The sequence below is a fragment of the Anabrus simplex genome, chromosome 1 (assembly GCF_040414725.1).
Source record: "Anabrus simplex isolate iqAnaSimp1 chromosome 1, ASM4041472v1, whole genome shotgun sequence".
Lineage (NCBI taxonomy): Eukaryota > Metazoa > Arthropoda > Insecta > Orthoptera > Tettigoniidae > Anabrus > Anabrus simplex.
In genome coordinates, this window is record NC_090265.1 from 1,578,667,708 (window position 1) to 1,578,739,796 (window position 72,089).

General features: G+C 40.7%; 1 protein-coding gene across 1 annotated transcript; it reads right to left on the reverse strand.

Annotated features, from left to right (window-relative positions):
• Positions 1-25,482: 25,482 nt before the first annotated feature.
• Positions 25,483-49,400, reverse strand: LOC136862595 (trithorax group protein osa). The gene is made up of 6 exons (XM_067138893.2): positions 49,349-49,400; positions 34,917-35,870; positions 33,862-34,001; positions 31,052-31,283; positions 28,430-28,598; positions 25,483-26,454 (listed from the first exon to the last, which is right to left on the reverse strand). The coding sequence occupies exons 1-6, from the start codon at positions 49,398-49,400 to the stop codon at positions 26,451-26,453; spliced, it is 1,551 nt and encodes a 516-aa protein (XP_066994994.2). The 3' UTR covers positions 25,483-26,450.
• Between the last annotated feature and the right edge of the window lie 22,689 nt (positions 49,401-72,089).

Sequence of the window (72,089 nt, forward strand, 5' to 3'; positions counted from 1 at the left end):
GTCATCCACAATGACTTTAAAGTAACTTAGAAGTTTAGATGTCGGTCCATGACATAGTCGCAGGTCACATCGATTCATTTAAGGGTCCATGCCGTGTAACCACTGTGTGGCACACACCGATTGGACTGCCTTAATTATACCCAGAGTCCAGAGTTCGTGTTACGAGGACTGGACCATAAAGAATCACTATGATGGTACATGTAGTCTCACATGGAAGCCGAATCTAAGAATTTCCAGACTTTCTTTTCTTTAATTAATAATTGAGACAATGGTTTCTTATAAGGATGCCCATCAGGCAGTTATGTTAAAGGCTCACACCAGTGTTCTGACCTTCTGTGTAAGATTATCCCAACGATACCGATGATAAATGATTAACTCTTCAGAGATTACTTGAATAAATAGGAATATTTTTAAACAGACCTTTCATTTGAGTAGATAGATTAGAATTACTGAACCCTACCTTTACCTCAGCAAGTGACGAAGAACCCGATACGACCCAAGAGACAAATCTCATGAAATTTTGCTGATAGGTAAGGAAGGTAGGTATCCTTCATAGTGGACCAAAAGGGTTCAATACTAAGCCCTCGAATCTACCAAGAGAATGTTATATGTATGGAAAAATATGAATTGAATTTTAAACATCTTTTAACAAAGCAACTGTTATGTAAATTTGTAAATTCTACATAACAATCTTAGAATGTAAAAAAAACCTATTCTTTAATAAAATATTGACAATAGATACAAATTTCAAAAATAAATTTAATCCAGTTTTTATTTCACGAGAAACATCCTCAATCGTGGACTACAATGATTACCATGAGACAGGCTAATCGACTAGGCGGTGTGTTGCGAGCTATCGGTGCTGTGATGACGTGGAATTACATCAGCAGACGAATAAGCTTGTATGGAGCTTTAAAGGCAGGAAAAGATTATAACATTAAGATAAAATTGGAATTCAAGAGGAATTCAAGGGGCAAATTTTAATTTATAGGAAAATGAATTAGGGATTGGAATATTTTACCAAGGGAATGCTCGATAAAATTCCAACTTCTTTGAATTCGTTTAGAAAAGACTTGGTAAACAACTGATGGGGTATCTGCCATGTGGGTGGCAGTATTGGCTGCCTATTTCAATGTTAAGCTCTATCTACTGCACGGTACTTCGTAATGCTAAGACATTGGAAATATTTAAGTTGTGTGCGAATTTATTTGTGACTGTCTCGTAACTATTATTATTATTATTATTATTATTATTATTATTATTATTATTATTATTATTATTATTATATATATATATATATATATATATAATAATAATAATAATAATAATAATAATAATAATAATAATAATAATAATAATAATAATAATAATAATAATAATGGCTTTACGTCTTACTAAATACTTTTACGGTTTTCGGAGACTCCGAGGAGCCGGAATTTAGTCTCGCAGCAGTTATTTTATCTGCCAGTAAATGTACCAACACGAGGCTGATGTATTTGACACTTTCTTCAAACATCATCGGACTGAGCTAGGATCGAACCCGCCAAGTTGGTGTCGGAAGGCCAGCGCCTGAACCGTGTGAGCCACCCAGCCCGGCGTAACTATTATTGTGGTACGCTACTTGTAATAAGTTATAATATTTTGAAAATTCTTGGCTTTGACAAAATGAAAGTGACTGAGGTATGAGTGATGCTAGTAATGCCATTCCTTCTGCAGCCAGTCCCTGCCATGAATGGTGTGAAAATATTGCTCATAGGGTCGGTTGGTTCATGCATTTCAGTGGGCTTGGCAGACTGATATGTAATAGCAACTTCCGGCTCGGTAAGAAAAGCAACGGGAAACTACCTCACTCCTCATATCCCTAGTACGTCTCTTCAGTGATGCCTAGGCCATCTATGACAGCTGATGGCGGAGCTGTTGAGGATCCAGCCAGCCTTCGGGCCGAGGACTAAACAACATATGTGAGGGAATATTTTGTGTAATTTTCCGCAAATTTCGAATACATTTCTTTGCGAATGCTTATAATTACTATGGTACACTATTCGTATGTCATCCTTGTCAGGTCTTTTATGCTTCTCGTTTTAGTGTTCTTCGTCTTTATTCTTTTATTATCGTGTTTCTTGTAATACATGGTATTGTTTGTTGTATTTCTATTGTTGTTGTTGTCATGCAATTTATGTTTAAATTTTCGTCGTCATACTGCTGTAAATAAACATTACTACCGGGATATCTCCCAATTTCAATGTATATGTTCTTTTTTTTGCTAGTTGCTTTACGTCGCACCGACACAGATAGGTCTTATGGCGACGATGGACAGGAAGGGGCTAGGAGTGGGAAGGAAGCGGCCGTGGCCTTAATTAAGGTACAGCCCCAGCATTTGCCTGGTGTGAAAATAGGAACCGGAAAACCATCTTCAGGGCTGCTGACAGTGGGGTTCGAACCTACTATTTCCCGAATACTGGATACTGGCCGCACTTAAGCGACTGCAGCTATAAAGCTCAGTAATGTATATGTTAATAATAATAATAATAATAATAATAATAATAATAGTAATAATAATAATTTCGTGTGGCTATTTCTAGCCGAGTGCAGCCCTTGTAAGGCAGACCCTCCGATGAGGGTGGGCGGCGTCTGCCATGTGTAGGTGACTGCGTGTTATTGTGGTGGAGGATAGTGTTATGTGTGGTGTGAGAGTTGCAGGGATGTTGGGGACAGCACAAACACCCAGTCCCCGAGCCATTGGAATTAACCAATGAAGGTTAAAATCCCCGACCCGGCCGGGAATCGAACCCGGGACCCTCTGAACCGAAGGCCAGTACGCTGACCATTCAGCCAACGAATCGGACATAATAATAACAATAATTGTTCTACCCTTCTTTCTTTTTTTTCCTTAACCTATTTACCCTCCAGTGTTGATTTTTCCCTGAGAATCAGTGAGGGGTCCCACCTCTACCGCCTCAAGGGCAGTGTCCTGGAACGTGAGACTTTACGTCGGGGATACAACTGGGAAGGAAGACCAGTACATCGCCCAGGTCGCCTCACCTGCTATCCTGAACAGGGGCCTTGTGTCGCGGATGGGAAGTTTGGAAGGGATAGACAAGGAAGAGGGCTTAAGATGGATACCATTCCGGCATTTGCCTGGAGGAGAAGTGGGAAACCACGGGAAACCGCTTCGACGATGGCTGAGATGGGAATCGAACCCTCCTCTACTCAGCTGACCTCCCGAGGCTGAGTGGACCCGGTTCCAGCCCTCGTACCACTTCTGATGTTTTGGTGAATCACAGTTTGAACAGAAGAGGGTAGATGGACAGAAACACTCAAGTAAGTTAGAGTTCCGTCGCAAAAATGTTCTTAATCCACCCAAGTCAACTAATTTTTTTTAAAGAAACAATGAGAAGCAACTGTATAATATTATTATTCGTGTTTTTCTTTCTCCAGTTACCTACGCAAGGGACATCGCTTAGGAAGAATTACAGTAAGGAGGCTGGCACAAGTAACTAAGTGAAAAAATAAAGCCAGGACTCAGCTAAGGGCCATAGTCGCCAACCCACACTTCCAAATTAAGAGACCCTGGGACCCCATTTAGTCGCCTCTTACGACAGGCAGGGGATTGCGTGGTGTTGTTATACCACCCCCACTCGCACGGAGTAAAGGTTATGAAAGCCCACACAAACAGGGCAAGGGAGCGGCCATGGGCTTAATTAAGGAACAGCGCCAGCATTTGCCTGGTGTGAACAATGGGGAAAGCATGAAAAACCATCTTCAGGGCTGCCAACAGTGGGGGTTCGAATTCACTATTTCCCGAATGCAAGTTGATAGCTATGTGACGCACTTAAGCGATTGCCACTTGGATAGCCGCTTGCTCGATCTTCTCCTTCTTCTTCTTCTTCTTCTTCTGATGATGATGATGACTATTGCCTTTAATGTTTTTCTTGGCGAAAGCCAACTGTAGACGTTAGCCGTACAAATTATGATCACCGGTTTTCAGATGACGTTGAAACATAATACAGATGTTGGCTTTGTATTATTTTGTGGGGACGGTAGAATACATCGGCGGTATCCCCTGCCTGTCGTAAGATTTGACTAAGAGGGACCCAGGGACTCTTAACTTGGGAGCGTGGGTTGCGACCACGGGGCGCTTACCTGAGTCCTGGCATTGCTTCCATTTACTTGCCAGGCTCCTCACCTTTTCTGTCCTATCCGACCTCCCTTGGTCAACTCTTGTTCTTTTCCGACCCCGACGGTATTAGAACAGCCGAAGTCTAGGGAGTCTTTCATTTTCATGAACTTCGTGGACTTTGTCTTTCTATGGCTGATACCTTCATTTTTCGAAGTGTCGTATCCCTTCAGTTTTTCCCCTCTAGTGTTAATAGCGGATGGTTGCACAGTTGTATTCCCTTTTGAAACAATGTTTGCCTCAGAACCCAAAGTATTTACCATATGAACGGATAACAACGGTTAGCAAACATAATTTAATGAACTCAACTCAAGAGGCATTCGATGTTTGTCAGCATGCTGAAGTAACCTTTTTGAAACGCAGTGCCAGTAACTACTTTCTTAATAAAGAAAATGCCGAAGGTAATTTACTACAACTGTCTTTAAGTACTTTAAGTTCAATATTTCATGTATTCATAATATAACAGGGGTACCATATAGATTTCTAGGTTTCTTTCAATAATGTTTTTGATAATAATTTTGATAGATGATAAGGAACAAAGTAAGACCAAGTTGTATAAAAGTAAAAGAGTATTCATGAGCACTTCTTCTGATTCTCATTTCTCTAAAAATGAAATTTTGGTTTTATTAATTATATTCCTATTCAAATAGTTATGAATATTTCAACCAATATACAAGATACGCAGTTATATATACAGTATACATGGAAAGTAGTTGCCTAGTTAAATGTTAGGTGAAAAATAGTTGTTCGGTTCTTTTTTCAATGTTTGGTACCTAAATCCCGTAAGTTCGAATACACTTAGCCTCGGTTACGGTCACTCAAAGACTCAATATGGCGGCTCCATAAGTAACATTCGTGTCTTGACCTTCCTAGACTGACCTTGGTCAAATAAAGTATTTGCCTTGGTTACAAAGGTTGATTAGTGCTGCCATCTGGCGAGATACTGAGAAACTTATTCTAATAAGCCAAGACCGACTTGATTCGTTCGCTTTTGCTAGCTACGTGCAAGGAGCGGAGCGAGGGATCCAGTCGGCCGTGAAAAGGCGAACTTCAGTACGAGCTTGGCTGCTTTTTTTCAGTGTTGACGACTGTCGTTTAAAGCCTTAGAACATCTTTGGCCATTGTTCTGTCAGCTTGAAGGATCAATCATCGCCCTCTACTATGACTGCGCAGTCATAGTAGAGGCCGATGGATCGATATAAAAAGATGTGTTACAACGGAGTCTAATGAAGCTCAGTGTGGGTAATCAAAAATATTGGAGACTAAGGTTAGAGTAGGAAAGAAGAACTAAATTCATCGCTGTTTAACCCGCCTGGTTGAAATGATCGTTAAGGTCTGACACCGTGGTCAACCGGTTCGAGTCCAGCTGATGGAAAAATAATCACCATCAGAATGTTTTCTTGCTAGTGGCTTTACGTCGCACCGACACAGATAGCTCTTATGGCGACGATGGGATAGGAAAGGCCTAGGAGTTGGAAGGAAGCGGCCTTGGCCTTAATTAAGGTACAGCCCCAGCATTTGCCTGGTGTGAAAATGGGAAACCACGGAAAACCATCTTCAGGGCTGCCGACAGTGGGATTCGAACTCACTATCTCCGGGATGTAAGCTCACAGCCTTGCGCCCCAAACCGCACGGTCAACTGGCCTGGTCGTCAGAATGTTAGCCGGAAAGGTGTGTATTTACCAGATTGCGTGACAACGCACAGTGGGCGAGGAATCATATTTAGCTGGACAAAAGTCGTTTTTACCTGGAATGCTTGATGTTTGACATTTTATTGTTAGACATTCACTGGTACTGTTATATACGGTAAGCCCACACTGTATGTATGTTCAGTCTTCAGCCCTAAGGCTGGTTGGATCCTCAACAGCTCTGCTATCAGCTGTCATAGATGGCCTAGGCATCACTGAAGAGGCGTACTAGGGAAATGCGGAGTGAGATAGTTTCCCGTAGCTTTCCTCACTGAGCCAGAAGTTGCTATTACATATCAGTCTGCCAAGCCCACTGAAATGCATGCACCAACCGTCCCTATGAGCAACATTTTCTTACCATTGGTAGCAGGGACTGGCTGCAGAAGGAATGACATTACTAGCATCGCTCATACCTGTCACTTTCATATTGTCAAAGCCAAGAATAAGCCCATACTATATGTATTATGTATATATTATAAGTACTATTTTGGTTCGAAAATAGTATCGGTTTTATAGTAACACGATTTGACTTTATCCTTACTCACTGCTCCTAGAAATCATCCTCGTCGTCATCGCATTGTCGTTATCCTCATCCTCTTCGTCCGCAGCACGCAAGGTTTGAGTTCCGCCGAAAATTGTCGGTTCTAGTAGCAACTGCCGCGCTTTAAATGGCAAAGGCTCGTTCTTCTTGTGCAGGAAAGGAGAAGCACTTATTGTTGCTGGGTCAGAACTTGATAAAAACATGTTAAACACACCTTGAATGTTGTATTCTCGAGATGATTTTCTTGCATGACCCTCCCTCTATCGTCTAATGCGCTCATGTCTTGCATCTTGCGCTTCTTCACTCAGCATAGCTATTGGCAGGATGGCCTATTCGATTATACTTCCTCCATGTATTAGGATCTTGTGCACGGTAGATAGAAGGAAATACCACGGACATAACTCAAGATACAGACGTGTCGCGTCTGTAGTAAAGTTATCATATCTATCACCTGCAACAGGAAGTCCAGTTGATATGGCAAGCAGAATCACAGCTAATCTCTAGATTATTTCTTCACTGATTCCCGTAATTCTAGCTGATTTGACTGGGCCACGAATGAATCTTCGAGCAGTATTCCCGCCGTTGGAATTTCCTATTCCTCGACATCGAGGTTATACAACGATTAGACCTATTTCAGAGTGAAATCGTGCTACTATCTGCTGCTTCCTCGTAACAACTTTGACTTTGTCTTCGCTTTTTTAATCTGCAGTGCTTTTACATCAGGTCGATAGGCAATGTGCAGAAGGCATTCACAAAGTCTAATATATGCATGCAGGGATGAAAGACTGATGCAAAATCTCTTTTCGATCTTAACTGAATATCGTTCATGGTTTTAGGTGTTGCTCCACACACATAACATTTTTGTGTTGGCATTTCACTCAAAGAATTTCAACCTTTACCATCAACCATACTCAGGGAAGAGTTAGTAATTATATTAAAATTCACGCCTTCAGCAACAACTTTAGAGGGAACCAAAGATCGTATTTGTTTCTCAATACAACGAACTTCTCTCTTACACATGTTTGAAGTCTCTTTTCTGTACAGGATCTTGATTTGACGACAAAATCTTGGAGAGGAAGGACGAGGATTTTTCTATAGAACCCTATTACATTTGGCCCCATTTGAGACGGAATGTAAATACAAAGGCGCCAAAGAAATAACAAATATATCTCAGTCACATAACTCTGTATTTTCCGACTGGAATTTTTGTTTGTAAACACTTTGATTACTACTACCGTCACAGCCCTACTTGAACACTGCTTTTATCGTATCATTGTCTTTAATACATTGTTTTCACACCAGGCAAATGTTGGGGGTGTACCTTAATTAAGGCCACGGCCGCTTCTTTCCCATTCCTAGGTCTCTCCTATCCCGTCGCCAAAGACCTATCTGTGTCGGTGCGACGTAAAGCAAATAGCAAAAAAGAAATTACATTGTTTTATAACATTGGATTACACTTACAAGTCGATGTATTGTATGGTCTACAAGAGTCTGCAATGTTATTTTAGCAGAGATCTCCATCACCTTGAGAGCTGCCTTTGAAGTGTAGCACTTGAGTTGCGTGTTTTCTGACAACATTATAGGTTGAATAAATGTCGCTGTTCCTTGCTTTTGCCTCAGCTCGTGTGTTGACATACTGTCTCTTTGAAAACTCATTATCAATCGAAAACCCCAAAACTACTTCAGCGCTATAACGCATGGGAGGCACTGATGGTGATCAAAAGCTCTCTTATACCTCGTAGCCCTTTGCGGTGATGATTCCACAATATCCTGCAGCATCCCTTTTACCAGTGGACCTAAGTGATATGTCCAGTGCAAGTTCTTCATGAGAACTAAACGCTGGATATTTCTGCGTTTGGTTTTGTCTCCACTTTCAGTGAAAAGCTTCGTTGGTCGTTCCATGTTTCTCCGTTGCAGGTCCCTCGTCTTTATTAAATAACTATACGTCTCCATCTAGTCATGCACTGCATTTGGTAAGAAAACGATCTTTGTTTCTACCGCACTGCTTCCATTTTACACCAAAATTACACTTAAAAGCATTCCGATTTTAATAGTCCTTAAAATCTCCTTAGAAGAGTTACCAAGGTAATATTTTTGCACTCCAAATCATATAACGCTTCAGTAGACGCCTTAGTACACAATAGCTCCTCGAAGATTTCGCGTCTTTTCACAACACACCGCTGCGTCTGCGGAGTTAGTTCTGTAAACAATATTATATTTATCAAAAAGGCACAAACATGTATACTACAACATTTTAAGGATGGAAATTATTATTATTATTATTTTTTTTTGCTATTTGCTTTACGTCGCACCGACACAGATATGTCTGACGGCGACGATGGAAGAGGAAAGGCCTAGAAATTGAAAGGAAGCGGCCGTGGCCTTAATTAAGGTACAGCCCCGGCATTTGCTTGGTGTGAAAATGGGAAACCACGGAAAACCATCTTCAGGGCTGCCGACAGTGGGGCTCGAACCCACTATCTCCCGATTACTGGATACTGGCCGCACAGCTATCGAGCTCGAAATTGAAGCACACACTATAGGCTATACGTTGTGGTCTTGAATAGGGATGAATTCTTACAAATTTTTATTTTTATAAGTCTACGATAATTTAATGAATTGGAAAGTGATTATTACTTTTTCATTGGTCACAATTGACTCTGTATAATGCAACGATTGTAATTTCGATAGTATTATAGACAGTAAAAATATAAGTGCTTACCCATTGTGACAACCTAATAGCGAGATTAAATTAATGCGTCTCCTCTTCATCGTTTTATCACAAAGAGAGTCCCATGTCAACTAAGCATGAAGATGCTCTTCTTAATCTGCTTACCCTCCAGCGTGCTTTTTCCCTAGGACTCAGCGAGGGATCTTACCTCTACCACCTTAATGGCAGTGTCCTGGAGCGTGAGATATTGGGTCGTGGGATATAACTGGGGAGAATGACCAATACCTCGCCCAGGCGGCCTCACCTGCTATGCTGAACAGGGGCCTTGGAGGGGGATGGGACGATTGGAAGGGATAGACAAGGAAGAGGGAAGGAAGCGGCCGTGGCCTTAAGTTAGGTACCATCCCGGCATTTGCCTGGAGGAGAAGTTGAAAACCACGGAAAACCACTTCCAGGATGGCTGAGGTGGATATCGAACCCACCTCTACTCAGTTGACCTCCCGAGGCTGAGTGGACCCCGTTCGAGCCCTCGTACCACTTTTCAAATCTCGTGACAGAGCCGGGAATCGAACCCGGGCCTCCGGGGGTGGCAGCTAATCACACTAACCACTAGAGCACAGAGGCGGTATTATTATTATTATTATTATTATTATTATTATTATTATTATTATTATTATTATTGTTGTTGTAAAATGAAAGGGGCCTCTTCCAAGAGTTAGGGAGCAAGTTAATCATTTGGCATTAGTGTCATCTAGTGGCGAAACGTTGGACTCTATCCAAGTACGCAGTTCTGTAACCTACCTACAGGTGTCGCTTGACTGTTTTTGGCTGCCACCTACGAACCAGTGCTGGAATTTTTGTTTTGTTTTTGTTTTTGTTTTTATAGGAAGAATTATAATGGTTAGGGGTCGGCGAACTCTTCTAATGTCACTGCGTAAGGTTGCCTGTACGATAAAGGCCAATGTGCTATATTAAAAGGGACTTGCTATTGCCTGTTACGATTGTCTTGACTTGTGGATCATCGGCTGAGGTTCGCACCTCGCTTAAGGCAGCTGGCATGCTGGGGCAACCAATGAAGTAAGCTACTATCTCGTAAACACGTGGCTCCGGAAACATCGAGAGGCCGACTGAGATAACAGCGTACATTTAGAATGTAAAATTGAAGGTAGTACCGTTACCTGGTCTGTTTTAATGTAGGAATTTTTACTTAATTTTATTATATCTGTATATCTGCCCCTCCTGCGAACCATGTGACCTTGCCGTGGTGAAGAGGCGTGCGTGTCCCAATGATGCAGATAGCCGAGCCGCAGATGCAACCATATCGAATGGGTATGTTGAGAGACCAGACTAACGAATGGTTCATCGAAAGGGGGGTAGCAGCCTTTGGGAAGTTGCAAGGGCGGCAGTCTAGACGATTTACTGATATGGCATTGTAATAATACTCAATATGGATTAGCTGTGTTGGTACTGCTACACGACTGAAAGCAACGGGAAACTACAGCCATAACTAACTCCCGAGGACATGCAGCTCTCTCTGTATGAATGATGGACTGATGATGGCTTCCTCCCGGGGAAAATATTCTGGAGGTAAAATAGTCCCCCATTCGGATCTCCGGGTGGGGACTACACGAGAGGAGGCGATCATCAGGAAGATGGATACTGACATTCTGCGAGTTGGAGTGTGGAAGGTTAGAATTTGAATTGTTGTGGTAGGTTAGAGAATCTGAAAATTGAGATGGACAGACTTAAGTTAGGTATAAGTGAAGTACGTTGGCAGGAAGAACAGGATTTTTGGTCAGGCAACTGCAGAATTATCAACACAAACAGTGGGAATGCAGGAGTTTGTTTAATAATGAATAAGAACATAGGGCAGCGGGTAAGCTACTACGACCAGCATAGTTAAAGAATTATTGCCGTCAAGATAGGCACTAGTTCAGCGGATGATGAGGAAATCGAAAGAATATATGAAGAGATAGAATATTTAATACAATGTGTAAAAGGTGACGAGAATCTATAATTCTGACGGGAGACTGAAATGTAGTGATAGGCCAAGGAGGAGAAGATAATACAGTAGGAGAATTCGGATTGGCACAAACGAACGAAAGAGGAAGTCGGCTGGTTCAATTCTGCACTGATCATAATTTAGTCCTTGGTAATACTTGGTTCAAACACCACAAACGATGGCTGTATACGTGGACGAGACCTGGAGACACTGGAAGGTATCAAATAGACTTCATTATGGTTAGGCAAAGAGTGAGAAACCAGGTGTTGGATTGCAAAACTTTCCCAGGAGCAGACGTGGACTCTGACCACAACTTGTCATGGAACGCCATCTGAAGTTGAGGAAATTGAAGAAAGGAAGGAATGCAAGGAGACGGTATCTAGACAAGTTGGAAGAAAAGAGTGTGAGGGAATGTTTCAAAGAACATGTTGCACAAGGACTAAATGAAAAGGCTGAAGGAAACACACTAGAGGAAGAGTGGATAGTCATAAAAAATGAAGTCTGTAGGGCTGTTGAAGAAATGTTACGAAGGAAGAAAAGATCAACTAAGAATCGGTGGACAACTCAGGAGTTACTAGACCTGATTGATGACCGACGAAAATACAAGAATGCTAGAAATGAAGAGGGAAGGAAAGAATACAGGCGATTCAAGAATGAAGTGGATAGAAAGTGCAAGGCAGCAAAGGAATAATGGCTGAAGGAGATGCATTTTTTTTCTATTGGCTTTACGTCGCACCGACCGATTAGTCTTATGGCGACGATGGGACAGGAAAGGACTAGGACTGGGAAGGAAGCGGCCGTGGCCTTAATTAAGGTACAGCCCCAGAATTTGCCTGGTGTGAAAATGGGAAACCACGGAAAACCATCTTCAGGGCTGCCGACAGTGTGGTTCGAACCCACTATCTCCCGAATACTGCTTACTGGCCGCACTTAAGAGACTGCAGCTATCGAGCTCGGTTGAAAGGGATGTGCAAGGATGTCGAAGGTTGTATGATCCTAGGAAAGGTAGATGCTGCACACAGGAAAGTCAAGGGAACCTTTGGAGAGAGAAAATGTAGGTGTATGAATATTACGAGTTCAGATGGAAAGCCACTTCTATGGAAAGAAGACAAAGCAGGAAGATGACAGGTACACATCCAACAGTTGTACGAAGGTAAAGATGTAGATGATTTGATTTTGGAACACGAAGAGGTTGTTGATGCTGATGAAATGGGAGACCCAATTTTGAGGTCAGAGTTTGACAGAGCTATTAGAGACCTAAACAGGAACCAGAAGTGGCGTGTGGTGAACATATTCGTTACCCCTGTTGCAAAAATATTTTTAAGTATAAGCAATCTTAGCCTACTACACTCTCTAAGGTCAACATTACCATGTTATGAACTTACTTGGTAACTAAGTGGAAATATAACAAGCATAGACCAACAATAAAATAAATAAATAAATAAATAAATAAATAAATAAATAAATAAATAAATAAATAAATAAATAAATAAATAAATAAATAAATAAATAAATAAATAAATAAATAAATTTTAAGTATTAAAGAACTTTTGAAATTACTCACATGAATGATTTTTGGAAGTGAACTCAGCTGCGTATTTGCCCAGTAGCTGGTACTCTTTAGTCGGGAAGGGGGGTTCAAATCCAGTCGAGATTTGTAATGTAAAAGATAGTTTGGTGTACCTTGAGGAATTCCTCCGAGATGGTATTTATCCATTCTGCCAGCCGTTTTAGCCACTAAAGTAATGAGCAGTAAATAACGAGATTATTAATTTCATGTTGCTTAGTGGCAGAGTGGTCTGTCCTGAATCTTGTCGACAACGTTGACATCCTCATTTAAAGGTGACTCCATTTTTCTCTCCTGCGTAGCAAAGTAGTGAACAGCTCTTTCAAAATCTTTCTGGCGAACGTCTTCCAGCAGTACTGCTTCAATGTCCGGCTCCATGGCTAAATGGTTAACATGTTGGCCTTTAGTAACAGGGTTCCCGGGTTCGATTCCCGGCGGGATCAGGAATTTTAACCATTATTGGTTAATTTCGCTGGCACGGGCAGGTCGCCTACGGGAGTCAAATTGAAAGACCTGCACCTGGCGAGCCGAACATGTCCACGGACACTCTCGGCGCTAAAAGCCATATGCCATTTCATTTTTAGTGCTTCAACGGAAAGCAGTGCCAAGCTTTAACGTCTTTCCTCTCCCGTTCTGTTCCTTGAGTAGGTTTTTATTCTCTTGTTTTCGCTAGTTGATTTACATCGCACCGACACAGATAGGCCTTATGGCGACGATTTTACTCTTTTTAAAGCTGAGAAGGTCCTTTTCACCTACGTAGTAGACACAATGGTAAATGATCGCAATTAACTTAGAAAGTTGTGGGAAACAACAAATTAATAATTGCTCTGAAAAGAGGCTCATTAAATCAAATGGACTCTTTCCATTAAACTCCTCGCTACTGTAGAACACCGTTAGTTCATTTCTCAACCTAATTTCATCGAAATGGCCGGGGTATGAATTTAGAAGACTAGAAATGTCAGCTTGAGGGATATTTTTCTGATAAATTTAATACTTTCCTTTCTCCGCAGATATTAGTCCTAAGAAGTTCAATTTCCCATAATCCTGAAAACGCATTTCGAGGTGACTGTCAACATTCTCAAATATTTCACAGTAAATTTGTTAGTAATTAGGACTGTTTCTTTTTGTTGGCTCACCTATTTCTTGTGCTGTTTCTGCATAGATGGACTCAAATTCGCCCCTTAACGAATAAATGGCCTTCCGAATTTAATCAGCTTTTGTCTGGCAGAAAATGATGTCGAAAGTTTTCGTCTGGAGGACATTGTAGAAAGCATCAGTGAAAGCAAATATTTTGTCAAATGTCCTAAGGAGAAAACAAAATGTGAAATCATTCAGAGTGAGAAGGTAACCTTTCACTGAGGCTAAATGTCATTCTCAATTTCGAGGGAGTTACAGAGCATTCAATTAAAACCTTCACACAAATCACTTCTGTGAATGAACACGGTGCTCTTTGTACATCTTCTCTGCAAATATTCTTCCAGGAATTTAGCCCCTTTAGGTGAACGTGAAAAGAAAGCAGCAATACCATTAAGAGACCTAAAAATATTTTGCATTCAGACAACTTTTTCATAGTATGGGACAAAACTAGATTTAAGTAGTGCGCATAGCAATGAATAAATAAATCTTGAGGATGTGTTCTTTTAACTAAAGCTTGCACTCCATTCATATGCCCGGTCATTGAAGCAGCTCCATCGTAAGACTGCACAATTAACTTGTTATTACAGTCAAACTCAGTCAAATATTGTCTTACCATTTCTGAAATGTCTAAAGTTGTTCTGTTTTCACTGACGTCACTGTATCCGACAAATCTTTCCTTTGTTTGCCCATTGTAAACATAATGTAGAACAACGGAGAGTTGTGCAGTGTTGGACACATCAGTCATCTGAAAATTGAAACGAACTTGGCTTCTTTCAATTCAGATTTCATTTCTTTCAGCAACGAGTTTGCCACTGCATCAATTAAATAATTCCGAATTCTATTTGATACATCCCCTAAAATTTTGGATGTCTCCAAGTGGGTTTTCAAGAGAGGGTCATATTCTGCAGTGTATTTTAACAGCTCGATGTAGTTACCCCTATTAACTGAGGTTTCACACTCGTCATGGCCCCAGAAAGAAAGTTCTTGCTTACATAAATAGCACACAACATTAACTAAACGCTTCAAGAGTGCTCTGTTTTGTTTTACCCTCTCGTTATGAAATGCGATTACCTGTTTGAGCTGGTCATCTAGTTGTGTGTCCACTCTAACTTTACCAAACGACGCTCTGATGTGTTCTATAGACTCTTCGTGAGAAACAGATGCATTGGTAAAATTTCCCAGATTAATATATTTTACAGATTACCAGATTAGCAAAAAGAAGGCAACACCAACAGAACAGAGCATTCACTTTGGTGCATCGTGCCAACCAAACATATGTTTCGTACGAAGAAGCAGTGAAGTGTCCAGTAAAACATTTCTCTTGTTTTGTTAAGCCTGGTTCTGGAGTTGGCCTACCTTCTTTTATAAGACTGCATATTTTGTGGAAAGGTCTACCTGAGAAAGGCCTTTCAATAATATTTTGTACTACCCACTCGTACATATTTCGGAATTGATATTTACGGCAGTGACGACACCATCATAACATAATCTACAGCGTCATGACGAATAACACACGTTATATTCATGAATAATGCCACAGAACTCACGAAATTTTCACCAGTAATCCGAAAGAACAATACAAAAATTCACTATATACCACCATTACAGACAACCAAATACAACATTCGATTAGCTCTGTGTTCCTGCTGGACAACCTAAATATTTTTCTGAGACTATCGGAAAACATACTGTACACGTGTTATCCATGAATTGCTCGAAAAAACTTTATACACGCTGAAACGAAAAATAAAATATATGCTTTTATATTGTACCATTCTGTTTAATCGTGAGAATGGATATTTAACGCAGTAAAAATATTGCGCAATGGGACGCCGCTTGTGCGGGCGTGATGCTATACAGAGCGCGGGAATCCAGAAGGTAATTCCCGAGGCAGGGTGTGGCTGTGTACAAGTGAAAAAGAATGTATGTGGAAGAGAGAAAGAGAGATAAGATTTTGTTATGGGAAGTCCCAGCGCCACCCTAACAATATTTTAAGCGGGAGCAGACAGGTTCGCCACACCCCGGAAATTGAGCCATAATTCTCATATTTGGAGGTTTCCAAGGATGGGAATTATCACTAGAATTTTACGAAGCTAACGGTACGTCAAAATCTATTAACATATAATTAAATCAATAAATACGTAGCAAGCCGAACTACCGTGGGAAGATCTTTAATGGCCACATTCCAGACTCAAGTTGTTTCTCTGGGCATTCCCTAGCATCGTTTGGCTTGGTGTCTCCTATAAGAGCTGAGAGATGAGGAGGAGGGCATTCATTCAACGATCACATTGCTGCTCGTGCGCGTCGTGTCTGCCTAGATTGCGCCAGAAACCTTTCTGTTCAGAACAAAGACAGTGAGTAATTAGTGCAGTGCAAAAACTTTGATTCAGTGGACCAGTGATCTATAAAGTTACATGTGGTAAATTCATAGGTGTGACAATACTTAGATACTTATCAGCGAGGTCGCGTGTGGCTAATTCATTGGCAACAAAAGAACGCTGTACTTATAGACTTCAATAAGAAGCGGTAAGGGCGAAGCTCGCGAGGTGCAGAGGAAGTGCGGACAATAGGCTAAGGAGGTCTATATTCATTCTCTGATAGACTTGTGAATCCAAATTCGGCGGGCATGAAAACACGATAAGTGACTAGATAGGTTCGAGGGCTGAAAACAGATAGTGACATAGTGCACAAGTTAGTGAGTATACGGTTATACGAGAATAGAGGACAAGGAGTTGTAGTGTTGCAGAGTATTAGAACTGTATGCTAGCTCCAACCTTAAATAAAGGTCCGGAATGATGTGTTGTAATTAAATTAGGCATCTCATTGTAGTAAGAGGCCGAGACGTGTTCCAAGGGACGTGAGGTGCAAGATCTTCAGAACGTGGCTTCGAGAAGACGCTACCTTGAACGAGGCATCCCTCAAGAAGACAGCACCATGGACCAGCTGTACGTAGAAACCGGACTCCAAGGATCGACCCTGGACGAGACCACTACCATGATGGGCTAAATCATTATAGCCTACCCAGATGGGGAGAGGAGGAGGTCATCATAATGTGATAAATGAACCATAGTCCTAGGCATGCAATAGAATTGGGGAGTTACGCAGAAATGGAGGGATTAAACTTGTAAATATTAACATAGGATTTGATTGTAGCCTATCAGGCTGCGTACTAAGGTTGTTTTGATGTATTTATAGTGTAAGGGTAGATAGATTTTCTTTATCTCTATATGTAATGCAGACAATGATGTAAGTTGATAACGCGGCAAGATGTAGTGTGCGCAATGGGTATGAGCTGTTTGAGGGCGATAGACCAGATATTTTTCTTTGTGTCGGTCGTGGGATACGTTTCCCTTGTATGTTAGGGCCGCTTAGAGCAATTATCATTTCATTCTCTGGGGAAGGGCAGACATATCTGCGTAATGTAGATGTGCATGCTGACTGTATTGGATTATATGCATGGCTCTATCTATGCAACTTTGATGAACATTAATCTATTAACGCAGGCGACATTGACACTATTTTGGCTCTGTGCGACTCTGCCAAACACGGGCTTGAACCTCTGACCCCAAGGTTACCGTATACTCGTTGTATAATTGACCGTGATGACCTTACGGGGTTGTATGGTTGAATAATTTATATAATGTAATTGAGGCCCGCGGCGGTCTATTAATGAAGTCGGATACGTAGGGTGAGATGTGTTATTCCTCACTTATTTTTGTGACCATTCCTTCGCTATTTGTAGAAGTATAAAGCCCCTTTGTGAAAGGAGCTCTGCGAACATAAGATGTAGGGTACGAGGTCGCAGGCAGTAGTTTTGTTTACATATTTTTTGGTGTGATGGGGGCGAGGCGCCTGGCGAGACAGTCAAGGTCAATGTACGGCCTGCCCTGGGGTATGCTGCAGCCATCTTTAAATCGCCCGGGTGAGAAACATTCTTCCTTTGGCAGAGTCGCTTCATTTATTTGATTTTTACCTCTCTTTCTTTTTTTGTTTCGCATTTTTATTGATGCGTATTATACTTATGTTATCCTGGCACTATGTAATGGGTAATGATAGTCCATCCGTTGACACAGTTTTTGCTTGGTGGACATGAGTTCACGCCCCTGTATATATGTAGAATATGGCTGTAGAGTAGCTTATCTGAGACGTCTTTGACACTTGTTGTGCTGCCATTTATGTGTCTATAAGTTTCCTGAAAGGGGAGAGAACTTTGAATAGTAACTCCATTTCTGCGGAGTATCCCTAATTCTACCATCATGTCCTTTTATGTCGTAGGCATAGTGGTGCTGCTTCCATGTAGAGGACACATACGTTCTTTCCCTGGTTCACAGATCTACAACTTCAGTACAACGTCATCACGCAAATTGTATTTACTTTGTTTTCTTTTAAAATTGTAGATGTGAGTCCTTGAGGCACTTATTTTGGCACTACAGGTGCAATTATTGTAAATACCCTAATTTTTCTAATATACTGACTTATGCTCAAAATTCATATCGTAGCGAAAGTGTACCTCATTCAGTAGTTTACCGTAATTGTATTGTTTCCCATAATCCTCTCGTCACAAGAACCCAGTAAACGACCTTTTTCTGCCGACTGCAGTTGAGATGGTGCCCGTACGTAATAACAGGTGAGCAGGTAAGTATGATCCTGCAGTGTTCTTGCGCACTGAAGGGTACAATATTACAATTGATTTCATAAACAGGCTATATTTTTATTAGCAAGATGATGTGTAAGTGTCTATATTGTTATTTTGTTGATATGTTATTGTAGTCCGTAGTGTGTGGCGCTGAACTCTTCGAGTGTCAAGTATTAAAACTAACAGGTCGTACCTAAGCTAGCTGGTCTGTCACCGTAAATTGCTGTCTGGGGAATGGCCACAGCTTCATCCAAGCGACTTCAATTTCGCTTGGGTATCTCTCTTTCGCGCCGGCAAGGAACCCCAGCTCGTTGGAGAAGCTGAACTGCGGGTAGTGCGAGCGGATCGTCGAGAGATCTGTACTTGGCTTAGATATTAGCTGTTTTTTAAACTTTATAAAAAGTGTTCTAAGGGATAATAAGAAAATACAAATACAAATTTATTTATTTACCCAAGTGTTCCTCATTCAGTAGTTTACCGTAATTGTAAATTGTAAATTGTATTGTGGTGTTCAGTGCAAGCCACTGGGAACAAAGCACCTGGAATTGATGACGTCCCCTCTGAATTACTGACTGCCTTAGGAGAAACCAGCATGGCAAGGTTATTCCATTTAGTGTGTAAGATGTATGAGACAGGAGAATTGCCATACGACTTTCGGCAGAATTTTGTTATACGTATTACCAAGAAAGCCGGTTCTGGCAAGTGTGAAAACTACTACACCATTTGTTTAGTATCTCATGCCTGCAAAATTTTAACACGTATTATTTACAGAAGAATGGAAAGACAAGTTGAAACTGAGTTGTCAGAAAATCAATTTGGCTTCAGAAGAAATGTAGGAACACGTGAAGCAATCCTGACTTTACATCTGATCTTAGAGGATCGAATTAAGAAGGACAAGCCCACGTGCATGGCGTTTGTAGATCTAGAAAAGGAATTCGATAATGTTGATTGGACCAGTCTATTTAAGATTCTGAAGGTGATTGGGATCAGATACCAAGAACTAAGGATTATCTACAATCTGTATAAAATCAGTATGCAGTGATAAGAATTGAGGGTTTTGAAAAAGAAGCAGCAATCCAGAAAGGAGTGAGGCAAGGATGGAGTTTGTGTCCCCGTCCTTTTCAATGTTTACATAGAACAGGCAGTAAAGAAAATCAAAGACTAATTTGGAAAGGGAATCACAATCCAAGGAGAGGAAATCAAAACCTTGAGATTTGCCGATTATATCGTTATTTTATAGACTTTCATCTGGAGCGTGGCCTTGTATGGAAGTGAAACATGGACGAGAACCAGCTCAGGAAGAAAGAGAATAGAAGCCTTTGAAATGTGGTGTTACAAAAGAATGCTGAAGGTGAGGTGGATAGATCGAATCACGAATGAAGGGATACTGAATCGAATTGGTGAGAGGATATCGATTTGGATAAATTTGAGGAGAAGAGATAGAATGATAGGACACATCTTAAGACACCCAGGGATTGTTCAGTTAATTTTTGAAGGTAGTGTAGGCGGAAAGAACGGTAGGGGTAGACCAAGGTATGAATATGACAGACAGATTAAAGCAGATGTAGGATGAAATAGTTACGTAGTAATGAAAAGGTTAGCACGGGATAGGGTGGCATGGAGAGCTGCAGCAAACAGTCTATGAACTGATGACTCAAACAACCACAACATCTGTATTATGTAGGGTTTTGCTTGTTTCTTCGAACAACGAATGTCGCCGCCCTAATGGGTGTATTATCTCAAAAGCAAGCACGAGTGTGGACCCTCGTTTCACATTTTCAATCCTTGTTTTTTTGTGACTAGGATTTTTAAATTTAAACTTTTCCTTTCTATATCGACTGTAAATTTCTATCTCTCTAGTCAAAAGGTAGCATGGGGTTATCCCCTCTTTACTGGCCCCCACGCTCGATTAGGTTTTATTGTAATGCTGTGCCATGGTTTTCATGGTGTGACTTCCCCTTTCGGAGAACAATCATAGAACGAGAAATGCAACCATGCAAGCTAAGGGCGCCAATCTTTAAGTTGATGACTTAAAGATAAAAATTTATAATCAAGCTTGGACGGACTCTTATCACAGGGGTGGGTTGATAGTGCACTAAGCATTAAGCAGGAGAATTAGAAATCAAAAGGCTAATTAAGGCAGATTAATTAAAGTGAACTAGAAAAATACTATTTATTATATTGAGTATAAATGACGACGGTTTAACGAGAACTGAATTTAAAATAGGAAATGAATTTAACAAAAAGTTGAATGACTCTACTTCGCGAAAACTTGCAATATTTTTAACTCGCTTGCTCACCATGTAGTCTTGTTCTGCTGGTCCTTGGAAAGCTTCCATCCTTGTAGCTGAAACATCACCGGTCGTCTTTGAGATCTCTTCATCTGCAGCTAAGTACCATTCCTGCCTTGCTAAGTGCACCGACCACTAATTAGAAGATGGCTTCGACACTAACACTCCCTATTATGCTCTATCCCATATATTGGAGATGAGCCCTAAGTCATAGTTAGAAAAACCTCCTTGGGTTATGTAGAGAGGATACTCAATTAATAATCCTTCCAACTTTACTGAAAATGTGCCCTGAAGTTTCATTTCTATCTAGTTTAATACTACCTATTGTCTTAGACTGGTACAAACCGGTCTAGTAGCCGAGCTGTACGTACTTCCTGATAAGAGTGGCTATACACCCCTCATTCAGAAATTCCAAAGTACCACGTCGTGGTAACGAAGTAATTAATGTAGAAGTGATAAACTATCACACTAGTCCACTATGGTACAACAACCATAAGACAAGTTCTCAGACCTACAGCGAATACAAGATCGAAGAATCAAGAAGATTAATAATAACGAATGCAGAATCAAGAAGAATGAAGCCAAGAGCTCCAACACGTCCTTTTATAACCTTCTCTGGCTCTAATTACAGGTCGCTACACGTGGTCCAATCAGTTGACACGTCTCTCCCCACTCCAGATATTGGAGTTGATGGGTCTTAACCATGATATCAACTGTTCTTCTATTAGCCCTTTCACTCAGTATCCATGGCAACATGACGCTCCTTTGAAAATATAGGCAGTGATCAGTTTGAATTATTCTGGTCGAAATACGGTAGCTGTCGTTACAACGCTTGAACACGTGCTCGCTTTTCCCAGAACTTGATGTCTAAATTTGTCCTTCCTTCTTCCTCGGTGATGTGGCAAGATAGAGGAAATCTACTGCAAGTTAAATTTAAACGAATGTCGCAAGAATCTAAGTGAATATTAGGATATTCAGCCCTCGTTTACAAGTCGTAGTTACAAAGTAATGAAATGATAGTGAGCAAATGATTAAACATGAATTATAATAAAATTACATACCAAGATAAATATCATGACGTTAAATTCCTGAATTAATTACACATAATAAAATTAACATAATTACACTGTGACGTCTGGAACGTTACAATGGTAGGTTTCAGCATTCCCTTTCTCTTTTGTGCCAGCCAGTTTTCTAAATTTCAGTTTTGGACTCCTTTCGAAATTTGACTTGTTCTTAGCCTATATGTAGTGTGAGCTTAGCTCCTGTTTACTTAGGAATTCTCTCCCTATCATATGTTTAATTTTCGTTGCCTTCCCTTGTCACTAAAAGGGCAGCGAGTGTTCGATTTTATTTGTACTGGTTCTTCAAGGCCTTAGAGAATGGTAACATAGGTTATCCCTTGTTATTAATGAAGTACTGAGAGCACTTGAACTGTTGTAAACTTAGCAAATCTTATAAATGTTACTGACCATTTCCATTTGTTATCGATCACGCACTAACGCAATTTAATATTGTTAAGAAAAGAAACACAAGAGAGAACGAGAAAAACGAGAACTAAATATATCAGAGTTTTGCCTTTATGTTGGTATTTTATTCGTCCAGCCCTACCACACTGCCACCTCTTGCCCACCCAGTGTGGACCGCCGTAATTATTATTATTATTATTATTATTATTATTATTATTGTATTATCTCCGCTACTGTTTGCCAACATATCAATTTGACCCATTTAGGCTGCCTACATGTCATTTTTAAAGTTCCTGCTTACTATTTCAGATGTCAGAAAACCCGGAACTCAGTTGGACGACTTATGGTTGATTTTTAAGTAAGTATGTCGGATAAACCCTAAATGTGTTACCAGAGATATTTCACTTGCCAATATCGTACGATACTGAGTGCCGAATTTATTGTTTCCACCCTTCAAAATCCAATTACTTCTGTCGGATTGAACCCGTAAACCTTTACTCCGTTTTGTTCGGGGCCGTAGAACACACACACTGTGTTCCCTGTGTGTCGTAGGAGAACATTGACAGGGTTTTCTGTCTAGCGACCAGGGAGCCCGTAGCTGAGCCTGGAATATCTTCCACTTGTGTCAGACTTCTCGCTTTCATCTTTCCTATCCGATCCTTGGTCAAATCTTTTCCTCTTCCGACCCCATTGGTTGGTCGGTTTGCGAGGCTCACGGTCCATCCCTTTCTTTTGCCGATACCTTCGTTCTTCGAAGGGTAGAACTTCTTCTTTACCCGCTCTGAATAATGTTAAGAGAGGAGGGTTGCCCAGTTGTCCTTCACCTTTTAACTATAATAACCATCACTACTCTACTATTAATCCACAAAAGGTTCCACTCCGATTGTTTGGAAAAAAGAGGGACTACACTTAAATCTTCCCTTGCAGCCTTCTTCTTGATGACCCGTTGAGTCTGGGTAATACAACCAACCAACCAACCAACCAACCAACCTACCAACCAACCAACCAAACAAACAAACCCCATGGTACTACACCCCTTGACGGGCCTTGGCCTACCAGGCGACCGCTGCTCAGCCCGAAGGCCTGCAGATTACAAGGTGTCGTGTGGTGAGCACGACGAATCCTCTCGGCCGTTATTCTTGGCTTTCGAGACAGGGGCCGCTATCTCACCGTCAGATAGCTCCTCAATTCTAATCACGTAGGCTTAGTGGACCTCGAACCAGCCCTCAGGTCCAGGTAAAAATCCCTGACCTGGCCGGGAATCGAACCCGGGGCCTCCGGATAAGAGGCAGGCACGCTACTCATACCCCACGGGGCCGGCATTTAAAATCCCCGACCCGGCCGGGAATCGAACCCGGGACCCTCTGAACCGAAGGCCTCAACGCTGGCCATTCATCCAACGAGTCGGACTCTGGGTAATACCATACTATAATAATATAACCAAACCCAAACACATGGCGCAACCACCCCGAAGGGCCAAGGACTACCAAGCGACCGCTGCTCAGCTCGAAGGACTGAAGATTACGAGGTGTTCCGTGGTCAGCTCGACGGATCCTCTTGGCCGTTATTCTTGGTTTCCTAGAACGGGGCTGCCATCTCACCGTCAGATAGCTCTTCAAGTGTAATCACGTAGGCTGAGTGAACCTCAAACCAGCCCGCAGATGCAAGTAAAAATCCCTGACTTGGCCGGAAATCGAACCTGGGGCCTCCGGGTAAGAGGCAAGCACGCTACCCCTTCATCACGGGGCCGGCATAATAATGTACTGGGTAATAATATTTTGTGTTTATTATAACTTTTACATTTGATTCTGATTTTAATTAAAATACATGACTTTTTCGGTCATATACCTGTCCCTAATCATTCAGTCGCTGCCTGCTTTTGTGCACTTCTCGGCTAGTCTCCCAGGTATTTGAGGAACATTGCAATGTGCCTTCAGTGATAGTCATGCTTCAGGAATGTATGATAATGCCAGTAAGGCAAAGTGTATATCATGTGAAATATGAAAGAACAACATAAATTTGGAAAATAAATACAGTGGTTGTCTAATTAATCTAACAAGAAATTTTGTACACCCTTGTAACTAGACATACTTTTTCCTTCATGAATTATTTGAACGCCAACAGGCTCAATGAATTTTCGTGTAATGTTTACTGATATCATTTCTATCCTGTTCGAATATTCTTTACTACGAAACATCCATACACATTCCAGATTATTGATGGTACTGATGGGAGGTGCGGAGCTTAATGAACAGGTTTCTTGACTTATTTTTTTGCTACCGGTATGGTTTAACGTCGCACTACTTCATTAAAGGTTTCCGGGGACAGAAGGATGAGAAGGGGCTAGGATTTGGAAGGTAGTGACCTCGGCATTAATTAAGATCAACTCTGAAAATAGAAAACCATGGAAAACAATCTTCAGGGCTGCCGACGATTGGATTCGACTCCACCACCTTCCGAATGCACGACCACAGATACGCGATCGGAACCACGTAGTCAGCTCACTCGGTCTTGAGTTTTCTTTATATCTACGAGGGTAAGTCAATAAGCAAGTTACTCAATGTTTCTTTTTCGGTGAACAGGTAAAGGCAGGTCAAGATAAAGAAAACTACTTTACTTCAGCACAACTCTTTTCTACAATTATCACGAAAGCTATTTAAGCATTTGTTATAGAATAAAATAACTACCCTCCTTTTCTTGACTGTAAAAATGGCGTCCTGCTCGTTGAACGCGTCTATCTGATTCAGAGTTAATTATCTGCTCTGCCGTACCATTTCATCAATGGCATTAAGGAATACGTCGGATGCTAATGGACGACCATTCAGCTCTTTATCTTTCACAATCGTTTGAGCCTCTGTAAATCCAAGGCTCCACTTCATCTACGAATACAGATACAATCCTCCTGTGATTGCTAGTATGTTCTGTAACTTTTACTGCTGAAATATTAGGACATCCTCACGTCACCACTAATTTAGTAACAGACATTTTGCAAATCTCAGTACCAAGTCTCTTGATTTTCGATATCTGCACTTGTTCCCATTTTATCATTTTCCAGAGATTTTCTTTTCTTTGTTTCTGATCAAAAATAGAGAGAAAATTCTATTTAATTTGTCAACTCAATGGGTCTGGTGTAGGACAATTCCAGACTTGGACTGAAACTAGCAACATATTCTTACTGTAAGACAGGGAATAAGAAGGAGCAAGGTTAAATGAAGTAGAGTGACGAAAAAATTGACAGATAAAAAATATGAAAAAAGACAGTTTATTTCATTGTTAATATATTTAATTATACAAATTAAAAAGAGAGTACGTTCTCAGTATCAAGAAACTCAGTGTCAACAACACTCACTATTATAATGAATCACTCAAAATTCTGAAAATACGAGGGATTACAAAGATAACGAGAACAATAATCACACACAATCATTCATGCTACCTGTTAACGAGTGTTAGTCAAAATACATAACAACGAACAGTAAAGGACGTAAACATTTTGAGAACGTTTCAGTTATTGTGCAGTTCTTTTTCTGGACATTAAAAATAGCAGAGAACATTTAATTTCATATTTCTATTTATTTGTACGTAATGTAATGCCTTGGGGGTGAGCACATAAGAAAGATAAGCACATACGTTCATTAGCTTTACTATCAGGGTTATTTGCACATTATTAGGTATCCTGACATTGCGGGCGTTTACTCTGTAATGAATTGTCGTCACACGAATTCTTTGAATAGAATTGGGTAAACACTTACCATGCAGGATAGATAATAATGTCATCAATATAATTAAATAATAATAACTTACGTATTAAAACACTCTGGATACAACATTATGACACCATATGAAGTGCACTAAATTAACTAACCATATAACTTCAATGTTCTCAGCTAGCAACTTACGGATCTCCTAAGTAAGTGTTCCGTTAGCCGCTAACCAGAAGTATCTAAAGATACTCTGTTTCTGAAACTGTCGCACGATCTCGTTCTTATAAATAAATGAGCATTTTCTACCGAAACAAACTTCTCTGTTTACATTTCTGCGTCACTGTTGTGTTGGACATTTTAATTACTTGTAGAGTCTGTTTGTGATTTTCTAGCTCTAGTATTCAGCAGCAGTAGAACAAGAAGTGTAGACGGCAGACGGGACGGCGCGAGAGTCAGAGAGATCTTCTGGTGCTTGTGTTGTGTCCAGAGAATACCAGGGCTGTCGATAACCGAATCAAAATGAAATCGTCGTCGTCATCATCATCAGTTGAAATATTTGTCCGATCGTTAACTGCAACAACAGGAAACAAACAATGAACACTTGAATAATAAAATTCTTGTACAGATGGTGAATAAATAAGTCCTCTAAATTGTGTGAGGATTGGAACAAGCAGGTATATAAAGTAAATCTCTTGAATATTGGGACATGTTTTAAAATATACATCATTTACATAGGTACCCAAATAGTCCACAGCAAAAGGCATAGTGATACAGGCAGATAAATGGTTACATCGTTCGGGAAACAGTTCCTCTATTTCCTTTTAATTAAAAGTAAAGCAGAAAACCAAATCCACCTACGTACAGCCCATGAAGAGCGATGGGAGGGTAGAAGTGAAAGACTTCAATCTCGACATTAGGACGTTTTCCTCAAGACTGAACATGCTACGCATCTCTGTTGAGGGTTGAGTGAGCCCTACAGCCATGTGGGCCTTCAGATGTGGAAGTCTAATTCCTAAATATTTCTATTTCTCGACAAGGAAATGAATCAGCATCCTTTCAGGGAAACTATTGAATTCTTGATGATGATGATGCTTTTGTTTAAAGGGGCCTAACATCGAGGTTATCGGCCCCAATTGAACTCTAAGAATAGTTACGAAATTATTACTGGTTCACATTCAGTATTATTTAAGTTATATTATTCTTGGCAATATATTTTCCAAATTTGGAAATAATTAATATTTAAAATATAAATTTAATACAAATTGTATGAATATGCAGTATTAACTGGAATATATTGATAACAGCTCAAATTAACTTTTAAGAAACGAGGTATGGTTGGTGTAACTGTAAGTTTGCATTCGGGAGATGACGATTTCGAATCTCATGAAGGACAGTTCTGACTATGGTTGTCCGTGGTTTCTCATTTTAAACCAAACAAATACGGGAGCTATTGCTCAATGAAGGCCACGCAAGTAAGTCCTTTCTCACCACAGTGACTGCAAGCCGCTAGCCAAGTACAATTTCTTCCTTTAACTTTTCAGATAGTCAAATAAGCATTTTGAACTTTGTATAATTTTCATGTCTATGTATTTAATATTGTGGCTGCGTATCATTTGAGGTTACGAAGCACAAAACTGACTTACTATATTCGCAATATAGAGTTTCTTTTGTAAAGGAAAAAATATTATTGGAGAGATACGAGTGAAATTCAATGCTAATCAGAAATATATAAGTAATTTTAAGGATTTGGTGAGTTTACGAGCCAAATAAAAGTAAACATGACAAGTTTAAAACGTTGTAGGAGTTTGCTATAATTCGATTAATTGGTAAATACAAGCCAGTCCCGTGGTGTAGGGGTAGCGTGCCTGCCTGTCACCCGGAGGCCCCGGGATCGATTCCCGGCCAGGTCAGGGATTTTTACCTAGACCTGAGGGCTGGTTCGAGGTCCATCCTACGTGATTAGAATTGAGGAGCTATTGACGGTGAGATAGCGGCCCCGGTCTAGAAAGCCAAGAATAACGGCCGAGAGGATTCGTCGTGCTGACCACGCGACACCTCGTAATCTGCAGGTCTTCGGGCTAAGCAGCGGTCGGTTGGTAGGCCAAGGCCCTTCAAGGCTGTAGTGCCATGTGGTTTGTTTTGGTTTTGGTAAATAGAAAGTAATGTAACAATCACATTGAATATAATGCTTCCTTATATCGAAATCATATCTTTCAAATCACTTCGTCAGACAAGTACGGGCGGCCTTTTGTTTGTTTACTTTCTGTAGTATGTCTTGGAACTACCGACAGCAAAACCTATCGTTTACTGAGACACGTGCAAAATGCAATTGAATGTAAAGCGCAACACGTGAACCGTTTGCTTACTTTATTCTCTAAAAATTTCCGTAAATGGTGGAAATAAAATGATCAAATGTGTGAGAACTAACGTTAATGACAAATAAGTACCTCTCAGTCTCTGTATGCGAAAACAAGTCCTGTAATCTAGTCCTGGTTCGTAGCTCACTTGGACACTTTACTCAACCAGCGTAAGGTGAAGTAACTTACCATCTAGCGCGGTAGGCGTCGAGGCAAGCACCGACACGGGTGTCGAACCTCATTCCCTGTCGACACCAGACAACCTGGGTGCGCCCACGAGAACAGTAGGCGATGGACGTGCACTGTGGGTTCAACTTGTAGACCTTGCGGTGGTAGCAGGATGCTCCGTTCTGCCACACTGTAACACAAACATGAAACAATGAGTTAAAATGCTATATTGTCTTTGTCAACAAGAAGAACTATGAGGTTCATGGTTTTTACTTTTATTTGGTAACACTGGGTTAAAGACAGTGTTGAGACTCTGACTATAGAAAGTGTACTGTGAAATAATACACAAATATACTTAGATATTTTGTATTTAGAGTGTGGGAAGGATTAGATAATATTAATTTGAGAACCTTTCAATTCTTATGAAGTATTTTCATCTTCCTAATTTTTCAGAATTAAGGCTGCATATTTTCATAAAATCATCAACAATAATAAGCACCTAGTTCGAAGTGTCTACTGGTTACTAAAAGTTTTTGAACTGTGTAGTGATTATAGGAAATAATATAATTGCCTGCAAGGAATTAGTGTACAGTGTTTATCATCCATGTTATGATAAGAGAATTCAAACAGGAAGATTTAAAATTTACATTTTACAGGGGAATTATGTACCCCTTCCCCCGCGGGGTACTGCCTGTAATAAACACTACTAGTTAAGCCCTATGACCCTCCTCCCCAACTACCATTTATTTTGATTTCGCACCCCGCGTTGGGGTGGATAAATGAGATATTAGATGACTCATGTGAGACTGGATTTCATAAACATAATGATGAATGCAATATATTCCTCTGGACAGTCCAATAATCAGTGGATAACGATGCCTTTTCCTCTCCTTAACTGGATTCTATTTTTTGCTTTTGAAAATATAATGAACCTCTTCCTCTACTACTTCAGGGCCTTCTTTTTTAAATAGCTCATTTTCTTTTCTTTCCGAAGGAGATGATTCTATATCTCTGTTTATATTGAGGCACTGAGGGAGTTGGCTGCGTGATTCGATTTAAATCAAGTAGGCTGTACCTCTTTATTTATTATTCATACGTACAGCAGGCCAGTACCGTCGTTACTTAGCGGTGTTTGCAGGCGCAACTAAAATGTATATTTTTCTATTGAATTTACGTCGCATAGTCTTACGGTGACGATAGTGCAGGATAGGACTAGAACTGGGAAGACGAAATCATAGCCTTCCTTAAGGTACAGATCAAGCTTTTTTCTTGGATAAAAATAGGAAACCACGGAAAACTAGCTGCAGTGGGGTTCGAAGCAACTACCACGCGAATACAAGCTCACAGCTACATGACCCAAGCCGCACAACCAGTTGCTCGATGGGTGAAATATTACAACCTTGTCTAACCCCTGTATGTACCTTGAATCAAGAACTCATTCTAATATCTATTCTCACTGCAGCCCATTTGTCCACAGAAATGCATTTGATTGCTTTAAGTTATCTACCCTTAATCTCATAGTTAACATTTTTTCCCTCGGTAATCTGTCATATCCCCTCTTTATATCTACGAAACATAAACATAACTATCTATTCGTCTCGTAGCATTTTTCAGTTACCTGGCACATACTCTAAATCTGATCCTGAGAGACCCTCTGTGATCCGAAACCACACTGGTTTTCATCCAGCTTACTCTCAACACCTTGCCTGGTATATTGATCATCGACCGTTCAGAGTGTAAAACATAAGCCCATTTACATTATATTTTCGTTTATCTATTCATACAGTTAAATACTATTTCGGCAAAAATTGCCTAGGCTAGTACTAATAATTATAAACACATTGTACATGGTTACGTAATATTTAACAAATAACATCTGAGCTTAATGCTTTGGTATTTGTTACTTGGGATAAGTGAAAGTTCTTCTAAAAGCGAGTAAGTAAAGTCGGGTAGTAAAATGTCATTGGTTAAGTAGAATTTTTCATGTACATGTTTGTATTTTCATTGTTATAATGAACGCATTCTGCACATAATCGAGTGAGTGGCTGCATGGTTTGGGTCCCGTAGCTGTCAGCTTGCATTCGAGAGAGTGGGTTCGAACCCCACTGTTAACAGCCATGAAGAACGTTTTCTGTGGTTTCCATTTTCACACCAGGAAAATGCTGGGGCTGTACTTTATTTAAGGCCATGGCCACTTCCCTCCCACTTCTAGTCCTTTCCTATCCCATCGTCGCAGTAAGACCTATCTGTTTTGGTGAGACGTAAAACAAACTGGAAAGATAATTCTTCACATGATGTTTTCATGAAAACTGTTTTTAATTATTGTTCTGTAATTCTATAGAACCTCACATAAATGATAAAAATATGTAAATTGACCGTACTTATTTGTGAAATTAAGAACTAATATAAAATCTCATCTGCACGGCGTAGTGTCGAATTTTCAAAAAAAGAAAAGAAAAAGAAAGAAAGAAAGAAAGAAAAAGTTGGATTTGGAATGCTTCAAATGTAACGCTCACTCTCATTAGTAATACCATCAATATTCGTGTAGTTTTATTTCCATGATATTGTGAACGTAAATAAAATCATCTCAATAATTATTCCTATAAGCTGAGGCTCTGAATTATAAATGATGTGGCTACTTACAAGAGGTATCGTATCGTCCCTCGTTGCTCGGCAGTTCCTCAGCAGGTGGCATGGGTCCAATTGGAGCTTCAGGCTCTCCAGGGGCGGGGACTGGAGCAGGAGCAGGGTCAGGTCCTGGGGCAAATGGAGCGCCTCCCTCAGGTTCAGGCATTTCAGGTTCCGGGGGAAGAGAGGATGCTGAGGTCAGACCTCGACAGTCCACACGGTACGGGTAGTCACACACACCCAGTTCCTGAAACAGGCAAAAGTAAGAGGAGCGTTTCATGAAATCAGACAGTTGATGTTCATAGTGCTGATAATAGTCTAAATGGTATTGGTACCTGCATATATCCTGTTAGGGGAACAAACTTCAGACACACAGTTGCTAAAAGAACGCAATTGTATTCCAACAATGAAGTTCAGTTCTGCTTATTCCCAGTGACTCGAAAATCATTGTGACGTGTTGAAATCAAGGAAAATAATGTGTTTAAATCGGTACATGTTTTAAACAGCCACGTACACGTGTTCTAAATAATACTATTACTGCTACTGCTACTACCGAGCACGATAGTTGCAGTCGCTTAAGTGCGGCCAATATCCAGTATTCCGGAGATAGTGGGTTCGAACCCCACTGTCAGCAGCCCTGAATATAGTTTTCCGTGGTTTCCCATTTTCACACCAGGCAAATGGGGGCTGTACCTTAATTAAGGCCACGGTTTCTTCCTTCCTATTCCTACGCCTTTCCTATCCCATCGCCGCCATAAGACCTATCTGTGTCGGTACGACGTAAAACAAATAGCAACTGCTACTACTACTACTACTACTACTAACAATAATAATAATAAATAATATTTAATACTAATAAATGTTGCAAACATTGGGCTGGAAAGAATAGGGAATAAGAAGATGAGCTGCTCGACTAAGCAGTGTGTTTCGAGCTGTCCGTGTAGAGATGGTGTGGAATTGCATTAGTAAACGAATAATTTTGAGAGGAGCTTCTAAAGGTAGAACGAAACTGACGACAAATTGGGGCAAATATTACTTTATAGGAAGATTAATTCGCAATAATGTTTCAAGGTGAATGTTAGGTAAATTTCAAGGTTCTTTGAAATAACTGATAGGGCATCTACCACCTGGAATGCAGCTATAAATGTAGATCGAAGAAGTATTTAATAATACTTCGTAAAGGTCCTAGCAGGCACCGAGGTGTAGGAGTTATGTCCCATAGGCCAATGAAATCGAGCTGTCACCTTTAACATCTCAAATGCCATCATCCATAGCAGGATTCAGCATTCATTATTCATTACATTGGGAGCAGAAGGTTAAAATTTGCCAAACTTGTCACAGAAGTGGGAAAATTTTCTTAAAGTTTGGGGGATACTTAATACAGTTTGCTTTACGTCGCACCGACGATTGGATAGGAAAGGGATAGGAGTGGGAAGGAAGCGGCATCTTCTTGGTGTGGAAATGGGAAACCACGAAAAATCATCTTCAAGGTTGCCGGCAGTGTGGTTCGAATCCATTATTTCCCACATTCAAGCTGACGGCCATGTGACTCAAATAATCACAAGCCGTGAAAAAAGGGAATCAGGACCTTTACAATAAGATTGGGATCAACCCAATAATTCGTAATTTTCATCCAGTCAACTGGAGCAAGCTGATGTGGTGCCGTTTAAGAGGAGGTCGATGGTCCATTTATTTATATAAAGAAATGGAGGTCGGTTTGGAGTTATCTATATATAAAGGTATAAAAATGTAAATAGACGTGAATTACTGAAGCACTTCCCGCCATCTTAGAAACTTAAAACTTGGTATCAGAAAAGGTTATGACCTCATGATCCCTCGAAATATCGAAAATTCTGGAAAATTTCCTGAGGGGACCATGCTGGGAGTTTACAAATTTGAGGCTCAGCATAAGAATGCGGTCGGATACATTTATAAAAAACGATAGCATATAGGTTTCATGAGCTTAAAAGTTTCTTGAAAGTCCTCATTTTTACTCCTTCTCCCCAAATAAATATTGCGGCATAATCTACCAGACGAGTTAGGAAGTTGAAATTTGGCAAAATTGTAGCTTTTAGCCTGTAACCGACGGAAAAATTCCAAGATGTTTACATTTTTAACATTTTACCACCGAAAAATATCGAAATATGGAGGCAATTTTAATGACCGTATAGACCTTCGTTTCGAGGTATTTGGTGGTTAAACGGTAAGTCGTATCACAAAACGGATGGCACTATTGAACTCAGCAGAACAAGATCTACAATATTGGTCCTATGACATTTTGTATTACTTATATCCCTTATACGTTAAATTTGGCAGTAGGAAAAGAGGGCCTGTCATTATGATATAAACTCTCTGATCCGAAATTTACATGGCATTTAATAAATTCTTACTCATAACGTGAACAGTAATTTACCTAAAAATTCGTATACATCGTAGATGACCATAGCGAAGCACGAGTACAATTGCTAGTCCCTATTATTGCTTGAGGGTGCTTCGAAAGGAGCCACACGAAGTTGTAAATCAGTCAAAAACTGAAGGGCGAAGTTTTGCACGAATAAAACACTTGCTTCATTCATTCCTATCCACGTTTGAAAGCAAAAGATCGAACCGAGATCAAACAGATCAACTGAGGAGGCACTCACCTGATCTCAGTTTGAGTTTAAATTGATCCTTTTTATCACGTCCTGTGATGATTCGATGACGGTTTTCGTACACACTCTATGTTTAAATACAGTGACTCATTTCTTCAAAGTCGCCACTTGATCATATTCGATTCAAGGAGTTTCTCTTAATGCCAGTGAATACAAGACGATGCCTATACTTACGTCGTTGTAGTCGAGACCTCGTGGGCAGTTGAAGAGGTTAGGCTTGCCAGCTACACAAACCACGAACATGGAACAATTCACACTGCTGCGGAATGAGCCGTAGTCTGTGGGGCATTCGCTCTCTCCGACTGGTGCTGGTCCTAGGAAGGGTAAACACCAAGCATGTTAAAGGATCGTAAAGGCAAATTGAAGAGCTTGTTAATTTATATATTACAATTAATACAACTAAATGGTACTCACAATAATTAATACAAGCGAAACGTGGATAACGAACACAGCGTTGCACCAAGTAACTTATAAAATTACCTGTTTGTTTTAATCCATCTGTCCGAAAATTAACTGATAAACAATAAAACTGTATTTATTTTCAAGAGTATTTGATAAAATTAATAATGATTAATTTATCGCATTTGTCAAAAATGGGTTCTAAAAGACAAATTCGAAAATAATCAATGTCGACTAACTTATTGTTTCAGAAGACCCATTCTTCAGTGTTACATACTGTATATACGTATTAACGCAAGGAAGACATGGGTAAATTCAGGGTGATTAACGTTATATTATTTTTACTTAGCTGCCTCAGTGGACAAATGGTATAATGTTCGACATTAAATTTCAAGTCTATGTGTTCAAACAAGACTGAGGTAGCCGTATTTTTGAGCTAAAATCATGGCAAGGCATGTTAATGTAGTTGGCGTGTTAGTGCCTGCGGTTTTGCACTCTGTGCCCATTCGACAAAATTAGCTTTACGAATGGTTCAGTAGAGCTCTCTATCACTGTCTGATAACAATTCAGTCAAAGAGTCGAAATTGCCATACAGGCCACCAAGGTGGAATTTTTCAGAAGGTATCGAGCATTGTATTGCGAGGCCATACTGTTGTTATTATTATTATTGAACGGAAAGTACATCGTATAATACAGTGTACTCTCTGGAAACCATTTTCTGATCAATCTGAATATGTAGAACTAGTCGCTTTTTAACCGAAATGTCACTGTATGACTGCTGCGATTTCTCAGTTGTATGAATAAGTAGGAATTAAATTAAGGACACTTACTGTCGACAGTTCTGGTACCACATTCCACATTGTACGGGTAGTCACAGTAACCTTCCTTCTCGTTGAAGTGCAGTCCACCAGGGCATGATTGCTCCACTACCATGTCATCCCAGCAGTTGACGAACTTGTGACAAGCGTTGTCACTAGGGAACTGACCTCGAGGACTTCTACACATCTTTCTCAGAGCTGCCATCTGGGGGTTGGAGTCGCTATCTGGAGCAGGAAGTGGTGCTGGCTGAGGAGGATAGGTACCTTCTGGGGGTAGTGGGTACTCAGGAGTCTCAGGGTTTGGTTGTTGGGGAGGAAAAGGTTCAGGGCCTGGGGCGGGAGCAGGTGCTGGGTTTGGCTGCTGGGGAGGGTAAGGTTGTGGAGCAGGGTTAGGTTGCTGAGGAGGGTAAGGCTGTTGGGGAGGATAAGGCTGCTGAGGAGGATATGGCTGTTGAGGAGGGTAGGGTTGCTGGGGTTGAATAGGAACCTGAATCCAAACATTGCCTGGAGGAGGGTTGGGTTGCTGAGGATATCCTCCAGACTGTGGTGGGTATGCTCCTGGTTTTTGAGGATAACCGCCTGGTTGCTGAGGATAACCACCTGGTTGTTGAGGGCTACCACCTGGCTGCTGAGGGTAACCGCCTGGTTGTTGAGGGCTACCACCTGGCTGCTCAGGGTAACCGCCTGGTTGCTGGGGGTAACCGCCCGGTTGCTGAGGGTAACCACCTGGTTGTTGGGAGCCTCCTAATTGTTGAGAGCCTCCTGGTTGCAGAGAGCCGCCACTCTGTGGAGGGTAGCCTCCGGGTTGTCCTCCAGGATACTGAGGTTGACCACCAGGATACTGTGGCTGACCACCAGGGTACTGTCCAGGTTGTCCACCCTGAGCTACATGCGGAGGAACCACCACGGCTATCTGCCACTGCTGTAGTTGCCGCTGTTCATCGTCATCAGGATGGGCAGGAATCGCTGTAAGGAGAAACGTTCCAGGCTAACAATATCAAGAGCCACAGTAAAAAAATGCAAAACACGTAATTTTACCTCAACAATATTCTACAAAGGAAGATAACGACAAGCTAGCTTATTTTAGTTCCTGCAAGATTTATGTTCTTACGAAGTTCGTGAAATACTGTAGGTACATGAAACTTGTTGAATACGCAAACTTTACGATTATAGTAACATCATATGGGTGTTCTTAGCTACAGGTCTTGTAGGCTACGTGCTCTAAAGGTGTTTACTCAGAACTAAAATGGCACGGCACCACTTGGAATCGAACTAAGAACCTCTTCCTTGCCGAGTAATTACTTTACCATTTCCCTAACATGATGTGCTTTTTTATGGTTCATTTACGTGTCTGTCTCTGACTAGTTGGTTGCTTAATTCCCAAGCTGTGTAACAATTACAACATGGAAAGCCCCCTCCATAAAAGCGATGATTGTCTATGGAGGGGAGAAAGGAACATAATTCTACTATACGTAACCTCGGCACTAAGAAGAATAAAACACTTAACTCCATACTCGGCTACCTTTTTCTCCAGGAATTAAACTGGTACTCATTTTTGTTCTAGGCTAAGTGAATATCAGGGCCATTTTTTTCTCCAAGAGTGGACATCTCGTTATAAATATTTCGACGTACTAACGGGGAATTGAATTCACGTTCTTCTGGTTGAACGAAGCACTCCTTTACTGCGTAGGCTAGGCAGCCTCTGCAACAGACACACCACTGACCGACATCACAGTGGTTGTCAGACTTCTATTATCAATATGCTCTTTATTTTTGATTTATAAAAATGTTTATTACTATTTTTGTAGGCTCGGAATAATGTCAGAGGTTATAAATATTACCTTATGGCTGCAAAGGAGCGCACCTACCTTCGAGAAAAAATTGCAATGAGGTGGGCTGAAATTTCAAACCGCAGCCTTGGTTTCTTTACTAAACCTGAAAGCAGATGCTGTGATTGTACCTAAGTTAAGACAAGAGGGCCCTCCCACCAAATCCTATTTTAGTTCTTAAGGATTTGTGTCTTTGAAGATGGCTCTCATTCGATGTATAGTACGCCCCTCCTAATTGGAGGGTCCATCTCCTTTTCCAGTTGTAGACAAGATGCAGTGTGTGCCAAACGCCGGGGGGCGGCATTGAGGTGAACTTTCCCACATTTCTAGGGGATTAGGTGAACCTAGAGTGTAAAATATAATGAATGGTAGAACTTACATATTGCCTCGTAGGAAATAATATTAGCAGGTAAATTAAGATTTCAATTCAATTTTCATTACCAAATTATATTTTACTTTTTCTTTTGTTACAGAATACTCTGTTGAGGAGATGCTCGGATAGCACGCTGTTGAACTAAAAATAAGCTTAGATGTGGTTGATCAATATTTTGTTTGTTAAACGGCTGTTCTAACTGCTTACGATCCTAATAAGCCAGGGTTTGTTTTAGTGATATCCAGTGAAATTTATTTAAAGTACTAGAAGACACACACTTCAGCCGGGATCGAACTAAATATCTTGGTAATTGAAGCCAAATGCCAAACAGGCTGCATCCCTGTGTTTAGATCTTACTATTACAATCTGCCTTACGACGCAGACACAGATAGGTCTTATGCCAACGATGGGATAGGAAAGGGCTAGTGGTGGGAAGGAAGAGGCCATGGCCGTAATTGAGGTACAGCCCAAGCATTTGTCTGGTGTGAAAATGGGAAACCACGGAAAACCATCTTCAGGGCTGCCGACAGTGGGGTTCCAAGCCACTATCTCCCGAATGCAAGCTCACAGCTGCGTGCCCCTAACCACACGGCCAACTCGCTCGGTGTGTTTGTATCTTGAGGATGAACATCCCAGATGTCGTTATATAAACAATCATCCGACCAGTTCGTGGAATGAATGGAAGTGAATCATTAATACACAATTACTATCAATTTTCTTCACTGTTATCGATAATGGTTACATTATCCTCAGTTTCTGATTCGATAATTTAAAGAGATGGTTATTCTATTCTACGTCCTCTTTTCAGGCAGACCTCTGGAAGTCAGATATTTTTATCTATTTGATTTTATTAGCGGTTGTTTCTAAGTACGTGTACATGTATTTAGCATAGGCCTGAGACAGCTATCGATGAAATGGCGTATGGCTTTTAGTTCCGGGAGTGTCCGAGGACAAGTTCGGCTCGCCAGATGCAGGTCTTTTTATTTGACACCCGTAGGTGACCTGCGCGTCGTGATGAGGATGAAATGATGATGAAGACGACACATACACCCAGGCCCTGTGCCAGCGAAATTAACCAATTAAGGTTGAAATTCCCGACCCTGCCGGGAATCGAACCCGGGACCCCTGTGACCAAAGGCTAGCACGCTAACCATTTAGCCATGGAGCCGGACACAGCTATCGATGATAAGGGATTATAAGCTGACTTGAGTCTTACTAGTAGAATCTTTACATCCCACCGACACAAATAGGTCTTATGGCAACGATGGGATAGGAAGGGGCTAGGAGTGGGAAGGAAGCAACCGTCGCCTTATTTGTAATTCTTTTTTCTGAGATTACAAGATCTACCTTTGCTCACATTGGTTTTTGCCTGCAATATTTCAAAGTTTAAAGACCATTCAGCTCAGTGGCCTGTTGTTTAACCGAAGCCTATTGGCAAGCTCAGATAAATATCATCCGTGTATCAGACAGCGAATGTTGTGGTTATTATACTGTGATGTACACAAAATGCGATTAGTCTAACCATTCCTATAAGATGTTTAATTACCGGTTTGGACTAGTGCCAGTAGATAGAGCGATAACCGGGGCACTGCCCTTCACCGTGCATTGATCACCTATCATTGTAGAACACCTCCATAGAGGAATGCTTCAAGTTACTATCAATTCGAGACAACTATGGATCGAGACGAGGTGGAATAAGTGTTAATAATCTATAGAAACATGATAAAATGTTCTATCGATTGCGCTTTGATATCAGATCACCATCTGCAATTTTATTACCATTTTCATGGCGTCCGACATTTACAGCAAGTTCAAATACCGCTAGTCATAGAGGGGGAGCATGCAAGCTCAGGTGAAGCAACACCAGGAAAGGGAGATTACGACTTAGAAGGGTACTTGTTATTGAAATTGATAGTTGTACGTACTTAGGTGTTACTATTAGCAAAGACTTAAACTGGTCAGAGCAAGTAGTAAGATGTAGTTAAGGAATCCTGGAGATCGTTACATTATATTATGCAAAATCTCAAGAAAGCTAATTCTGTTGTCAAAAGTAAAGCTTATAAATGTTTGGTACGACCGATTCTCGAATATGGTTCTGCGTGTTCGGATCCGTACAGGGTAGGTTTAATAAATTCCAAGAAAAAGTTCAAGGAAGAGCGATGCGTTTCATAACCGGGAATGGGAGGAATACCATTAATTTGGAAAGTCTTGAATCTTTAAGTACAACTGGGAAAATCACCTTATTAATATCATCGTAAATTTACTTAGAGTTAGCATTCAGCGCTACAATTTAAAAGTCCAATCTCCTAATTTGTACTCTATATAATAAGGATTGATGAAGGGACGATACGATGGCCACATAAAAAGATCATTACCGTTCGATTCCTATAAGAAAATGCATAATTTGACGTAACGGTATCAATAAATGTCAACTCCCATTGCAGGCAATGACCGATTAAAACCTTTGTCGATTGCACAGTACATTGCGTGCGACTGTACTCTTTTAATAATCGCTGACCAAGTTGGGCTGGTTATGTGCGCTGAGGTCACGAGTTGGTCTGTGTCTGTGATCATGCGATCTGTGCCTTAGGCCGTGCTAATTGGTCCCCCATTGTCTGCTACATTCATACATCCTGTTGCTTTTGTAATAGTTGTCAGATCTACCTTCACTGGACCAAGATACGAATTATCCGCAACTGAAGAAAGCACTTGTGTACTTTAAAAAGCACGCACACCCTGTTATAGTCGGAATTTATTTGGTGTTGTGTGTCATAATAATTGGTTATCGGACCGCTTTCAAACTATAATAAAGCTTGATTGTTATTCGAACTGGAATTTAAAACTACAGTATCCAGTCACAGACCACACGAGCTCACAGACATACAGTTGTAGTTTAGATGTAAAGGCCACTCTTTAAGAACGGTTACCAATCTTCCCTTTTTCGACCATGATCTTGTCCAAGTGAGCCTAGAATATATTTTCACCTAGTTAATTATACCGTTCTACTCATTCCATATTCATTCTTGTTTTTCTTGATGGATGTTTCAGTATATTATGAAGTGAACGCTTAAAGGCATAACAGTCCACAATGAAGATGCATGTACTGTGTGTATGATATTATATATGACCACAAAGTTTCGCAGATTTTCAAAAATTAATAACTATTCGCCACTTTTTTATAGCTACGTTATGTGAGGTGTATTTGATAGAATGGCCCTGATTATTGTATTACGTAGACTGTTGTTGTTCAGGATATAATATTCTACAACTTTTAATAAAGGTATAATAAAGGTATGGAGTTGGATTTATTTCAGTCAAGATCTCCAAAAGGATGAGCAAATCCTGTCTCTTCCGGTACCTGAAGTCTTTCAGAAAGAGATAAAGATAAAGAAAGAGATGAAGATAAAGTTGGAATTCAAGAGGACAAACTGGGGCAAATATTCATTTATAGGAAGGGGAGTTAGGGATTGGAATAACTTACCAAGGGAGATGTTCAATAAATTTCCAATTTCTTTGAAATCATTTAGGAAAAGGCTAGGAAAGCAACAGATAGGGAATCTGCCACCTGGGCGACTGCCCTAAATGCAGATCAGTAGTGATTAATTGATTGATTGATTGATTGATTGATTGATTGATTGATTGATTGATTGATTGATTGATTGATTGATTGATTGATTGATTGATTGATTGATTGATTGATTGATTGAAGAGTTTATTTGTGGGAATAAGGTTATGTATGGTGTACGAAAAAGACATTTACACAGGATATGGAGGAAGAAATATATACCGGTTCTAGGATTGGTAAGCCAACGATGACAGCCTCGGGATTTGAACAAGAAATCTAACCTAAAACTCTAGGTCCTCTGGAGATAAACACACTGCCAATTGGATCATAAAAGTGAATGTATTTGAAACTAAACTTTTATACACACTGCATTCAAAGTATCATGAATTTTATTTGAAAAAAACTGATATTTCTTATGCGTCTCTGAATTATTTAGAATGGTTGACAAGTAGTATTGACATTAGACAAAATAGTGCACCTATATATGAACGAGTTGAAAGCCGTATGCGTTGATTTGGAGAAGAGTAGCTTGAGGTCTGTACTAAGTTAATGGATAATAATTTCACGCTAAAAAACTTTCAAGGACTAAGTGGGAGAAACATTTAAGGCCGAGAAACGCTAATTCAATTTTTATACCTACAAAACTTAGTCGCTTAATTCCAAATTAATGGGAGAATTACGAGGGTAACCACTCGTGCTCCCTCACCTTCATCCAACTTTCCATAAGGGGATACTTATTTAAGTTCGAATACCCTACATTATAATGAGAAAAAGAAAGCCCTAACAGTTGTATTCAAAGAATATCTACACATTTATATGAAAAATAATTTGGTATTGTTATTTCTGTACTGACCGGTTTACCAGTTGGAAAAATGTATTCCATAGGGATATACGCATTCATGTCATGCACATAAAGAATTTAATGATTAAAATTACACGGCAGATTACCGAAGTGGATTATAAAAGAAACACGATCATTCCCTACAGTGCAATTTGGAGTTTGTACTCGTCCCACGGTACTCACGGAGTTCATTTTAAATACGAGAGACGAGTAAGTAGGAATGCTGCTTCTTGTCTTCTGAGGTGTTGCCCGAAAGAGTGGTCTGGAAGTCAACAAACAGGTTTCTTGATTTGGTGCGCAAATGTATTAATTGATGCACGGCCTCTCTAAGACTTGTTTGGCAGTTCAAATGAGAAGTGATTTCCGTGTAACCACTGTGTCCTGTAAAATGTCTTGTAAAGGTGAAAACATTGAATAGGTTCTTACACGGATTGACATTTTTAAATAAAACATGTTCCGACTCCTTGGCTGAGTGGTCAGCATAGTGACCTCTGGTTCAGGAAGGAGCCGGGTTTGATTCTCGGCCGGGATAAGGATAAAAACTGCGTATGGTTAATTATTCTTGCTTGGGAGCTGGATGTTTGTGTTCGTCTTAATAATCTTCTATTCACACCAGGAAAATGCTAGGTCTGTACCTTAATTAAGGCCACGGCCGCTTCCTTCCCATTCCTTGTCATTTCCTATCCCATCGTCGCCATAAGACCGGTCTGTGTCGGTGAGACGTAAAGCGTATTGTTAGAAGAAATCTTTTAATTTTCAGACAACACAGCACACTAATAACCACCACAGAAACACGCAAGAGTGAATACATCCGTCCACATCAGGCCGTAAAACTGTATCAAATATACATCAAGTGCCGAACTGAATACATTGGAAGAAGGACCAGGAAGAAGAAGATGATGGCTACTCTCTGAACAAGTCTCTGTCAGCTGACTAAGAGTCTACGGTGGAAACCAAAACTTTGACCACTTCTGCTTTTGTCTTTCTGAAGTTCTACAGTTTGACAGAATCTAACCATCGTATGCTAGTTTTCTCTCTGCTCATTTACACTTTCTCACTGGCTGTGAATCTATTGCGTTCCTAGGTAACTTGATTGCCATCAACTGGGGGCTAATGAAAGGTTAAATGTGGAGATCATGTCCCGTTCTTCAAGTATTCATCATAACTTATTTATTTATTCGGCTTATTTTGCTTGGCGTAGTTAAGGTTATGAAGCATTCTCTTACGCTAAACCAAGATTAACAAATACATGGAACTAATATAATTTACAGTAAGTGGGAAATAATTGAAGAGAACTGTCCTATAAAATAATGACAACTGTATTAGAAATTTTATATTATTATTATTATTATTATTATTATTATTATTATTATTATTATTATTATTATTATTATTATTATTATTATTATATTCGTTTACGCACATTTGAGATCACGTTAAGCAACAATCACACATTACTGGAAGCTTTCTTTCCATCCCGTATTCATTTTCTGTTCGTCGTGGTAATATTACTAATATTAATAGTAATTGTAATTATATTTTAACAGTAAAAGCAGTCCCAACTAATGGGTAATATTCTTTAAGCACCCCTGAATTATTTAGAATGGCTGACAAGAAGTATTAACTTTAGACAGAATAGTGTACCATACATGAATGAGAGGAAATCCATATACGTTGATTTGGAATGGGGTAGCTTGTGCCTTATTGATTATTATCAGTGAAAAGGAACTGTCTAGCGAGGCACTGAAGTAGTGCTCGATTCATCTAAAATATTGTGGGATCGATTTACCCTTCAAGAAACCGAGAAATATAGAAGCCATACTTCCATGTCCATAGCAGTGCATGGCTCTGATTTTCATCTGCATACATACAGTAAATGTAAGTGGAGGTGACTGAATAGGGCTAATAACCTATTACATCTAAGGCACAAGTTTCAAACAGCGTAGGCCCCACGCCTTTATTTGCCTCTCTCTTCTTGGTCTTCATTGCTCGCCTTGTTGGTTAATGCATCCTGGAAAGTGAATACATACTCAGGAATATGGAATGGAAATATAAGTATCTCATGATAGGTCTCTATAAATCGAAACTTGGATGTACGGAATAATGGAGAAAATATTGTAGAGAACTGAAATCAAGTGAATAGATACTCAAGAATATGGAATGGAAATGTAAGTATCTCATGAAACCGGTAGGTCCTTATAAATCGAAACTAGGATCTATAGAATAATGGAGACAATATTGTAAAGAATTGACATTATCCACAGGTAGGTCTAGACTAAATGAAGTGAGTAACACGAGGCACACGTCGATGAAGAAGGGCACCAACCCTATGAGGAAGCCAGTGTCATAGTTGGAGAATCAGCATTTGAGTCAGTTACTATTTCGGATCGCCTTCTGAGCTCAAGTTGGCGGGCTCGATCCCGGCCCAGTTCGGTGGAATTTAAAGGTGCTAATATCCTTGTGTCGATAGATTTATTATTACGTAAAAGAACTTTTTGCGGGGGACAAAATCCCGTCCTCGTCCCCTCCGAAAACCGTAAATTAGTTAGAAGGGCGTAAAAAATTAATGACAATATCATGATGAAACCAGCTGAGTGCTGATTTGATTTCCAGTTCAATGTCAATATCAATGTCAATGCCAATGTTAGATATTCACTTCTCTGGCATTTTTCCTGTAGTGTTAGGTTCAATTCTCTGCTTAAAGAACCTGCCCAAGCACCACGAATACAACGTGATGGCTAAAGGTCAATTAAGAGGAATTAACCTTACAAGCTGACAGTTGCCATTCCTTAGTTCCTTGTTTAATATGACATATTTTATAATACGTAATGCATTTTTTAACTAAACTGGTTTTCAGAGAGGTCTAACAAGTGATTTGTTGGTTATAACGGGTACATATTTGCCAATGACCTTCAGGAATCTGTGTGGGACTTGTTGGAAGCTCCTAACTGTTCTTTTAAGATATTCGCAGCTCCAAATAGGGCCTGACAAGTTGAAGAGATCGCTGAACCCTCCTCCCCCACTACCACACTCCACATGTAAGGGAAGTTATTTCAGATTCTTAACGTGTAGCCTACTATAACCTGTTCTCCAGCCTATTACAGTTTTTGTGAATGGCTCCTTCAGATGATTGGGCTGATAATTATTGCATACTATTACCATTGAGACTAAAAACTCATCCTTCCTGGTAGATTATCACCCAACTTGAATATAAACAGGAACGTGGAACAGGTTCTGTAGTGGTTCAATAACAGTCAATAACAGTCTTGACGGTTGTTGGATCCTTTGATATCAGGTGTGTAGTGAAAATATGAAGACGTACGATGAATAAAAGGAACTGATAACGGTTCTGCCTCTGACAGTCACTTGAAAAAAGTAAATTTGATTTTATTATTGTTATCACAATTCGTCTTTTCTTATAACAGTTTTCTTTTGCTGGTGGTTAAACGTTGCACTGCCTCAGACAGGAATTTTGTTACGATGGGATAGGAAAGATGGGAAGGATCGGGATAAAAGCGGTTGTGGCCTTAATTAAAATATAACCTCAACATTTGTCTGTTGTGAAAATGGGAAACAATCTTCAGGGTGGTCGACGGCGAGGTTCGAACTCACCATCTCCCGCAGCCAGTTGTACTCAACAGCCAATTAGATCGATCATTTCTCATTATTGTGTTATTTTAATTGAATCACAGATGATGAAGAATGAATACAATACCACTTTGGCTGATCTAGATATCCAAGATTTCGTTTCTGGTGACGGCACATGGGAGCCCGTATACTGTTGTAGGATAGTGTGTCTGTTTCTTACCCAGAGATTTCTAGTTCGATTTTTAACTCACCTAGCTATTTCAGTTCTCCACTGGGGAAACAAACGGTGTTCATTTATCCTTTTGAGACGAATACTATGAGAGGCAGTCAACGTCTTGGCTGTCTAAGGCTTGAAATGATCTGTATATACCATTCTTTTGTCTAAATTTTGATCAACTCGAGGAAATAACGTCTTTCTAATTGTCGAGGAATGTGATTTCCACTCAATATCCTAACTGCACGACTAAAGACATGTTTTATGTGAAGAATTATAATTTTAAACATCGGGAGAGGTGGCCGCGCGATTAGGGGCGCGTAGCTGTGAACTTGCACCGGGAGATAGTGGGTTCGAACCCTACTGCCAGGAGCCTTGAAGATGGATTTCCGTGGATTCCCATTTCACACCAGGTAAATGATGGGGCTGTACCTTAATTAAGACCACGGCCAATTCCTTCCCATTTCTAAGCCTTTCCTATCCCATCGTCGCAATAAGACCTATCTGTGTCGGTGCGACGTACGACAAATAGCAAGATAAACACTCATATTATCAATAATTCCTTAGATTTTAGACTTTTCCCTGGTGTATTTTAGTCGCAGTAATCCATCAGGTTTTCGGCGACGCTGCGATGGTAAAATGATTGGACTCGAGAAGTAGCGATCGTGGTTTAACTGAAATACAACCCCCGCAACTGTAACGGAACCTTCACTATCCAAGAGTGTTTAAATGCTAGGGAATCGTGTCACCTGTTTCCTTCATAACCAAGAGGCTTTTTCACTGGCCTCTAACCAAGGTGGCCAGTATTAGAATCTCGAGAAGTAGAATGTTTGAAATGAAATGAAAGGAAATGTATCGTTCTGTAGTCTGGATATCGTGTAAAACTTGAGGTCCCGTGGCTATTGTCACTGTATCAACATTCATATAACAATTCAAGTTTTCTTGACCTTCAGGTCATTGATAGTAAATATACTAGCAGTTTTAGAAACTCCTTCAACGAAGCACTGTACATTTCAATATCTCTTGCGTTCATTGAAAAGAAATCCTGGGAAATAAACCCACGGTCTAGGGGTAGCTATCCTGCCTCTTACCTCGAGGACCCGGTTTCGGTTCCCGGCCAGGTCAGGGAATTTTACCTGTGTCTGAGGGTGTATTGATGTATACTCAACCTACGTGAGGACAATTGAGGAGCTATCTGGCGATGAGATAGCGGCTCCCGTCTAGAAAGCCAAGAAATCGTCGCACTGAACATACGTCACCTCGTAACCTGCAGGCCTTCGAATTGAGTAGCGTTCGCTCGAACGGACATGGTCCTTCAGGGCTGTAGCACCATTCGTATTGGGGAAGGGCGGGGAGAGTTTATACTCGCAGATCCTGCCAAAGGGATAACTTAATTCCTCCAAATGAAGCGTGTCCTGGTTTCATTTCACAGTAATGGGGTTTCATTCCGTCTTCAATCGATGCGCATTTGGTGAATTTATTATTATTATTATTATTATTATTTTGCTAGTTGCTTTACGTCGCACCGACACAGAGAGGTCTTATGGCGACGATGGGACAGGGAAGGGCTAGGAGTGGGAAGGAAGCGGCCGTGGCCTTAATAAAGGTACAGCCCCAGCATTTGCCTGGTGTGAAAATGGGAAACCACGGAAAACCATTTTTAGGGCTGCCGACAGTGGGGCTCGAACCTACTATCTCCCGAATACTGGATACTGGCCGCACTTAAGCGACTGCAGCTATCGAGCTCGGCGGTGAAAATTGTAGCTGCAAAAGGAATCAGAAACGGTTAATATTCTTGGAATAGAATAATGACAGGTTGTAAATATGTATATTCCAACAACGCGTATTTTACTGTATGTATATATTTTAATTGTAACGAAGGCTTTCACGTTGTAGTTAATTGAACTCCTGTGTGCCATTAAAGTGTGCCATCTCATTAAGTACTCCTGAAATTACAGAGATTTAAAATGCCACGCGATCGAAGTCACTTTAGCCTTGGGCTTGACAAACATACTTAGCATGAGAGATCTTCCTTTTTTCTCTCCTAAGGCTGTGAGGATATTAACATAAATATATATAGTATTATGGCGGAAGATACGTGGTTTTACGTGGTTTTTTGTTCTCGCTCTACTCACTAACGAGGAGTCTATAAGGCATAACCCACTATTAAGAACTGAAAAATTACATGTTATCACATTTCCGAAATGTAACAATCAGTTGAGAAAGAACATTGTCTGTTTTAAAAAAATAACATAGACTATCCTTTCAGCTGTTTGCGAGGTGGAATTATGCAGATTAAATCCCGGGGCCATCAATGAAGTATCCTGATGAGCTCAATGTCTTTAAATACGTGAAGCCTGAAGATCAGTTTTGGCGAAGATGTGATCGTGCACCGAATCACTGTGTACCTAGCATAGCACCTATCCAGAGGAGGAAATACTAAGGGAAATTGAAGAAACAGACTCAATGACCGATATTTATTATGCTTAGACCGACAACGTGAAATGCAATTCTTTTCATTATAGGGCTACAAAAGTATAAATTAAATGAAATGGCGGATGGCTTTTAGTGCCGGGAGCGTCCGAGGACATGTTCGGCTCGCCAGGTGCAGGTTTTTTGATTTGACTCCCGCAGGTGATCTGCGCGTCATGATGAGGATGAAATGATGAAGACGACACATACACCCAGCCCTCGTGCCAGCAAAAGTAATCAATGATGGTTAAAATTCTCGACTCTGCAGGAAATCGAACCCGGGACCCCTGTGACCAAAGGCCAGGACACTAACCATTTAGCCATGGAGTCGGAGATGTATGCGCCTTTAATTCCCTGCCAGTTATGCAACTATCATTACGTGATCGTTCAGCGGCACAAGGAGAGTGTGGTGATTTCTGCGGTGAAACAGGCTGGCGAGGTTAAGAAGTTTCCTGTTAACAGGGGCAGGTCCGCTCCAGTTGACCTGAAGGTCAATGACTCTTGTAGTTTCGACTTGAGCCGGAAGGAGGCTCCGTGCCAAACCCACTGCTGAATGGCATGGAGTGGTGGGGAGGGCGCTAACAAGGCGTGGACTAGGGCTGGGCTGGTCTCTTTCGAGAAATGGCGGCAGAAAAAGAACTGGACTGTGTGTAACTGTAATGGCATGCATGCTGATATCCTCATAATTCTTGTAAAGCGTCCATTTTAAAATATCGCCTCTCTTGCGATGGTGGGATAGGCTAAATTATGAGTTCTATCCAGCCTCAGTCGGATGATATTTGGAGATGCTCAAATACGCCAGCATTGTGTCAGGAGATATATATGATATGTCGTATAGCTTTTAGTGCCGGGATATCCCAGGACGGGTTCGGCTCGCCAGGTGCAGGTCTTTCTATTCGACGCCCGTAGGCGCCCTGCGCGTCGTGATTAGGATAAAATGATGATGAATACAACACATGCACCCAGACCCCGTGCCGTAGGAATAAACCAATTAAGGTTAAAATCCCCGGCCCGGCCGGGAATCGAACCCGGGACCCTCTGAACCGAAGGCCAGTACGCTGACCGTTCAGCAAACGAGTCGGACTTTGGCACGTAATAGTAGTCTACTCATGCAGCACAATATTCCGGTACCTCTGCGTCTCCGAAAACCGTAAAGGTAGTTAATGAGACGTAAAACCAATAATATTAATTAGTCCTCAACGTAGATGGCTATGCCATACAGCCTAATTTAAGGTATAAATGCCCTTTATCGGCATTTCAAGTTCAATTGCTACGCACAGTTTACATTTACTTCGCAATTAGACACAGCGCATGACCTGCAACCCACAGTCAAACAAGTTTTATTTGCATAACCTCTACAGTGCATCGCAGTTATTGCTGAAGTTCCAGCCTTCCTAATGTATTCAATTAACTATGCATTAAGAGACATAAAGGTACCCATTGTACGGTTCATTAGCTGTAGCTACTGTACATGTTGTATCAGGACCACTCACTGCCAAACCATTACAAAGGAGCTACAAGCACTTCAGGTATGCTCGACATCAATTATACTGCTGACTTACCGTCTCGCACTTGAGTGGTCATCTCAGGCAAGTGACTGGAGGCTACGGACATGCTGAATAATTACTATACTGCTTGATTGCTTGCTCTAGGTTCATGGCTGGCCTAACTACTACTTGTAGCTTACCTTCAAAAGGTCATCGAACTAACTCCTACAGAATTTTGCAGTTTTATTTTCTGGTATGATCTTCAGGGGACTGTGATAGCTCACTGACTACGCCTCCAGGGTTTCCTGTCACTGAGGCTATGTTAAAGTAACAGTCAACGTATGTTAAATTTTGAAATGATAAGTTAAATTACTCGTCTTGTCTCATTAACTGTAATTGATTATCATGATATTTTAAATGAATGCTATCAAACTCTAAGGATGGTATGTGGGTATGTGCAAGAAAGGGCCAAGAACTCTAAGTTCACCACTTTCATAAATAAATAAATAAATAAATAAATAAATAAATAAATAAATAAATAAATAAATAAATAAATAAATAAATAAATACATTTTAAGTTAAGTCAACGTAAGATGGTGATAATCGATGTTTCAAGAGGTATATAACCGCATGTTACTAGCCATAGGAGAAAGAAAAACAGGTTCGACCCTTTTAAAAATGAGGATATCGATTAAGAAACTTCATTCTGAAAAAATCGAAACGCGAAGTTTTGATTACGAACATACTGCACGGTCATTTTCCTCTGGGTAAATCATGAATGTTTTTCCGTTTCTCCCATTTTGACTTTCGAAGAAATACGGAGATGATACCATTCCTTCGTAATTGTATCGATCAATAGTAAGGTAAGGGTTGTTCTGCCCGAAGGCAGGTCCGAACCTCCGCAGAGGTGTTCCTGAGCCGGAGTTTACGTGCGGTAGGGTGGCCAGTTCTTTCCGCTCCTCCATTCCCTTACCCCCCACCAACAGCGCGTGGCAACCCGTCCAACTTCTGACCACGCCCAATGTTGCTTAACTTCGGAGATCTCACGGGATCCGGTGTTTCAACAGGGCTACGGCCGTTGACTCGATCAATAGAATTGATCGTATTAGAAAAGAATGCTTAGCCGATGTGGTAAAGATGTGTTTGGTTATATTTCCCGCCAGGAAGTAAAAAATGTAGAAAGGAGATTTCTAATTCTATAGGGGCATACGGCCCTGAGATTCAGACAGCCTACTCCAATAATCAGTACCAGGTTAAATTTTCGGGACAAAGGCAGCCAGAAAAGAAGTTAATCACTTACTGCTGAGTTTGCGAATAGTGGACGCCTTTACCTTCCACTTTTCCAAGGGTCTTTAGGGCCTGAAAGAAGATGGTTTTGCTTTTAATGATAGCAGATCAGGTACCACAGTGACTCGGGTTATGCGACAGGATCTAGACGTTTATTAATTTCACGAGTTTGAAGCCTATGTTTAGTCTAAAATTATAATGGAAGCACCAAAGGCTTCGAGACTGCACCGTCCCAACCTTTAGAAGTACCGGCGCGGAAGGTCGGTAGCAGAATTCGAAACCGTCTCCATCCTCTATGGACAACAGATACAGATAGTATCTCAACTGAGTTATCCTGGTGAGTATGAAACACATGGCGATTGAAATGTCTTGTCACTGTGGTCCGGATCTCGCGTAAAACTGCTATGGTGTGGTTAAGATCATGACGTGAACAGTCACGTAAAACCACGACCCTGGTTTTTGAATATACAGCAGGTGAGGATGGAGGATGGGGACATAGTTTAGAGTTTCAGGGTCAGGAAGAATTGACGCACAATTAGTGTGGAGTCTTCATTGACACGAGGAACACACGGAGGTTGTAATCATCATAACAAGCGAGTAATTGTCGTAAGAAAGTAACAGGATGTTACAAAATATTGCGACTACATAACACGATCGAGGGTAAAATAACTCTCACTGTTTGACACAACTGAGCTGGAACGTCGGTCACGGTGAACCTAATTTGCCGCTATAATAACATTACTTCCCACGACCAAGTGGAACACATCTTAAACTCGTCACCCTACAGTTCGTAGCGGCAATGCTGTATAAAGCGTTGTATTTATCTTCCCGTTTAACATAGTCTACTTATGCCTGCCTCTGACTGATCATACAAGCAAGCAGCTACAAGGTCCTGAAGGCTTATGGAGGAGTGGAAGGTGAACGATTAATTATTCGTGTCTTTGTTACAAAATGGGGGGAAAATGGTTACCTTTAAGTCCACTCCTCAGGCAATAGAGCGCTGGCCTTCTGAGCCCAAATTAGTGGGTCGATTCGCGACTCTGTCCGATTGTATTTAAAGGTGCTCAAATACGTGAGATGAAAGTAGTAAGTCGACAATTCAAACCCTCTTTTGTAACTTAATGCACAGTATGATGCTATTATTGGGGGTGGTGGAGGTCTCTTGACAACATGCTGAACGTACGTCAATCCCCAAAACTGAGGTGTTGCCATATTTTGATGCCTCACAGCAACCAAACTATATTTCCCGGCATGGGTTACCCGTTGAAAAAGATGGGTTTGTTGGACCTCGCAACGTACTAAGCGTTATCCATGTTGTTTTGAATCCCCCTGTATAAGTATCTGCGAATTTAATTTTTACCTAAGATACCTAAAACTCAAATACCACTTAGGCTACATTTGATCTTACAAACAAGCAGGCAAACAAAGACCCATTCAGGGCCTTAGAATGGCGACTGCTGCCAGGTGACCTGGAGATACTGAGGTGTTGAATGGTCAGCGTAACGACATTCTCAGCCTATTTCTTGGCTTTCACGATCGGGTCCGCTGTCTCTCAAATCAGACTGGTATCATTAGTCTGAGTTAAACCCCAGTGAATGATTGTAGTCGTAGAAAGAAGTGATAATTGAACCCGACGCCTCTAAGTAGAGGTAACTCGCGTTACCCATACACCACGGTACTGGCAACTATTTTTAAAGAAATTGACGTTGCTGATTGCACGCCGACATTAACAACATCTCCAGAAGAGCGTCCATATGGATAATTTAATTTTTTTAATTTCGTGTAAGGCAGACCCTCCGATGAGGGTGGGCGGCATCTGCCATTTGTAGATAACTGCGTGTTATTGTGGTGGAGGATAGTGTTATGTGTGGTGTGTGAGTTTCAGGGATGTTGGGGACAGCACAAACACCCAGCCCCCGAGCCATTGGAATTAACCAATGAAGGTTAAAATCCCTGACCCGGCCGGGAATCGAACCCGGGACCCTCTGAACCGAAGGCCAGTACGCTGACCATTCAGCCAACGGGTCGGACGTAAATATGGATGAAACAAGTACATGATGAAATTAAGAGTCTTGAGACTTTGTTGTAGAACAAAGTATTTTCGTGGAGATGACAAGAAACGAGGAAAAGTTATGAATGGAACGTGATTTGCCTCCAGATGTACTTGGGTTCGATGCACTACCATTCGTCATTGGCCATGTCGTGCCCTTGGGCTAAGACCTCAGAAGAATAACAACAGAGTGCGCACCCGCTTGACATTCAACAACAGGGAACTAAGCCTGCACGCACCAGCCTGAGGTACGGTCGTTATAAGAAACTTGTTTTAACGAAAAACTCTTGGACCATATAAATATGGTTTCTGCTCATTAACAAGTCACTGCGGTCTGCAAGCCATTTTCGTTCATTACTATTCATTACTCTTTGTTTTCCCCATGAAAAATATATTCGTCTATTTTATGAACCTGTTGCCCACCTGGAATGACAATCATAATGTAGTTCCGTACTTTACGTTGCTGACTGCTGTTAGCATGCGTTCCCAGTTTAAAATAATTTCTTTGCCTCCAGTTTTTCCTTCGTAATACGAAGCTGAGTGATTCTCCTGATAATAACTGAGAGACAATACTAAGTAATTAGTGTATTTTCAAGTAATATTATGTCTGTGCTGGAGAGACGTAGTGTTCTTCTGCTGTGGGTTAGAAGAAATACAAGTATGTTATTTTCACAGTCTCTCCTTAACTTTGACAGGTAAGAGCGATGCTAGTAATGTAATTCCTTACTCAGCCAGTCTCAGTTATGAACAGTGTGAAAATCTCGCCCGTAGTGTTGTTCAGTGGGCTTGGCGGAATGATACGTAACAGCAACTTCTGGCATAATGAGGAAAGTAACGGGAAACCATCTCACTTTTCCCTCTTAAGCGACGCGTGGACCATCTATGGCAGCCGATGTTGGAACTGTTGAGGATCCAACCAGCTTTTGGTCTGGCTTCTCAACACACAATAGGTTTAAAGCTAAGCTAAGTTTCTAGTTTTACGTGACTGCTGATATCGTGATCACAGCCACGGACCTCCACTTTTACGTGGAATCCGAACTACAAGGACGTGACTTTTCACTTAAAAATCCACATGCATTGGCCGGGGTTTGAACCAGAGAAGCCAGCAGTTACGTCACTGAGCTCTCACGCCCACGACACTAAGTTTTAAACGCGAGCTCGCTACACGGTTCATGTCACGTCGTTGTGGGCTCTCCTTCGGGAGATGATGGGTTCGAATTCCACCATCAGCAACTCTGAAGATATTTTTCGTGGTTTCCCATTGTTACTCTAGGCATTATGCTGGTGTTCTACCTTCATTAGGAGCACAGTCGCTTCCTTGAATCACTTGCAAGAAAATGGTTTTAGGACACGCCGATTTGTTAACAATTACCTCTAAAACGGGAATTGTTAAATTGCGAGTAAATATTTTGTCATAGGACAGACGTATTTGAATCAACCTATTGCACTACGATACTATAATTTGCATTTTGCGACTAACTACTTCTACGGTTTTCGCACACAGCGAGATGGTAGATTTTTGTCCCGCAAAAGTTCTTTTACCTGCTGGTAAAATCTACCGACACGAAGACGGCGTATTTGATTACCTTAAAATACTATTGGATTGAGCCTTGATTGAACCGACCAACTTGGACTCAGAAGGCTAACACTCTACCATCTGAGCCTTTCAGCCCGGCTGCACTAGGATTACAGCCAAATGGAAAAACATTAAGCTTGTAGTTCTACTTAACCGTTCGTATCATGATCATACCCCAGAGACCTCCAATTTTCGTAGAATTCGACTTGTTTCGAAAATCCTATACGTGTTGGCTGGTATTAGTAAGTCGGTTGTCCGCCTCTGTAGCGTAACGGTTAGTGTTATTAGCTGCCGTCCTCGGGGGCCCGGGTTCGATTCCCGGTACTGCCAGAAATTTAAGAATGGCAGGAGGGCTGGTATATGGTTGAAATGGTACATGCAGCTCACCTCCAATGGGGGTGTGCCTGAAAAGAGCTGCACCACCTCGGGATGAGGACACGAGTTCACCTTTTTAGTAAGTCGGTTCGTCTTGGTGAGAAGATAGACTACCCTACCCATAAGACTACAAACCCGCTAAATGAAGTGGAGGAGAGGAATGCCTAACTTACGATATTAGGGGAAGTACCTGATGAAGGGCGTCACAACATTTGACAATAACGACAGAAATAGTCAATCCACTGCATCACCCAGGGAAAAGCCAGCAAAAACAAGACTAGATGACTGTTTTGTTATGGGTATGAGAAAAGCAAAGGAAAGTAATCTCCGCACAGGCCATGAAGTTCCTTGGAGGGGTGGAAAGTAAAGGCTCCCACTATACGTAACCCCTGTACTTGTTGGGGTAGAGTGGTAAGCTCTACGCACGGCCACATCTGCTCCCAGGATTTAACCTCGTACTCAAGTTCGGTGTAGTCATGGGACGTTGGCTATCCAAAAACATCCTAGCCTATCGATTACAGTATTTTGCAACGAACAAGAAAGGGTCAAGTTAGAATTCAAACAAGGTGATCTTGCATGGGATTGCCCAGTTTCGTGAGGAAAATGAGAAAATATGCGAGTGCTCTAGCATAGTGAAGAATCTGTGACTCCGTATGTTAAGTGCTTCCCCATGTATAGGCCATTAATTGACAATGGAATACCGAACGTTTATGTTGAAAATCAATTCTAAATTGTGTTTGCAAATTAACCGAATTCTCCGGTATTTCGCATAAATACTAACCAGCTGTATCGGAACTCAATCCGGGAATCTCGAGCTCTGAAGGTGAGGCGTTAGTTAACTGCGCGATATCATTGGCTACAAGAGAAGTATAATTTATCTCCCAAAGTAGCACGTAGTTGAGTGATTTTGTCAAGTAATATTGTTCAGTATACTACAGTTCGCTAACATTCAGAACATTTTATTTTCAGGCGCTCTATTTCTTCCTGAATTTTAAAACGCGTCACAGCAGATTTCTATAACTGAATACAATTTAAGATGTAAATTGCTTGGCTTCATTTACTTAGCTATCCAAATGCTGCAGGGAATGTCCATAAGGAAACCAGTCTCTTGAATGTCTCCTTTTCTTTCAGTTAGAATTCCCGGCAGCGAACCAAGTGGTGCCCCGTGCTCATTCTTAGTTGGTCCCGTTTATAGAGCCTCGCCTGCTACAGCAACTCATACCTACCTCCATTATAGACTGTTATTCTTGACATAAGACAAAAAATATTAAACCTTAGGTATGTCAATGTGCACATTAGCATTGTGTTAACAAATAATTCGAATATTATATGTTGTATTGATGATGATGGCAATTGATGTTTTGCGACAATTCCTATTCATTGTTGACTCAGTTAATATAACTTACTCATTTTACAGTCACTTTCCAGTGTTCCAAGAATCATATTACATGTTCGACAGATTGGAAAATCTTAAAAAGTTGTATGTTACGACAAAGGTCATGATTTCTGGCTATCGTTGTCAATGGCTCCTCATCAGCGGTCTTGTTTCACATTCAGCCGATGTACGTGAGATTTTGGAACAGAAAATTCATATCACTGTGGTTTGTATTCCACACAGAACTGAAGGTCTCGTAACAATGATTACGTTATCAACAGCCGCTTAAAACTCGAAGCTTTCTTGTTCTGTTTATACAGGCCAAAGATTGAGATCATCAGGCACCATTATTGAGTAATTCTCTTACAAACGATAAGGGCTGCTTTTCTTTACAACAAACTACTAAAGTACCATACAGTAGGTGTCGGGTTTTATCCCGATTTACTCCATGGGTAGTCAATTTAAAAATGCTGAAATATGTTAGCCTCGTGTAGTTAGATTTACCGGCACATAAAAGAGCCCCTGCGTGATACATTTTCTGGACGTTGACTCTCCGGAAACCGTGAAACTCTTTAGTGGATGTAAAACCAATAAAGTATTATTATTATTATTATTATTATTATTATTATTATTATTATTATTATTGATATAACACCGTTTCAAGACGCCAAATTTGGATAATTTCTCTCTATCGATGCCAGATAAACAGGAACGTTCAACCTATTACAAGTCTTGAAGTATCTCCATCAATCTCCCTCCGGCCAGTTGTAACTACACTACATAAACACAGTGTCTATGTAGGGTTATACATACAGACATTAAGTACATAGAAATGATGACCACTGCAACCTCTAGTCTTAAAGTACACGGACTGAATGGATTCCGTCTAGTTGCATCTAGCAGTGCAGCAGGTCTACCGTGTGAGCAAGTGGCTGTCTTCCCTTATCGGATATGCAGCTCCATATAGGGTATTTATTTCTTCACACAGAGTACATTACCTTGAAGTCCGATCGTTGAACTCACCAGAGCTCAGTCCAGACATATATTTATAGTCGTGGTGCATGAGGGCAGCGCTGTTTTTGTGCCGCCAGAAGAAGATAAAACAACTCAACAAAGAGAAGCTGCGCCCATCCCGGAATAATAATTGTCTGACGTCAAAATTCGCGCACAAATTTATGGCCTTCTTTAGAATGATGGCGGTTCTTAGCACCGTTTTTCATCGGATATGCAGGATCATTCCGTTTAAATAGCAAGCGGGCAGTTATATTTGGATATAATGAGGTAGACCACCGAGAAATGCTGCTTCTGTTGTGAAGGTTCCTTCATTTTACAACAACCTTTCCATAAAAGAATGAAGTTTTCAAGATACGGTTTTGACTTTGAATGGAATACATGACAATTAGAAACAAGAAATAGGCCTAGTTATTCCATACTGTATTAATCAAAACATATGCAATTCTGAATAATTTGAACTAGATTATTTTCTTTCTTTAATCATCGTGGCAGCACTTCTACTGTAGACAGAAAAATTCTTAATTAGAATTTCCTTCATTTCATTTGTTCATTTACATCGGTGAGAGGTCAACGTCTCTGATTTCGGTCCTCGGGACCCTTAGTTCAATTCCTAACCGGGTCGAGAAAGGCTCATTTTAAATGGTAAATTCCATTAGCTCTTGTGCTGTCCCAATAATCTTGCATTATTATTATTATTATTATTATTATTATTATTATTATTATTATTTGTGGAGCAGATTTTATTTGATATGATGTGGTCTTCGTAGAGGTCTAGTGGAAGTCTTTTTAATTGACGCCATGGGCGATCTGCATATCTAGACGTATGATGATGATGATATGAAGTATGAAGAGGATGAATCCCGGTGTGGAAGTGAACCCAGACGTTTTGCTCACAACTAGTGATTAGAAATTGTATACCGCCACCTCTCCAACCCTGGCGGCCGAAATTCTGGTGCTGAAATTATTTTTCTCCATTGGGACTCAAATTTTCTAACCACGGCATGAGACCATTATTGCCACCAGGCAGGCACTTGTGGAGCTATAATCTAGTGGCATCGTCACTAGATTCGCACTAACGTGGCTGAATTTCGAATCCAGATCAACGCAAGGAAGATTTGTGAAAAAAATATCGTGCCTCTGTGGTCCATGTAACATTGTAGGATCCTTGGTTATGGTCACAATATCAACAACTATTAAGAACTACAAAGATGCGTTTTAAGTGTATCGATTGGGTATTCAGGCCCTCATGTCTCCCCATTCCTAGGTTACTCAACATGCCAGCTGATCAGCTCACCTGTTCAGTAACGATAAAAATATTGCATATTGCAAGACCTCAAAACTGCTACTTCGCATATCATCCTTGCCCATTAAGGTAGACCAATGGCCTCGACCTTGGGAATATACACGAGCTGATAAAGTAACAGGTGCCTGAAGATGCTTTTTGTATACCAATTGAAATAGTAAGATGTGATTTATTATGCAGGACAATGAAAAAGCACTTCTCCAGAAGATGGAGCACCCACGCTGATTCTTGGCAACGGGACCCGCCCGCTTGTTGTTCTATTGTCTGTGGCGTAGCTGCTGGAAGCCACTTGTTCAAGGAGAACACACCCAGTATCTAGTAATCAGGAGATCTCGAGTTCAAATCTGGGATCATCTGTTCCTAGAACTTCTCTTCTATTCATCACAGGTGTTGCGGATAGAGATTTCACTTAAAATGGCGAGAAATCCTGTATGTGGTAGATAAGAGTCTTTACAGGTGAACCATAACCTGGAAGGCAAGGGCAGAATATTGACTGAAACATGTTCATTTGTAAGCTCCCAGCGTTGTCGATGTGCTGGTAGAGGTTGTGGATTCAATCCAGCCCAAGTTCGGTGGACTTACGACGACGGAAAATACTTAGATGATCATGTTGTTTATTTTGTTTCTAGGACCATCGACTATAGCAGTGATTCAATCTAGTGGTGAGAACATAACGTCTGATTTGATGTATACGTTACACAAATGGCATTAAACCTCTATATGCCATGGCAGCCGAGGCTAGAATAAATTATTTTATTATTACTATTGTTTATTTATTTAGTTTGTTTCGACCCATAAAGGATCACATAAAGCAAATTTTGATTTGTTGTTATTTTTCTTGTTCTTCCAGAATTCTTTCACATGTCGTTATGTTTAGCTCGAAGTACGTCAGTCCATTACTCCTAGTTCTGCTGGGCTTATCTTCTGAAGCAACTTCCCAAGTGTAGATCTTATGTCTGAAATTCTGCATTCTTCGATATCTGTAGGTGAGATGTTGGTGTTTTTGAGATCAGTTTGGAATTGTTTTATCCAAGCCGTAGTTGTCTTTAATGTTTGTGAGTACATCAATATTTTCTTTGTTAGTCTGTTGTCATCTAGCCTCATAAAGTGTCCATAAAATTCCAATCGTCGTTCACGGAAATCTGTTTCAATGTTTGAGTATTTTTCTGTGATCTTGTGCGATTGTAGATGATATCCTTCATCTGTAAGTTTTGTGCCATGGATTTTTCGGATGATTTTCCAATCAGCTTTCTTGATATTTTCGAGATGACGTTTATAATTGAGGTTTAGGACTCCCTAGAGTAACGGTTAGTGTTGTTAGCTGCCGTCCTCGGGGGCCCGGGTTCGATTCCCAGTACTGCCAGAAATTTACGAATGGCAGGAGGGCTGGTATGTGGTTGAAATGGTACATGCAGCTCACCTCCATTGGGGGTGTGCCTGAAAAGAGCTGCACCACCTCGGGATGAGGATACGAGTTTACTTACTTTACTACTTATTGAAGTTTACGGTCTCACTGGCATACAGCGTTTCAGGTTTGACGACCGTCGTGAAATGTCGAGTTTTTGTGTGAATGCTCATGCATTTTTGTTGTAGATGTTCGCGGTTTTCCCGTACGCGTTCCGCATTTTGTGTTCACGTGTTTTTGTGCTATTCTTTCTGTACCTGTAGGTTCAATGATTTCACCTATATATTTGAAATGATTAACCTTGTTTATTGTGCCGTATTTTGTTACTAACGTTTGTGGTACAATGTGTTTTGTAGACATGAATGCACTTTTCCGACGGAGATTTGTAAACCAACTTCCCCAGGACATTCTTATTATTCATATTACTAAAAATGGGGGCTGCCTGGACGAGGCGGTAAAGGCGTGCTCGGTTCATCCGGAAGGACGTGGGTTCGATTCCCCTTCAGGAAGTCTAAAAATTTAGGAAACGAGATTTGGTCAACTCAGCCTACATCAAAAATGTGTACCAGATTAATTTCTCGGGGCAAAGGCAGCCGGGTGTAGAGCTAACCACTCTACCCCATCAAGTGCCGAGGTTACGGGTAGTGGAAGTCTTTACCTTTTACCCTCCCCGCGCCTTCATGGCCTGTACGGAGGCTTTATTTAAAAAAAATAATCAAAAGTAAGTCACAGTTCTAGGTACTTGAAAGTTGATGGAGTAATCATAACCATGGGACCTCAACTTTTGCAAGGAACCTGAAGAACAAGGACGTGGTTCTTTTTTCAGAATTCCCACATGCATTGGCCGGAACTCAAACCATGGCTATTTTAGTGAAAAGCTCATTGAACAAGCTATTATTATTATTATTATTATTATTATTATTATTATTATTATTATTATTATTATTATTATTATTATCCGACTTATTAGGTGAGTGGTCAGCGTTGAGACCTTCGGTTCTGAGGGTCCCGAGTTCGATTCCCGGCCAGGTCGGGATTTTTAGTCGTGTTTGATTAATTCTTCTGGCTCGGGGACTGGGTGTTTGTGTTTGTTCCAACACTTTTCTCTTCATATTCAGACAATACACTACACTACTAACCACTACAGAAACACTCAATACTGATTACATCCTTTCATACATGGTTGGCGTCAGGAAGGGCATCCGGCCGTAAAACATGGCCAATTCCACATATGTGTGACACAGGTCTCACCCGCTACCCCACAGGTGTGGGAAAAGCGGTAGAAGGTTATTATTATTATTATTATTATTATTATTATTATTATTATTATTATTATTAAGCAATTCAACAAAAGAAAAACCGAATGTATAATGTGTCGGACCCACGAGGAACCGGAAGAATAGAATTGTTGGCATGTATTTGACACGTAGTTTTCTGAACATTAACTCAATAATTCTTCCTTGTTTGTTAGTGATTACAGCTTTATCACACTTATATCGTGCATGATTTCATCAAAATAACTTCTAAATTTCGGCATATTCCGTACGACATTCTCGAATACAATGTTAGTTATGATCTCGTGACAGAACAGTTTAAAACTAACTCGTAGGCCTACATAACTATAACTTAACGTATTCTTCTTTGCCCTTTTCCATTTAAGTTGGGTCGGCGCTTTTGTAGGGATTTAGTCCACTTTTGCGACCAGATGACTTTCCAGACCCCCATCCTAAGTGTAATCATTATTGTGTGTCCCTGTGGTTTCTAGTGTGACGTCTTGTGTATAAATGAAGATGTGTGTAAAGAAGAACACAAACACCCAGCCCCCGAGCTAGAGGAAGTAACCAAACTAAATTAAAATTCCTGAACGGATCGGGAATCAAACCCGAGGCCCTTTGAACTGAAGGCCATCAAGCTGAATATTCAACCAAGAACCGGGGAAGTACATCTTAATGAAAATTTGTTAAAAACAGTTCAGTATTCAGTCGAAAAATACAAAACTTTAGAAGAAAAATTGAATAGTCTGCTATCTGTAGGAGCTTTGTGTACCTAGAATGTTATCACATCCCGGTGCTGTCACCTCCCTCAATGAAGATGTGAGCGGCTTTTTTTATATAAAAGGGTGGCAATTTTCCACCCACGAGAGCGGATACACGTTAAGAAGTTGAGATTTAATTTACTTTTTTTCGAGAATCTACCTTACGTCCCACCGACACACATAGCTACGATATGATAGGAAAGGGCTACGAGTGGGAAGAAAGCGACCGTGACCTTAATTACGGTACAGCCCCAGCATTTCCTTGGCGTGAAAACGGGAAACTACGGAAAACCGCCTTTAGGGCTGCCGAGAGTTGTGTTCGAACCCACTACCCGAATGCAAGATTTTAATCTTACTTGTATATCAGTTGAAAGTACGCGTTGTAGGTTCCCATCTTATGTTACTGTACACAAGTTTTCAGACAGACTTGCCGGTGAGTACACTGTGCTGTTTGATAGGGAACAGGCCACTTACAGTAAAACGCAACAGTATTTGGTTAATACATGGCCAGGTAGTTATTGAAATGACAGTGTAGTTCTCGGGTGTAACGGCCTCCTGAAGCAGACAGCAAATAATTTGCATCTATATCCTGCGGATAAAAGTAATTCCTACTTTATTTTCATGACACGCGTTTAGTTGGAAAATCCGGTTTTCAATAAGCCGCGGAATATGTTATACTCCTGGCGCGCGTCGTGGTCGCGCTGAAACAAGTTCTGTCACCGGAAATTCTCATACATGTGACGTCACGTCGCGTGGGGTTGGGGACCTGTAACTGGGCAGCCAACCGATGAACAACGTGTTTCATCTAGGTCTAAAAATATAGTGTTCGTTGAAATAAGTAGCCATCTTCATATAATTGATACTTAATATTTTGTGTTTATCTGTATTGATCTTTTCAACAATAACGGGGTATGAATATCACAGTGGCTTAGCTGGTCGCCTTTCATTCAGAATATCAGCAGTATCGGTACGACCTAAAGGCAATTTAAAAAAATCATAGTGGGTCATGGGATGAAATTTTCTCCTTAAAGGTGACACCGCAGTAATAATGGTTCCCGGCTTTTCCGCTATTCAGATTCCCGGAATGAGCGAGGGTAGTTCTAGTTCCCCACCACCACCACGAAATAATGGGATAAGCCGAAATAAATTTAGGTTATTGCTATTCTTTGTGTCTCTCTTCCTTACTTAATCTGTTTACCCTCTACGGTTGGTTTTTCCTCGGACACCCGCTAGGGATCCCACCTCTACCGCCTCAAGGACAGTGTCCTGGAGCATGAGACTTTGGGTCTCGCCCAGGCAACCTCACCTGCTATGCTGAACAGGGGTCTTGTGGGGGGATGGGAAGATTGGAAGGGATAGACAAGGACAAGGGAAGGAAGCGGCCGTGGCCTTAAGTTAGGTACCACCCCGACATTTGTCTGCAGGAGAAGTAGGAAACCGCAGAAAAACACTTTGAGGATGGGTAAGGTGGTAATTGAACACCCCTCTTCTCTGTTGACCTCCCGAGGCTAAGTGAACCCCATTCCAGCCCTCGTACCAATTTTCAAATTTCGTGGCAGAGCCTGGAATGGAGCCCGGGCCTCCGGGGATGGCAGCTTATCATGCTAACCACTATATCGCAGAGGTGGACGTTTATTGTTATATGTTCTAAAATTTGCCCAGTAATCTCTATGCCAGTCAAAAAGAGTGCAAAATGAAACGAAAATGTCCAGGCTCATTTAGACAAGAACATCAATTAGAAAATAAAAGTAAAATATTAGTGAATTGCAGTAGCAGCTCTCAGCCAGACCTCCACGTAATGAAATGCACTGTTAATAGTGGCTGATGGGCCGTAATGACAACTTCAGGTCGTGACTTGTACAAATTGCCGTGTTGAAAGAAGAGTTCTTTATCATGTCCGCTCCTTTTGTTGAGCCAACATAAAGAAGCTACCGACAGAGGAGATTCAACACTTGATACGGCATATCATCAATCAGGCTAGCCAGGGGATGGTGAACTCTGTCACGTCAGGCTGCACAATCGCTGACGATTAAGTGTTGCAGATTTGAAAGCCCGGAACAAGGTTCACTACTGTCACTTAATCTGTTACTGGACTAGAACAATTCAGACAGCTCACAAAACAAGTTGAGTAGTTCAGTCAGCTTAGACCATAGAAATTTAAGATAATTTGGTAGATCATAAGATTCCTTTGTAAAAAATCGAGTAACACTCCATACCACCGCTACGTACGAATAAGCTCGTTGAGTGTAGCGTACACATAAGCAGAACAAAATAAGTCATAATTCACCGTCAAAATATCCATATTTGTATAAATAATATGCTCTTGAATTTCTAAATTACATTTATTAACAAAAATTATTGCACAAAAAGTACAATAATAATAATAATAATAATAATAATAATAATAATAATAATAATAATAATAATAATAATAATAGTGGCGTATGGCCTCCGGAGAGGCCTGGTGCGGGTCTTTTTCTCGTAGACGGTCTATTAGGCGATCTGCATGTCTGTGAAGATGAGGGCCTTACCTACAGTAGGATAATTTCTAATGCTGAATACGTCACACACACACCCAGCCCCCGAACCACTGGAATTAACCAATTAAGGTTAAAATCCCTGACCCGGCAGGGAATCGAACCCGGGACTCTGTGGACCAAAAGCCAGCACGCCAACCATTTAGCCATGGAGCCGGAACCGAACAAGTTATCGTTCACTATAATAGCACGAAATAGTGTACCAGAACTTCACTTGGCTCTAGTGTTGCTGTGGACACTACATGAACTAGTTCCGTTTTAATTGTCACCTTCTTCTTCTTTTTCTTCTTCTTCTTCTCATTATTATTATTATTCTATCTCTTTTCCCACACCTGTGGGGTCGCGGGTGCGAACTGTGACCTTTTTTTCTGGCCGGATTCCCTTTCTGACGCCAACCCTATAGGAAGGAATGTAATCACTATGGGGTGTTTCTGTGGTGGTTGATAGTGTAATGCGTTGTCTGAAGATGATGAGGAAAGTGTTGGTACAATAACAACGATCCAGTCCCCGAGCCAGAAGAATTAACTAGACACGATTAAAATCCTCGACCCGGCCTGGAATCGAATCCAGGACCCTCTGAACTAAGGAATCGGACTCTCTGTGATTATGTTCTGACATACTCTGCTTGTCTTATGCTAGCCCGCTGAACGCTCGCTTGGCGCGGCGCCGTGCTTGGCATAGGGTAAAAGTATTCCCAGTAGCACGCAGAAGGACGCAGTACTTTCATGTCCAATATCTCATGGAGACTCTGTAGGAATGGAAAAGGCTGGGGATTAACGGTGTTGGATTGTCTAGCTCTGTGGTACCAAATTATTTTTGTTAAAAATATATAAGGGGATGATTATGAACTTCACATTGAAGTTATTTGTTAAGCTTTATTGTAATATTTACGCATCTGTAATGAAGGATGGTTAGGTGTGGGGACGATAGGCTATGCGATGACTCTGAGACTATGATTTCTTTATTTCAGAATCGAATCACAGAGGTTGCATGTGTAATTTATGCTGTAAAGAAAGATGGTACAAACGATTTGTTTTCTTAAAACCTGAATCACAGTTTCTCTGGTCATTTTCATTGCAATAGTTGGTTTGTATAATATTTCTTGTAAAATCCTTTTTAAGGTAGGTTTTCGCAGTTGGCCTTTTTGACAATAAGGCGACTACATATCCGAGTTGGTAAGGGCGTGCATCTTCACCTAAAAGGGCTGGAGCGGCACATGGCTCTGGAGTCACTCAGCCTACACCAGAAATGGGCATCATGTTAATTCCTGCGTACAGAGATGGTGGAGCGTAGAGCTAACCATTCTGTCTCACTTAGTGCTAAGGTTACGAATGGTGGAAGACTTTTCCTTCCTTTCCTCCAAGGTCCTCCAGCCTTTACGTAAATAATTTGCTTTCATGACTGTAAGTTTTTAAGTTTTTCTCTACAACTATACCTATGCTCATAGCTGAGAAGAAAGTACATTTACCAGCAAGTGTAAAGAGGAATGTAAATGAATAATGAATGGTGTTACTAACAAGACGATGCCGAGAGTGGAATGTCCTCTCTTGAGGAGGATAGTGAGACACTGCAGGCGGTCGCGCACAAACCTGTTTCACTATTACATGCTGCAGCAGTGACCTGGCTGCCTGGGAAGGAGATTGACCATATCTAGTTAAATCTGATCTGAATACGAGGTTGACAGCCTATATGCTGCATTTCATCAATCTCGATCTTCGACCGTTATTATACAATCCAAGGTGATGTGTCTCGCATATTATTAGCAATGCGGAACTGATAGCGAAATCCACAGCGCTGTCGTCGTTCAATACCACGCTTCGTCTATAATTTGCTACATCATCACACAGTACCGCTGGTATTAACATCTAGAGCTATTACGAAAGGACTTGGTTGTGGTATATTTTGTTCGTGTTCTGAAGATGGTGGTAAGAAGTTTTCCTATACAAGACTGTTGATAGGCATCATTTAACCCTTATATATCCGTCATTCATGTTTGTGAGTGTCCTTTTTACATTACAGATTAGATGCTGCGGGGTTTAAACCGGTCGTACAGGATTGTGCAGTTTCCAAGGACTAATTAAGCAACGAATTTCCATAGAATACTATCACTAGCCAATAGATACCAAGCTGAAAGTCTGAAAGAGTGAGATACCTGAAATGCAACGTCTGTGTGTATTTAAATGAAGATGAAAACTACTTCATTAAGTTCTATTTAGAAATATAGCTGCTGTAATTTGAAGTTTTTCAGGACAGTCATCGCTAGAAAATGTCGATGAAATTTTAAATTTAAAGTCTTTAACTTCAATAATTCAAAGACTTTAACTTCAAAAATGATTATTAATTATATAAATCTGAACACGAATGAATTGAAACTGAATTTATGTTTACCTTCATAAAAGTGAATAAATGACTTTATAATAGCTAAGACATTGCCCTGGTATTTGTTAGGGATTATTCCCTCCCGCACCCCCAAAACAAGTACACAAGTCTGTATTTTGAATTTCAAAAATAATTTAAATATACTCTATTTATATTAAGAGAAAACAGGAAATTATTTTCATACGTGAATGACCCGTAGTGGTCAAAGTGGTGATAGGCAGACTGGAGGGGTTGAACGAAGAAGTTCGCTTTGTTATTTAGGCATGTAAGTGATTATAACAATAATAATCGTACAGCCATTCGAATCCCACTGACGGCAGCACCGAAAATGGTTTTCAGTAGTTTTCCATTTTACACCTGGAAAATGCTGGGGCTGTACCTTGATAAAGGCTATGGACGCTTCCTTCTCACTCTTAGCCCTTTTCTATCCCATCATCGCCATAAGGTTTTATTGATTTTGCCGATAATGTTAACAGAGATCTTGAACTTGCCCACATCGCACGGTATGGACATTACTTCGTCCTTAAAAAATCCAATTACTTCTGTCCCATTGGAAACATAAATTTTACGATCTGGAGACCACAGATAGGCTTATATAAATGATTTTGCCAGCGGCATAAAACTAAATGATCAAAATTATATTCAACAATTTTATGTCTTCCGATGTTATCTCTTTCAACTTCACATAGATCAGTTTAACTCGGAAATATTACCTGAATATTCCTAAACATAATAATAATAATAATAATAATAATAATAATAATAATAATAATAATAATAATAATAATAATAATAATAATAATAAATGACTGTACCAGCCAACATGTTTACTGAGTCGAACGAAACTGACTTGTGACTTGTGCGTAAATTTAAATGTCCGTCCCCCATTCTCTAGGAAATAAGTTATAGTTTATCACGTTCCACGCTGGAGAAACCCTTGGCCATTGAGGCTTGTGGCTTATCAAGGTGAATGCTGCCCAGTTAGTTTACTTACAGAACTTGGAGTGTCACGTGGTCAGCCTGCTGATACCCTCAGTCTTAATTACAAATTCCAATTTAAAAGCCCGTGAGCATAATTGGAAATTGTTTATCTGTGAAATAACCAGTTATTGTCATTCGCCGCACAAAGCAAAGATTACTTTGCCTGGTACTCTGTACTCAAGCATAACAAACAACATGTCATGTCTGGATGACGCCCCGCCTGTAACTCCACCTTGTGCACAAAGGCTCGCACACTATACGTATTGAGATCGTGCTTTGTTGTTTAGCTTTAGGAGTAAGGAATATCACTGCTATAAGTTCCATTATTAAATATATAGGGTTATTCAAAATAATGCTGGCTACGCTTAGTATGTTGTGCAGGACGGCAAAATTATAATTTTTCAAGCCGGAATATATGTATGAAAGTGAATAGATTGGTCGCTGTGGGGCGTCCAAATCTGGAAAAGCCTCAGATATTGGGAAGGGTGTGCATTACCCATTCTGTCAAGACATCTCCACAAACCCAACAACAGCACAATATCGTGCATTAAATTACAAAAGGAATTCGAATTGTCTACTTGATTTACAGAGCCTATATCTGGGGTGTAGAGATTGACGCAAATAATCGTCAAACTCTACACTACATGTAGGCACTGTAATCAATTTAGAGGTCAGCAATTCAAATTATTTTGTAATTTAATGCACGATATCAGTTCTTGTTGTGATGGTGGAGGTTTCTTGCCTAAATGTATTACACCAACCCTTCCCAACAACTAAGGCTTTGCCAAAATTCGACGCCCTACAGTGTCTAAACCATGCATTTCCGGATAAGGGTTTCCCCTTAAAAAGTGATCACTTCGCTGTCCCGCAGAACACACTAGGCGTTGTCAGTAATGAAATGAAATGGCGTATGGCTTTTAGTGCCGGGATATCCCACGACGGGTTCGGCTCGCCAGGTGCAGGTCTTTCTATTTGACTCCCGTAGGCGACCTGCGCGTCGTGATGAGGATGAAATGATGATGAAGACAACACATACACCCAGCCCCCGTGTCATTGGAATTTACTAATTAAGGTTAAAATCGCCGACCCAGCCGGGAATCGAACCCGGGACCCTCTGAACTAAAGGCCAGTACGCTGACCATTCATCCAACGAGTCGGACGGCGTTGTCGGTGTTTTCTTGAATCATTCTAATAGCTAGCTAGCATGTGGATAAAATAGGTCCTGATAACAGAGTACAAAATTTATGTAATGAGAGCTTGGCCGAGTATTTCAGGCTAACCACTAAACTGTATCCATAGTTACTTATTTGGGTTGTGCTGAGTCGTTCAGGTGATAGGAGCCCAAGTTCGATCCCTGTTCAGTCCGGTGTTCTTTGAGTGTAAAATCAATAACATTGGATTTCAAATTCCGTCTGTTGCTACTTCTTCATGGATACAGTACTTTTGCACTAGTTTCTTGTCGTAGGTTAGAATAAAATGTAGCTTCTACCGAAGTTCCAGTCTCATTCGTGATTGTGACAATATGGAAACTGCTGAGGTGTGGGTGGTGCAGACTAATGGACATTCGGCTCACGACGGAGATGTCTGAGTGTTGTGAAAGGTGTCAATCACAGGGTTAGTAGCTTAGGGGGCTGATGACCTTCGATGTTAGGCCCCTTTAAACAACAAGCATCATCATCATCATCATCTTGCTTAGTGTGTCTCATTTTGATGTCACTATATGTTTTTGCGACTTCCCTATAACCACATAACCATTGAGGATCCAAACAACTTCCGGGAAGATAATCTAACAGACAGTTCAGTGGCCTTCAGTGCCTCTTTCACCTATTTGACATTGCAGGACAGAAGTTAGCATAAACAACAGAGGCACATCCCTTCCTAATGCATGTCGTTTTTGTAAACTATAGATAGTGTAGTGTTCGCTATAGATAGCTGAGGTGTACATTAAATTCTTTAGAGAAAAAACTGTATTAAAAGAAGAATGGCGCTTCTGGCTCCATCTCCAGTTCTCGCGGTGTTATCAAAATACAGAACAGTATTAACTGTTCATCAGGGAGTTGAGAGTGAGAGACAAGGTGGGCAGTGGTGGGTGTGGATGTAGCTCACCCGAACTGTCCATTCTAACCTGCAGTAGAAAGTAACCTTGAACACGGCACAGTAATTTACAGTAGCGTCCGACTTGAAGGTTAAAGTCAGAAGAGAGGAAGCAGTACGCAATCCCTGGAAATGATATCACTGTATCGACCTTCAGGATCACGTATTCTAGCACCTGTTTGCCTTTTGTCAATTGTAGCAACACAGGGAAATGAATAACACTTCTTCGCTCCCAATTAGCCATGAAAAAAAATTAGTTTCTTCTTCTTCTTCAGATCGTTACAACGTAGAAGGAAAATAGACTCACAAGGTCAGAGAAATGTTAGAGACGACGTGAGATAATGGATAACATTTAGTTGTAAAGGACGGCAATAATCTGATATTTATGTACGTTCCCTGGATTTTAAGCAATTTCCTGTTATCTTCTTAGTGGCCATTGGTTCTACTCCCAAGTGATGATTACGAGATATTACTTCCCTATGTTTCAAAGTTCGCGCAAAATTGAAAGTTTCGCGGGTAAAGTAAAGTAAACTCGTGTCCTATCGAGGTGATGAAGCCCTTTTCAGACCCCCCCCCAATGGAGGTGAGCTGCATGTACCATTTCAACCACATACCAGCCCTCCTGCCATTCTTAAATTTCTGGCGGTACCGGGAATCGAACCCGGGTCCCCGAGGACGGCAGCTAATAACAATAACCATTACGCTACCGAGGCGGACAGTTTCGTTGGCATGGTCACGTGATGAACAGTCAGATAAAAAAGACAAGCTTGTTTACTTTTGATGTACAAGATGAAATCTACCCATGGATTCAAAGGGCTAATTATTACATTCCTTCATCCCATAAAATATCAATCATCATCATAGGTTCAAATCACCCCAAGACTGAACATATGGAGAATATAACCATCAAGTTCAACTCGTGCATGGGTTTATAATAATATTTCCTATACGAAATTCTGTAGCGAGGAAACAATACTGGGAATATCATCAAATATAAAATAACATATCCTCAATCAGCTCATTATCACTTCTATTCATCTGACACAAGCACTTGGCAAATATAGAAGTTATAATTCCTCTTCCTCAATATCCGGTGCATGAATTTCCTCCCTAGTTCTCCTCCGAAGTCTCGGTAAAAATCACAGAAACCACACGAATCACGTTCGTGCCGAGATTGAAACTCAAAAGTCTGCCGGATAATTCCAGTCATCGAACAAGTTAGCCCTGCAATTTGAGTCCCGTAGCTGTTGTGAGTTTGAATTCTGAAGATGATGTGTTCGAATCCTACCGTAGGCGGCCCTGAAGATGGTTTTCAATGTTTCTCATTTTCACACTAGACAAATGCCTGGCTTGTACATTAGCTAAGGCTACGGCCGCTACCATCCCAATCCTATCAGATTCCCATCTTTGCATCGCCATAAACCTTAGATGTGTTGGTGTGACGTTAAACCGCTAGGAAGAAAACCAACAACAACCAGACTGTGAAACTGACTACCAATATAATGTTTACTTGATCGTCTGAGAAATTGTAAATATCCTGACCAATCCAGGAGTCTGTAAACCTGTAAAGACTCATAAAAGTGATTAATCTGAATGAACTGTAAGCGTGTGGTTTCTCTTGGAAATCAAATATTGAATTATGACTAGAATGCATTAGACAGTGGAACTTCAGGCTCTTTGTCACTACAATGAATTATGCCAGAACTGCCACGGATATGAGTTGGAATTTCCTGTTAAACGGTTTGTAATTCATTATCAATAGCCTATATCGAAGTCGTATAGCCACTTTACTTTCATGTTCATACTCTGAATAAAGCATGGGAACTTCTGACTTGCAGCTGAAATGTTAGTATTGAAGGAATACCGAGCTCGATAGCTGCAGCCGCTTAAGTGCGGCCAGTATCCAGTATTCGGGAGATAGTAGGTTCGAATCCCACTGTCGGCAGCCCTGAAAATGGTTTTCCGTAGTTTCCCCATTTTCACACCAGGAAAATGCTGGGACTGTACCTTAATTAAGGCCACGGCCACTTCCTTCCCACTCCTAGCCCTTTCCTGTCCCATCGTCGCCATAAGACCTATCTGTGTCGTTGCGACGTAAAGCAAGTAGCAAAAGTATTGAAGGAATGACATGTCATAATTGTTAGGTTCGAAACTTGTAATTTTACAACGAACATGATACCGTAGAGGTGTGGCTCTTCACGGTGAATACATTGCACGGTCTCGAACTGCGTTCTTCTGAGCAGATTATTACATTCTTACGCCTTCGCGTGATCTCGGATCTAATAAACATAGTTTTCGACTCAAGTGTTTTAGAAATGACTTACCGTCAGCATTAGTATATTACGAATATAATAATGATTGCTCTTTCATGAAGCCAATCATTGAGGCCATCAGCCCTTACAGTA

Coding starts and splice junctions, on each gene's coding strand:
- LOC136862595 (XM_067138893.2), bottom strand. CDS start 49,400: ATGTCCGTAGCCTCCAGTCACTTGCCTGAGATGACCACTCAAGTGCGA. Junction 31,284..33,861: donor GAGGTCTCGACTACAACGAC/GTAAGTATAGGC, acceptor TGCCTGTTTCAG/GAACTGGGTGTGTGTGACTA. Junction 28,599..31,051: donor GGGACGATACGATACCTCTT/GTAAGTAGCCAC, acceptor TTTGTGTTACAG/TGTGGCAGAACGGAGCATCC.